Source organism: Diadema antillarum, unplaced genomic scaffold (assembly GCF_040938485.1).
Source record: "Diadema antillarum isolate AM-2024a unplaced genomic scaffold, OU_Dant_1.0 scf00000078, whole genome shotgun sequence".
Lineage (NCBI taxonomy): Eukaryota > Metazoa > Echinodermata > Echinoidea > Diadematoida > Diadematidae > Diadema > Diadema antillarum.
Window position 1 is genome coordinate 512,774 of NW_027270967.1, and position 57,751 is coordinate 570,524.

General features: G+C 38.5%; 1 protein-coding gene across 1 annotated transcript; it reads right to left on the reverse strand.

Annotated features, from left to right (window-relative positions):
* Nucleotides 1-6,676: 6,676 nt before the first annotated feature.
* On the reverse strand, nt 6,677-48,434 carry LOC139717628 (thioredoxin reductase 1, cytoplasmic-like). Its single transcript, XM_071629135.1, has 16 exons — nt 48,086-48,434; nt 35,150-35,210; nt 25,453-25,670; nt 24,508-24,580; nt 22,237-22,305; nt 21,669-21,719; nt 20,321-20,463; nt 16,488-16,603; nt 15,703-15,928; nt 13,885-13,977; nt 11,948-12,024; nt 10,305-10,458; nt 9,883-9,990; nt 8,353-8,448; nt 7,432-7,566; nt 6,677-6,739 (listed from the first exon to the last, which is right to left on the reverse strand). The coding sequence occupies exons 1-16, from the start codon at nt 48,185-48,187 to the stop codon at nt 6,677-6,679; spliced, it is 1,785 nt and encodes a 594-aa protein (XP_071485236.1). The 5' UTR covers nt 48,188-48,434.
* Between the last annotated feature and the right edge of the window lie 9,317 nt (nt 48,435-57,751).

Consider the following 57,751-nt stretch of genomic DNA (forward strand, 5'->3'; position numbering starts at 1 on the left):
GTATTCATGCAAGAAAAATCTTGAGAGACGGCTGGTTTCCTACACACAGTCCCACTTCCACATAAATGTGGCTGAATGTGCGTGTAGAATTATCAGACATGAATGGTCAATTTGTTGGATGACATGTTTCCACTTATGTGGGACACCATGTAAGATAACTGTACAAAACTTGGGAGGGGGACACAGCTGAATGCCACCCTAGAATTTCTCACATTGCAAGATAACCTGCAACATGTATTTTAAGGGGGGGTTTTTTCCCTTTTTTTTTTTTTTTTTTAATTTGTATTAAACTACATGAACAAACTAACAAGTCCCTTTTACACCTTTGGTGCAGTTTTCATCACGTGAACATGCTTATCATGGAAGTAAAGATTACAATGCAGTTACTTCACCAAGGTTCAAACAGGGTTCCTGCAGTCATGGAAAACCTGAAAAAGTCAAAGGAATCTTTTTCCAGGCCTGGAAAAGTCAAGGAAAAGTCATGGAATTTATTTTTGTTAAAGGTGCAGGAACCCTGTTCAAAGAAGCCCAAATTTCAACCTTTGGTCACTGAGGTATATGAAAATCACAGTTGTAGTTTATAGCCGTTTGCAGTGGCACTGCAAATTCAGGTCCAGCCTTTCTGCGCCAGGAGTGTCACTGTGGAAGAGAGACAGTGTATTAGAAGACTGTATACCCCCTCCCACACGAAGGAGATTTTTGCATTTTTAGACTTGAAATTCAGAGACATTAGGTACGCATTTTTGGTAAAATATTCAATTGTTGCTGCTATCAACATATAAGGGGAAACGGGCAGGGAAAGGTGTAGGAGGGGGGGGGGGGGGGAGGGATACCCCCTCGCCCATAAGGGAGATTTTTGCATTTCCAGAAGACTGCATGTACAGTATTTGATCAAAGATAGCCTGCAGTTGGTATTCATCCAATTCACTTATGACTTTTTAAAGCAGGTACATTTGTATAATAAATATACCATTGTTTAAAGGGAGGCAGTCCTGAGAATTTTCACTGTATGATAATTAAGAAGAGTAAAAAACTATAACCTTTCACCAATTTATACACGTGGAAAGCAAACACTGTCTCTGTACGCGATATTTTAAAAATAATTCCTGCAAGCGATCGTGTAAAAGCCTGCAAAAAGGTGCAGCGTCATTGATGCCCAACTCACTAAGTTGACAGCCGTGCTGCAGAAAACCAATTTAAGTGTTTAAAATGATCATACCTGATTTTGTCATAAAATGTGACAATATGTGGTTTTATTATTTCAAACAAAATATTTCAAGCTCATTTATATATATAATTAATATAAAAATAAATAGTAAACATGAATTTATAAATTTCTAGGGAGCGTACGCATGACGAGCAGAACACGGCTGGGAAGAGTTGTGCCTCGGTGACGTCTGACTCTCCGCCAAGACTTGCTCATTAGCATATTCACCATGCAGATTCACACTTTTTCAATCAAAATTTACGAGCTTATTTGTGTTTGATGATTTGAAAGTTTGCTTTTGGTGAAAGTAGTTCATTGGAGGTACAAACAACAACATATTTTTTTGAAATTCGTGAGGACTGCCTCACTTTAAGGTTGTTCCGGAACACGATACCGTCTTCACTTTGATCTCTGGTCACCAGACTAGTTTTTCTTGGGGGGAAAAAACAAACAAACATGGCTACTGGTCACCACTGAACTTGCACCACCACCATCACTACCACTACCAACAACAACAACAATGGGTCCCTTTGCCCCAGGGGGAGGGGGTAAGACAAATTATATACCTCATTTCTAGAATCCTCTCATCTGATTGGTTAAAAGGGGAGTCATGAAAATAGCTGTGCCCTATTTTTGAGTTACTGTGACCGGGGCCCGGGCACAGTTAGTAAATAGGTTTGGAGACAGTCGCGACCCCGTACACATAGTTCGCTCATATGTATGCACCAATGATACGACCGCCACGCAGTCGATCAGCATGCTGTTAAAGAGACTAGCGGACTGGTTTGGAGACATACAGTCGCAACCCCGTAAACTGTACACATATTGATGATCACTCATGTACGTACCAATGATACGACCGCCGCGCTGTCGATCAGCATTGATTACGAGTGCTGTAAAAGGGACTAGAATCTATATTTTCGGTATATAAAACAAATAATAACTGCTTGATATTCGGGACACAGTTAAAATTATGTAGGCCCTCGGTGATGTGAAAACCATAACCATGCCCTCAGCTTCGCTTCCCGCATGGTTACGGTTTTCACATCACCTTGGGCCCATAATTTTAACAGTGCCCCTCATAGCAGTCATTATTTGTATACTATGGACTTGACACTGTGTCATTAAGTGCATTGACAATAATGCACACACCACACATATACAGTCAACCTCGCCTAAGTCGCAATCTATCTGGACTAAAGAAATAGTTCGACATGGAGAAAATTTTATTAGGGATTAAGATCAATGGAATATAAAGAGAAGAGGACTTAAAAGATATTCGAATTGGATGATTATTTGACTTATGGCAGGTCGACTTCAGCAAGGTTGACTATAATATACTGTAGGAGTCAAAAGAAAGCACATACAAATGTCATGACACTGTCTGTACAAGGTGTCTTATCCTTTATTGTACTTAATCATTTTTTTCTTCATTCAGTAGTTTCAAGAGCATAATCATGACCTATGAATATACACATACTGCTTGTCTGCAAAAAGCATTTACTCTCATATACACGCTAGAATTTGTACCCTCAAAAAAGTGTATGGTATAAGATTTGTGCAGAGAATTTTTGAATCTGAACTCTACACTACAGAATACCTGTAAATATAGTGTCCTGTACAGCAGCAGATGCTGAAAAATGAAATCAAGAAAACTGAGACGTGTCGCACTTGAGGCACATACACAGGAAAAAAGAAAAAAATACAGCAAACCTTTAAAACATATGACAGCTAGGACATGGGTATATATGTCAGAGTGATACATCTTGGTTATACAGTATATAAAGCAGAAATACACACACAAAATAAACACTTACTCAATATATCCCTCTCCTTAAAACAAAAATGTAATAATAGTAAAAGAAAAAAAATGGACCCATTTCCTTGAATTGAATAGGGAACACCCTCATATTTACACAAAATCACAAGTACTCAACAACAAGCAGCTGCATTAGGCCAGGGCCAATTACAACAACCTCTCACAAATTTAGGGACAGTATCTGGATATGATTTAATCAAACTTAATCAATGAGGAAAAATGACTTGAGGTATTCTTCACACACCTTTCTCGAGTCATAGCTGTGCGTTATCTCGGCGGCACGGCCTAGGCATAGATGGTAAGCTGATGTCACTAGTAGTAGAGGTCAATCCTCTCAAATCAAAGTGAATAAATGAACATGCACAAACTTTTCCATGACACATGGCATTCCTCACAATATGATACACCAAAAAAAAAAAAAAAAAACAAGAAATGAAAATTCCACTGATGTCACCTCGGGCTAAACAGAAAATATGCTTTTTGTTTCAATCTTGACATATAAATTTGAGCTCTTATCAACAGAAAAATAATTTAGAAAAAAACAAAGCAAAGACAGATCGTTAATTCTAGTGAGTCATGTCATGAAATCTGACCTGACTGGTTGACATCAAGTACAGATGTACATGTAAGAAAAATATTTCAATGAGAACTGAGAAACTGTTCTATAAAAAATTAATTTCAAATCCACACTATGTCATACAGCACCTGCATGACAAACAAATGATATCAAGTCACTCCTACCAAAGTCCAACTGCTCTAGACTGGTTCCGAAATCTACCCGTCATCTATAGACTACAGGAGACAGGAGACAATTCTCCACAAATTTGAATACATCACTTGATACAGGATTGTTGAGATAGAGAAATACTAAATGAAATAGCCAGACACCAGCAAATCCAAGCATATCAAACAGGCTTTCTTCATCTTCCAACATACAAACAACGCATGAGACATTTTGAGAGATGACCAACAAAACAAAACTTGGCCACATACAAATTACAACACTTGAAATACCAGTACAAGTGATTATATTTGTGAAAATATTGCAGGGGTCCTGTACTGACCTACACAACTATATTCTGCATACAATTCCAATCATGTTAATTCTGTTCACCCAACAGGCTTCTTTCTCCTTTTTTTTTTTTTTTTGTTAATATGAACATACAACATATATAAACCGATGACCCTCTACAGTCTGAGGTATCCTAATCAACTCCTTTACTTGATCCACAGCTTCAATGAGCTTGATACCGCGATTTCAAACAAAGTATTGATGATACAAAGAGACAGTTTCACGCATGGTCCTAGAAAAGTGATGGTATTCATCACGCATCACGATTACAACTGCAGAAATCAACTGTCATAACACTTGATGGAAAGAAAGGCAAACATGGTACAAATATTCACTCAATAAAAGATAATGTAAGCAAGTACCACTCAAAAATATTCAACACACAGGCTCACAACAAAATTAAGCCACAGTATGCAAGTCAAATTTCTGAAAATAAAATTACTTCAAGCAAAAAACAAACATCACTTCGATTCTTTTGCTGCTGTTGTACTTTCAGTTTCAGACCACAGGTATAGAACAAATCATTCCAAACCAAACACATTGCATCACACACCTCACACATCCACAGGCACATCACTGATACAGGATGCAAGGTAACACCCCCCCCCCACCCCCACCCCCCACTCGAAAAAGGTCAGGGGGGGATATTGACAGATGCAAGCTAATTGAAGAATTGGGGTCTTCACTGAAACACAGCTGTTTTTGGAACAGGTATTTTGAACTCTGCACATGTTCAACACTCTGCCACTGGTCTGTGGTGTCTGTTCCATGCACTGGTCTTCTCCCAATCTCAAAACCCCATTTTTTTTTTTTCATTTCGAATGCCCCTCACAAGAATTCAGACAAAGCCTCGTTTGTCAGGACAGTATCAAGAGTAACAACCTTCAATGTCTCGACACACAGAAAGGTTAAATGGCAGAGCACAAACCATGCACGAGCCATGTAGTCCGTTCTGCTGCAAAACTTTCCTTTATATTCTCATATCACCGAAGAAAAAAAGGGGAAAAAACACAAAACAAAAGCAGAGTATTGATCACCACAAGAGTGAGCTGAAAGTGAAATTTACCTCAAAGGTCACATATTAGCTGCTATTATGTTCTACAATACCAATTACAAGTACAGTTTGCCATTTTACAGTCATGGCAGTCGAACTTGGGACCAACAATCTTTCAAAACAACATAACAGATGAAATTATGAAAAACTTGCAAGCAATTAGCACACAAATTACACAGTGATGGTAAATATTACAGAGATTTTTTTCTTGCTTGCTACTGCTGTGTTGTAAGACTCCAAAAATAAATCAAACAGAGGCAAAATCATAAACATCCCCACCCCCACCCCCTAAAAAGGAGAGAAAATAATACAGGTACACTTTTGACAAACAAGAAAATTTCTATTGTAGAAATAACACAATGTGCCACACGACTCTGTACAGACATAACTCACATGTGGTTCTTTGCTGTCAAGAACTCCATTGCATGACATACTACATTTCATGTATTTACAATGCACAGACTCATGCATGAAAAGGGTTGTTTCAAATATCTAATCCAGCCGCACCACTTCCTGGACTTCTGAGATCTGTTCTCCTTTCCCCTGTTGTGATCAGTGCGAAAGAGGAGCACAGGCAATCTCCAAATTGATTACGGAGAGAACTTAAAGTCGCCTGTTATTGCTTCCACTGGCTCTGTCAAATTTTTGCTGTTGAGTATTTTTCACGTTCCAAGGGAAATGGAGCCAAAAATCTACACAAGACACAGGAATGTGTTACAGATGGATTGATATAAGTAAATTCCTTCCAAAAAAAAAAAGTAATAATACAAAAAAAAAACTTGCTTAGAAACTGTGCCAGAGGGTTCCGTCAAGCCAACTTCGCCCCGGAGTACGGGTTTACAAAGATGGCCGTCATCATGCTGGGCATTGACACTGCCCCAGCGCCCAATCTAACACAGCTTCCATCCAAGGGAACAAAAAAATGAGAAAGACGGAGTAACCCCACCGCTTATTGTTCCCACGTCAACAAACCAAATCTGCCTACCAATCTGTCAACCACTCTCAAGAGACCAACTGCGCATCCACTGTGCTTGATATTGCTTTTAATAATAAAAATGCGCTTTTCACGCTGTGTTCATTTGGGTTTCCATAATTGTCCCCTTTCAACCCACCCCCATTCTCTCATCCCTTATTTCTACCATATCAGTGGATTCAGGAAGACTAACACACATTCTCTACTGGAGGGCATTCATTGGTGTAAAAACAAAGTTGATCACTTATGAAAGCTTACGCATCATTTCACGAGAGTAAAACCTTTCAGTGTTTTGCTCGTCTTTTGAGTGAAAGAGCATAAAAAAAAGAAAGCCTCTGGGCTTTTAAACCAAGTTTCCTGGTCATATTAAACTGGCTACACTGGGAAAAACGCACTGCATGTTTAGCTGAAACAGAGTGATGTAAGATCCCGTTTACACAGATTAGAGATTAGACACAGTGGTAGATATTTCATGCAAGCACATTTAATGTTGTTGGATTCTCAGGCAGAATGTTTTGGTGACGTGGGAGCTAACGCGGTAGGGCTTAACCTCAGCAACCCTGTGGAGTGATGTCTTCTCCCGAGCTTCGAGTTATTTGCATCGTTGTGAACAACTGCAGAAGGGGGTGAAATCAGATGGGGAAGAAAGTACAATGAACCATTATGATAGAGTATATATAAAGGAGTACCCTAGCATTTTAATCATGTTTAATTATATAATTTTATGAAGAAAGTTTATATTCAAGAAGGAATAAAGAATAAAGGACATTCAGATCATAACATTAAATACAGTGAACTCAATCCAGAGGGTGCCACACTGGGCTGCCATTGTTGAAAAGGTTCATCACTCTCCTGACCTTTTTCTGAGCAGCACAAAATACAAGCATTCATCACCGAAATCACGCTATACATGGACATTATCATATACACAAATTGATTAATCCTAATGCTACCCCATCTGAAGAGCTCACCTTTTTTCAGTGCATACAACAATTTCCACAAATTTCAACTTCCAGCTACTGTAAACACAGAAATTTTCGCATATTTCACGCTACTTCTGGCTAGCACAAATTCTAAAACCCATGAAAGTATCTTCACAATTTTCTCAGCACAGTGTAAATGGGTTGACAATAACGCAGTATGAATTCACCAACCCGCGAATATGTTTTTGAGTCGCTCAGCGTGAAAAATTAATCATGAGAAAATATTGACGTTTATAGTATCAGAAGACGGAAGGTAAGCTATTGTACACACATAAAACCAGGAGGTGGAAATCCCATGCAGTAGCAGAGGGGAATGGGCTTACCTCTCCACATGTGGGATGGATGCCTATTGTGGAATCAAAGTGGGCTTTCGTAGCACCAGCCTTCATAGCTACTCCAAAGCCCTGTGTGATCTCCCCTGCATTAGGACCCAGGACGTGGAATCCTATCACTCTCTCCTACATGTGTAGTCAGTCGGAGAAAAAAAAACCAAAAAAACATATCAGAGCATAAGGAGAATATGGCACCAGCTTTATAAATATTTAAGTTTTCTCTTACTTAGCTTTTTCTCTCTTTTTTTTTTTTTCGGGGGGGGGGGGGGGGGGGGGGGGGGGGGGGGTGGTTTCATAATATTTGCACAACTGCCTGATCAATAAAGTATTCAAATTATTAGATTTTTCCATGTGGACCTAGTCAACAGGCTTTTCCATTGATCTGGTGCTTCTAAATTTATTTTATTTCATGGAATGTAGTTTTGAGAACTTAAAAGGCAACCATTGCATCGAGTTTTCAGGCTATTCAAGACTAGCTTCCATCACAAAGGCTTATCTAAATTCTAGGTGTTAGTTTACAAGTAAACTCACAATTTCTGTTTGGATATTTTGTATATTCTCATATTCTCATAATTAAGAATATTGGAGAAAGGAGAAGTATAACAAATAAAGATTAATATCACCAAATGCAGTAGAATGCCATGATATAACAAAGGCTGTAAATAAATGTATCTATACCGTATATCTTTATTTCTCTGATTTCAAAAATAATAAAATCAAGTTTTGCTTTACAAGCAGTTTTGATGAATCCCCTTTGCCCGCACACTTTTAAGACATTACACATTGGTGCAAGCAAGTGGATGATAACAGGAGAGATTTCTCTTTTTTTTTCCTTTTTCTTTTTTTGTCCCAGAATGTTTCCAGAAGTTGCAATTAGACTTTGAGAGGCATTACGTGCCGACTAAAACTCACATCTTTGTTCTTGTCACAGATGATCTTGGCATAGCAGGCATTGGCCTCTCTGTGTGAGACTGTGAACTCAAGGGGCTGGAAGTACGTGTGGTACACCTGCAAGAAAACATGGTAGCAAAAGCGTCAGCAATGGGTAAGAATCCGTGAGAGAAGAAAATAAGCTGGTAGCTAACACAAGAGACAAAGGAAAGGGGTGCATATAATTATGTAGACCTGTATAGTTTAGGTGTCGTTTTAAATGTTAATGTTAAACGGAAAAGCTGTTATTTTCATGTACTGATATTTTCGTGACTGAGGAGGGCACAAACATTTGCGCGAGATGTCGTTTTTGTGACTTGACAGGGAGTCCACCGCAAGTGCACTAATGCCTGTCCATGCACAATATTATCCTGTGCTGTTAAATTTGTGGCCCAACAGTGACTTGCAAAATTCACAAAAAATACACCCTCATGAAACTAACAGTTTTTACAGTATTTAGAGCACAACTCGAGGGGGGTAAATCATTGCTTGAAGTATACCTAACAATAGTTCACTTATGTACTGACACAGCAAATGCATCTGATTTGTTGCATAAGCCATTGAATCATCTTTTCTTATTTTGGAAGGCCTCCAATCAGGGTAGACAAAAGTTAGAGTTTTAAAACTGAAAAGGTCTAGAGGACTAGCAACTGAATAGTACACAAATGTGACCCTGCACCTCAAAACAAACAAAAAGTCGCCAGACAGGAATTTTTAGTTAAGACCATATTCTGAAAGAGCAGACTTTAAGCTTTAAAATGATGTATAACTCAAATCAAATGGACTCTCCTAACCTATCTAAATATTGGAAAGAAAGCACAAACTCAGGAAAAGTGTGAACTGAGAAAAGAGACTCTGAAGTACAGTGTCTATTCAAGCGCTTAATCTTTACCAAACCGTGCTGGCTGTGCGATGAATGGGACAAAAAACAGGAAGTAAGCCACCAGAGTAACAACAATGAAGGGATTATCAGATTAAACTGAAATTAAGCATGCCTCATTAACACATTCTGTCCATAATTAATGTCAACTTTCAAGGCAGTAGCACTATCCTTTCAAAAGTTATTAGAGTTGAAAGTTAAGAGTATGGACAAGGTTTTTCAGAAATGAAAAAGGGATCCTAAAGACACACCTAATCACACTATTCTACAAAAAATGTTCGAGATAAACTGCTAAAAAAACACACTTTCCTGCCCGTTTTATGATACCAAAATTTTAGCATAATGTAAAAGACCCGCTCTTTCAGAAAATATGAAAAAGTCAAGTTCAGCTAGGTTGACCCATTTCACTTATTTTCAGTCCTCACGCAAAATCAGTGTGTGCGACTTTATGTTCGTTTTGAGGTGCACGGTCACAAATTATGCTCAAATGTTTGTTCCTACAAAATGCCTATCCTGCTGATGGAACAAACTACATTTTGTTCAAAGGATGCTTTCTACAAAATCATCAACCAACGCAACAATGAGCATTGCCATGGCAACCCAGCACCATCAAGAGAATGTCTGCTCCTAACCTCGATGTTCTCCTCCCCCAAACTTGAGATGGCGTCCTCCTCCGAGAGACCGCATGATCCGTACTCCAACGGCGTGAAGACAGTTGTGGGAACATTGACGTAGTCACACTACACAAGAGAGAAATAGAGACACACAAAGCATTAATCATTATCATCTGCAAATTTGAACTTAGCTACAGAACTTAACAAAGATTACGAAACCCACTTGGCTTGCCATACCAAAGTCATTCTTAAAGTCATGCGCAACTTTACGATCAACTTTATGTAACAGGGTCCTGATTAAGTTGATATTCAAAACTCTTTTCATCTTTGAATACCTTTAAACATAACTGTTCTTAGGCCTTATTTTTGTTGACTTGAAATTCTAATCACAGGTTTCAATAGCACTATTCAGTGATTGGACACTGGTCCCAGGTACTTACTTGTCTCGAGTGGTTGTTGTACAGTCTTCTAGCCAGGAGCTTCCCTGCTTCTATGGCCACCGGTGTCAGTTCATGCCCACCCTCCAGAATGTCCCCAACGGCATAGATGTGTGGCACGTTGGTCTGCTCGTTGGTGACTGGGATCTTGCCATTCCTTCAAAGCAACAAGGATTAAAAAAAAAAAAACTAGAAATGTCGCTTTGGCAACTGGTATGCCACTGCCATAATGCACGATTGTCCTAATAGGTCTAGATAGTACATGTGGACAATGTGTAATTACATTTTCAAAAAATTGGCAAAATATTGAAATGACAAGTTTGTCACAAATGTGTCGAATGTTCACCTTCCTTGACCTAGGTTTAATTGGATGAATAGGAGAGCATGTATTTGGGGATTTAAGGACTTTAACTTCATATTTGACCCATTCATACATTGAGCAATTTTCAAGGTACCGGTATGGAGAAAAAGTGCAATTTCTGTACTGAATAGTAAATTGTTACCATTTTCATCTGGCCTTTAACCCTAAAATTCATAAGATAATCACTTTCAGGTAGAACATGCATAAATATGTAGTAAGTTTCCAGATAAATTGAGCCACTTCTGAGATATGGAGGAAAAAGCTGGTTCAGCACTTTCACTTGATCTTTGACCTTTTGACCTTTGAGGCAAAAAAAAAAAGAAAAAGAAAAAAAAAATTTTCCAGAGAATTTCTATTAGGTTACACATCCATACACCAAGTGTAAAAAAAAAAAAATCCTGCTGGCATTGCATAAACATGAGGGAAATGGTAAAATATTGATGTGTTGCACTTGACCTTTGACCCCATGAACCCTACATTCTCTAGATAATCACTGCCAGTCAGTACATGTATATACTATGTTCCATGAAGATACTTTGAACAATTTTCCAAGGTACGGAAAAAAAAAGAAGTTTTAATATTTTTTTTTTGACCTTTTGACCTTTGACCTTTGACCACATGACCCAAACTTTCACCACAAAATCTTAATTGGGTAATACATGTATACACTAAGTTTCAAGAAAATATCTTCAGGCATTGCATAGATATGGTGGAAATAGTGAAATTTTGTGTATTTGACCTTGACCTTTTAACCTTTGACCTTGAGCATGTGCATGAAATTGCTCAATTCGCCCACTGCTCATCCAAATAAAATGTGTAGGCATGAACATCTCCACATGGTGCTCTATTCAATGGCTGTAATCTTTGCTACTGTATTAACAGTGGTAGCAAACTGTTTGTGATCTTTGCTACCAAAGCGGTGACAGCAAACTGATTGTGATTTTTGCTACCGTTAACAGTGGCAGCAAAATTAGATAATACAAAAGCATAGTTCGGAAATCTCAACTGATCAGCAAAGACCCTGTCGCTGGTCACTTGACTAGTCTTGCACAGTAACCCTATGTTAGGTAGGTAACCTCATCCTGCATTCACTACAGCAGGAGGGCCAATGAGAAATGCTATACATACCACTAAATTCTGACTACAAATTACACATCCAACAAATCATGCTTTCCACATTCATCTTCTTCACATTGCAACAAATACCAACACATAGATCACAGAGAATGATTTTTAAAAACAACGGTGCCTTCCCCTGACAAATGCCTGACCATGCAAGACTCACTTTGGATTTACGATGACTCCTGCCTGGTCCAGCCCAATCTTGTCTGTGCACGCGTCCCGACCGATTCCCATCAGGACCTGGTGGACATAGAAGTGTAAACTGACCATTTAAATGAAGTCAACAAGCATTTCCTGGCACAGGAATCAATTTAGTGAGAAATCACCACCTGTGAGTCAAGTGACTACCACACCATCGTGTTCAATGAGCATCATAGCATTAGGGTTGTAAAACAAAATAGGAAATTTGAAGTCAATTTCTATCACAAAAAGAGAGATAAATACAAAGAGAGAGCACTGCAGCATGTCTTGCATGCTTAAGTCAGCATAAGTCTATAATGTGTATGCCACAGTGGCTGGTGCACATCTGGTTTCACACATTTACGGACAGAAGTCATGTTGATATACTATCATATTCCACATACTAAGAATGTTGCAATAGGATTGGTCCAGAGCTGATCACGTGATGAAGCGTAGTTTTGCCCATCACATCACCTGAGAAGAAAAGTTCGTTACACTCTATGTTGATAGTCCCTTTTGTTTCGCTGATCTCCACACAGTCCACACAGTCCTAACGCAAGATGAGTACGCACGAAATAAAAAAGCGTTGCACTGTGGACTATCATGTGACCTAGGTCACTTGATAGTACACAGTGCAATGCACTTTCACTTCGGTGCCGCGCGGTGCGCGCAGCAAATTCATTGCTTTGTCATCTACGCGCACACGTAGCCTAAGCCCTAAGGATACCTAAAGACAGCTAAAACGGTTTCAGATGTGGAATAAAATGGGAATTTCTAGGACCCTAGATGTGGAATATAAAGCAAATAATCAATTTTTAGTTTCAGGCAATGAGACAAACTATCACTTCCTCAGCGATCTGAATGTGTACGCTATCTTTCCTCAGCTGCGCTTCGGAAAGATAGCTACATCCAGATCGCCTCGGAAGTGATAGTTTGTCCCATCACCTTCACCAATGTTGATTATTTGCTTACTATATGACAAATATCCAATGCCAGGTAAGTAGAAAATTGTGATCAGTATCTGCTGAATATTGAGCACATCCATTATTTACAAACACAAACACACACACACACACACACACACACACAAGCAAACAAACAATCATATCTGGAGAAACAGGACATGATATTACCTCTGTATCAACCTCACACTGTTGGGACATTGTGTTTCCCCCAAGTCCCATATACATAGGAGACGGATGTGAGACAGGTCAAGGCCTACATATGTGACTCTGCACCTCAAAACAAACAAAAAGTCGCCAGACATGAATTTTTAGTTAAGACCATATTCTGAAAGAGCAGACTTTAAGCTTTAAAATGATGTACAACTCAAATCAAATGGACTCTCCTAACCTATCTAAATATTGGAAAGAAAGCAAAAACTCAGGAAAAGTGTGAACTGAGAAAGGAGGCTCTGAAGTACAAAGTCTATTTAAGCGCTTAATCTTTACCGTGCTGGCTGTGCGGTGAATGGGACAAAAAACAGGAAGTAAACCACCAGAGTAACAACAATGAAGGGATTATCAGATTAAACTGAAATTAAGCATGCTTCATTAACACATTCTGTCCATAATCAATGCCAACTTTCAAAGCAGTAGCACTATCCTTTTAAAAGTTATGAGAGTTGAAAGTGAAGAGTGTGGACAAGGTTTTTCAGAAATGAAAAAGGCATTCTAAAGACACACCTAATCACCCAATTCTACCAAAAATGTTCGAGATAAACTGCTAAAAAAACACACTTTCCTGCCCGCTTTATGATACCAAATTTTAGCATAATGTAAAAGAAGACCCGCTCTTTCAGAAAATAAGAAAAAGTCAAGTTCGGCTAGGTTGACCCATTTCACTTATTTTCAGTCCTCACGCGAAATCAGTGTGTGCGACTTTATGTTCGTTTTGAGGTGCACTGTCACATATACTCACCGTGTTGACCTCTATGGACGACTCCTGGCCCGTTTCCGTCTTCTTGTAGTGAACCCTGAGAGTTGGGGGCTGTCCCTCTTCTACCATCTCAATCTGGGTGTAGACAGAAAGTGTGTCTTTTCTCAATATTTCATATAATTGATTTGGCTAAGTCAGGCATATCAGGAACAAACAAAGCAAGATAAACACAACACTGCATTACAATATTAAATGCACAGAACTTTAAATACAGTTGAACCTCTCGTATCCGGACAAGTCGGGACCGGGTCTCATCCGGATAAGGGATTTGGCCGGATACGGGAGACTCAATGCTTTATACATGTACATATACATACACATGTACTGATGTAGCCCATTGTAGTACCACATGTAGTAATGTGTATACTGCAACCTTTTCATTGTTACACTCAGTAACAGACCCCAAAATAGAGGTTCGTGTTTGCAAGAATGAAATCATTTTCTTTTATAAATTCTTGGGATGATTTACCTAAATAATTATTAAGAAATGTATCAAGTATATGTAATTCATTACGTTTGTGTAGGAGATCTCAAGGAGTTGGGAATCCCCCTTTCCTCCCGTAATTATTTTTAAAAAATCACGGCGAGATTGCGTCCATATAAGAGAGAGATCCGGATAAAGGGAGGCCGGATAAGAGAGGTTCAACTGAAGATTATTCAATTGTTACACTGTCTTGCATGCACTTCATAAAAGTGCCAAAGAGGTAAATATGAGAACTTTACCACACAGTCATGAGGTCTACCTAACAACTCCAAAGAAATGCACAAAGAATGCTTACACACAATGCAGAGATATTCCAGGAAAAAAACAAAAAAATGCCCAATTATTACAGGTCATGGAATACACAAACACTCTCCAATGTCATTCGAGCTTAAAACATGGAAATGTGACATTATACATTTCATGGTCTATGAAATGTGCTACAAGATGTCCTAATGAATGAATGACATGACCTGAGTGGCATGTGACTGGATTTCCAAACAAAGACACTACTGTAAAAGTGGTTTCTTTCGCGTACAGATACTTTCGCGGTTTCCATCGGTGCTGACTTTTTCGCGTGTGTTTAAATTCGCGGTCGGCAAAATCTGTGAATTCACAGTCACATTTCCTTGCGTGGTTAATTTCGCGTGACTTTTCTAAACATTTTCGCGTGATGTTAAATTCGCGGTTCAACCTCAAAGCGTGAAAATAAAACTACCGCGAAAGAAACCACTTTTACAGTACCTCCCTCCAAGCTTGAGGCTGGGACACAACATGACAAGTCTCGGGATGAGGAGAGTTCATTACTGTAAACTGGATATGAAGACCGACTTTTAATTTTCATATAAATGACAAAACCTAGTCGGGTTCTTGCCATCACAAACATAATCCATGATAGCTCTAATTTACAAAGCAAAAAGAACTTTGACACAGAAATCGGCTTGTGTCAAGTTTTTCTCTCATATTCATCATCAAGATCGTGAAGGACAATGTGACTACGCACTGACTTTTTATTTTGTATCAAAAGGTAAAAGTTTCCCTCATCAAAGATTCAAGGTAGGCAGGCCTGCACACTAACCCATTTTTTCTACTGGTCCACCCCGTACGTTGGACAAATAGGTACCCATATTTTTCATTTTTTACTGGTCCAAACCTCAAAAGTTACTGGTCTGACAGTGATTTTTACTGGCCCTGGACCATCGAACCAGTGCCACTGTGTAGCGTTGAGGTAGGTCTGCAATGAGTTTGTGCTCGATACCAGACTGGTGGCTGGGTAGGGCGCAAAGCTGCTTAAAGCCCGCCCTCTACAAACTACTCACCTTGGTCGGCACGGCCTTCCTGATGAACTTGATGTGGTGCTTCTCCATGTAGGTGCCGATCTTCTCGGCCATGTCCTGGTCGAAGCCTCGCAGCAGGATGGAGCGGACCATGACAGTGACATCATTGCCCATGCCGGCCAAGAACCCCGCGCACTCCAGCGAGACGTAGGAGGCCCCGATGCACACCGTCTTGCCAGGGTTGTACGGCAGCGAGAAGAGGTCGTCACTGCGTCGAGGGATGCGAGAGGTGAACGACAATAATCACAACGGAAGAACAGAGAGAGGAAATTCATATGCAGGGAAGGAAAGAATGTCAAAAATTGAAGGCAGGATAGATGATAATGACACGGAAAATCAGAGACGAGGACATATTGGGAAAGGCACACCAGAAGAGCAACGCCAGATAGACAAACTGACAGAGAATTCTGAATTCAATCTGTGATGGAGAGATGGGAAGAGCAGGCAGCCAAAGAAAACAAAAAAAAAATATGTGATCTGAGGTAGGGATATTAGACAGGAGAGAGTCCAGAACATTCAAAGGCTTACAAAGGCAGCTCTAAACCCCATGAAATTTGAAAAAATGGTATCCAACATGAAGAAAAAAAAAAGTGAACAGCATCATCCAAACAGACACAGACATTGCGCAGCAAAAGAGTTTTCTAACGATCTGCAAGATATCTGTGAGCTCAATAGAATAGTCAAACACCCAGACGGTATGGGGAAGAAGGGGGTGTCTCATCTAATCACTACAGAAAGAGGTGGAGCTCTGAGCGTGGGGCCAGTACCTGGTGATGCAGTACTCTTTGCAGCCTGGAATGTCCGGGTAGCGAGGCCTCATCCCGGTGGCTATCAAGAACCTCTCTGCTGTATGCACCTGCTCCTTACCCCTCCTGTTCACCGTCTGTTGAGGAGGAGGAGGAGGAGGTGGTTGAAAATTGAAATAGAGGTAATGAAACAGAGAAGTCAGTTGCCAAAAAAAAAAAAAGGAACAAGATTTCTTCCTTCCCGTGTCTGAAAATCACAATGTTGTTTGTATGCTCACAGACAAAGACAGCCACAGTAATCATGTCATCCTACATCTACGCCTGTCCCTACGATTCTGTCAGATCAAATTCAAATTCTCTCTGATGCTGAGAGTAAACTCATATTCACTGTCCATGGCATACTGCACATAAGAGTTGAAGATTTCCCATCCATTCAGATTAGAGAATAAGGTGAGCTCTATGAGTGGAAGACACGGGTGCCACTCAACCCTTAAAATGTTTCCTAAAAGATAACATCCTTCAATTCAATTCAACGCAATTCATTTATTTCTTTGTTTATCTTCCAACAAAACATAACACAGAATAAATCAGGAATTACCGGTATACCATAGGCATAAATTCAACTATGTAAAAGATGAATGATAATCAACAAATAAAGATATGCATGCATAGCGGCAATATACAAAGTTACAGAAGGAAAAAGAACTGAATGGTCGACTACAAAGCATGCTTGTATATTGTGAACCACTCAAAAGATTCTTATGAGAATACTTAATTACAAATACTTAACACAAAAATGATTTAAAACACTTTACAGGACAGAACAAAACAGGAGAAACATAACAACATGACATGCCTTGACTCTGGGGTATACAACTGACAGGACACGAGGCAAAACAGAATAAATGGAAAGATAGGAAAGAATGAAAGAGAACGCCAACTCACTGATCTTGTAAGGGAAACGGAAGAGGGAATTGAGGATGTGCTCCGGACATCAAAGGTTTAAGAGAGCAGATATGTTAACAACTCACATATTGTTGGGCAAAACTTAGCAGTGAGTTCATGCACTATCTGCTCCTTTCTTCTTTTTTAAATCAAATTTTGAAATTATTTTTCCCTTTACGAGAGACAAAAATATAAGAATAGAGCCATCCAGAACACTTTCTTGGTTTGTTGAGTCTAGGACAATTTGTTGCAAGATAATAGTAATTGCAAATTTGTTACATCTTATTTCCAACTGAGCAATGGATGCATGAAATCAAAGTTCATAAACTCATTCCGAGATATTGCGATTATCAAAGTCTACATGAGCATGCACCAACTACAATTGTACCTACAAAAGGCACTGAAAAATACAGTGTAATGAAGATTTTGTTTTCAATCATACACTGTACAAAAAGTTGAACCTAGTAAAATTAAGAGAGAATGCCACAAAAGCTGAGGTAAAGTATCACTATCACAGCCTACTCCTCGAAACAGAAAAATCTAAAAGAGAAAGAATAGAGAGGCACAGTTCACTGAGTTATAAATCAACCGCCATTTCAAAATGATTACTTTAAAAGCATTAATAAGTTAAATTTTTGGGTGAGCTATAATGTGGCAAGCAAACATGTACTTAAGAATTGTTCATGATGCAAAAAGGACATTAATAGAACACAAAGTCCAGTAAGTTCTCATCACAAACAAATTCACAGGTGCTCCTGATTAATGGAATGGAAAATCATCTGTTGCCTAGCAACAGCAGCATTGCCTCAATCTGTCCAAGCACAGCTTACCATCTATCATAATCCATATTGTTTGTCCTGAACATCTAATCCAAATGCACAGGGGAAAAAAAGAGGTTGAAAGTGTTCTCTTGTTTATCTACCACTATTTACTCGCATGAAGTTTTAAATGGCTTCCGCTATGTCTGCATTACTACTCGTCAAACAGGAAATGGCCACATGCCCAGTGACCACTAATAGGTTTTAAAGTCCACAGTAATGGCAACTATGCATTAGTGGTGTCAGCCATAGAGCTACTTCTTTTACGGGGTGGGCGGGGGGAGGGGGGGGGGGCAAGTTTTGCATGCCATGGTTTCATAACTAGGAAGAAGAAACAGAGGACAGAGTGTGCATCCCCCCCCCCCCCCCCCAACAGCTGAGAGCAAATACCACCCGCTACACAGCATCAGTAAAATCTACAGCTAACATTATGGTCACAGCCCATTTCAAACTTTTGTAAATCTCTACACCCGTACTGCACACAAAAGAATATAACACAACAGATTTTGATATTGAGTCAACAACAACAACAAAAACAGGAAAACACCACAAGGAAAGGACAATATCATTTTTCACACAACATCACCAGAAGGGTACTTCAGTTTAGTGAGCTTTTCATCCACAAAGAACTCCCATAATCTTTGTGACAATGCAGAATTTGTACTGAAGTAGAATGGCAACAGAAGGCAAACAGGCACTCATGGTCAACTCGCAAAATTATTCAGGACAGAACATCCCTCGAAGAACAGAAGTGGGCATATCTTAATATGACTGGCTTGAATTAACAAAGGAACCGAAACAAAAGTGTAAATATTTATTACTCACTTTCAATCACAAACAAGTCTACAATCAATTTAGTGGTTACACCTGGGAACTTTGATATTGGAAGTGAGAAAACAAGACAGCATGTTTGCCAAGCATGCTAATTCTTTCTTGGGAGAAATGTACCGCATGCCACAATCTTAAAATAAGCATATATCTTGGCATTGTAAAGAAGCCAGTCTCCTAACTAGGAGACATACTATACAGATGTATTTAAAGACTTGTTTGTCTCATTGCACCAATCTTCATGTAATATGCAGCTGCTGCAAGCAGTGTGGGCTACACTGTATATCTGAATTTTGACCGCGGAGTGTGGTATATAACACTCCACGAGGCAATGGCCTTCGAAACTCCATTCTTAGTGAATAAAAGCACCACTGCAAATCATGAATTTTTTGTGTGCATTTCAATTTTGCAAATTTTGTGAACCAAGATTTGCAAAAGTTCTTGTCTACACTGTATGCATTGAGCCCCAGTGGCAATTTGTGAAAATTTCACGCTGTGCACATGTCTTGCTTTACAGTATTCTACTAATATATGTAACTCACAGTTCCAAACCATGTTGAAGTTGACCAGAATCAGAAGAAAAAGAATGGTGGTGGCAAAAGTGGACTTGAAATATGTGAAGTCTCCCCTGACCTGTTCATAAATCTTTAATAAACTTGCTCTTTCCTTCCGAAATCAATTTAGAATGATTTGTGTCTTTTGTTCAAAAATATTGTACTTTTTTGATAACCTATACCGTAGTGATAATGACTTTTATGAGAGAAAAGAGCAGTGCTTTTTAAATTACCAACCATAAAACAATCTGTATTTTCGTGTACCAGCCAATGATAGACCTATGGCATGCTGACATCACTGTCTCTTCTAATTCGCAAGTGTGGTTGTAGTCTATATCCCTTTTAAATAACAACATAAAACTTACCAATTCCAAAGCTTCCCCTCCTTTCAGGTCCAACTTCTATGAAAACGTCAACCAAACTACTTATCTGATTCTATCCCATTTTAAAAAGTCAACTTGAACATGAAATCGCACTTCAAATCCATGTCAACCATGCCAAGTTGGCAACTGTCAAATTCATAAACACACACAAACACATCAAAACTCTACAGCAAAATTAAAGATAAATGTCTACAGAGCAAATAAACACAGGCATACACATCTTAACAAAAGCTGCACTCTTCCAATTACATGTAACAAAATACAACAACAAAAACAAAACAAACAAGACATTCAAAACAAAACAAACAAAAGTTAGTGGTAATGACCTTGATGGTGTGGGGGTCTGTGAACTGGGCAAAGGCGTTGATGTAGGTCACGTCCTTGTCCCGGAGGGCCACCCTGTAGCCCCAGTTCAGGGAACCTATGTGGGCCTGGACCGCATCCCGCAATTTATCCCAGTTGTGCTGGACTGTGGAAGACAGGCAAGTGATGGACATTTTGAAGGTTACAAAGTCACACACTTGATAACACTCCTGGACCCTGTTCTATGAATACTAGTAGTTGAAATTGATTATAAAGTTGATTTCAACTGTAAGTCTATGGCAGACTGTGTAATAAGGAAATTTAAAATCGGTTTTATCTTTTGATAAAATAGGGCCAAGAAGTTAAATCCTTGACACATACAAGCAATATAATTCATGGATTATTACACAACTACTTGAAACTGAAGTACTGTAAAATCAAATACTTTTTGTGCATGAAGTATGATTGCAAAATTTCGTAAGGAACCAAGATTCACGAAAGTAAAAGGTGCAAGAGGTCTTGTCTACACACGCCATTAAATGCTAGTTGGCATTTCATGAAAGTTTCATGCCGCAAATGTTTCTGGTTTCACAGTAAACAATGGGTGTGCCCGAAAAAAGCTTTCGATACGCTTTGTTTCAAGTGTATTTGTCTCATTCTAGAAATCCAACACTGTTACATGCCAGGTATTACACAAGGAAGTTACAGACATAATTGTGGCACAGTGAGTATACAAATCCATACTGTCAGTTTCAGAATGATATAAGTTTAAATCAAACATTGATTCAGATATCATAGAAGGGACAAACATAGGATGGCATGACACAGTCCCCGACACTTATGCTTTCTCATGTGAGGTAGAGTTAGAGTGACCTACCACACCCTCATCAAATTCAGGTGACACTGAACCTCATAAACTCTCATGGTAAATACTGCATAAACTGTTACTTTATAGTATACAGATATTTTCACTAATGAGGAAATCATGGACATTTTTGCGAGATGTTGTTTTTGCAAACGGACACAGAGGCTATCGTTAGTGCACTATCACCCTAGCTCATGGCGACATTTTTGCGTGTTGCTGAATTCGCAGTCCAGCAGTGATTCCCGAAATTTGCGAAAATTACAGAGCTATACCATACTCCTGGCATTTTGTAGATATGCCAGAACTTGGAATAGAAAGCCATGAAAGATTGCAGTCTGAAGCCAACCCATCTTCTCTACATAGGGGTATTACATGAGATTGTAAAGTAAAATAGAAGAAAGGCATTTAAACTCGTTAGGGTCTTTCGAGCAAACAATGTCCATCCACACTGTAGCTACACACAGAAAAGAACATTTTGAAGGCACACACAGCATATTTATACTCACCATCATCTGGTGTCTCCCAGCCATAGTGCCTGGAATCCTGCAATGATTCTCCTGTGCACAGTTAAAGTGAAAAAGAGACAAAAACAAACATGACTTCACAAGTAATGGGATATCAGCTAAACATTATCATCTTCCATGGGTCATATGATCACCAGTAATTTCTGTCTCGCTTCAGTCTTTACAATATCAATCTTGCTTCCTAAATATGATGTCTTGTATGCATAGTTACTACACTAAAAATATAATCATAATAACAGAACAGATCAGTTCTTGTTCTGGTATATGTTTCTGTTTGTTTGTTTCTTGGGTTTTTCCTTGGGGGGGGGGAGGAGATTGTTTCAAGAATCCATAGGACTACTATCATACAAGCTCAGTCTTTTCAAAAGCTGGTTTGTAACCCATTTTTATGACACACATTTATTGAACAAAAGCCATCAATGTTACTTGTAGATGTTCCTCTAGTCATCAATCATAATAACATTAGCTTGCCACAATGGCACACCGATACACTCAGATGTTATTTCTAACAACTAAACAGTTATAAGAAATTCACTTTATGATATCTCACCAAGAATAGCTGCTTGATGCATGAGTTTCTTGGGTATACAGCCAACATTGACACATGTGCCACCAAGTCCTTGTGAAGGAAGAAAAGAAACATACGGTCAATCCAGAGTTATTTGCATAAATATTCTTTTCACAAGCACTATAAATATAGTATATTATTCACCACCAGCACTGTAAAGTATCCAGAATATTGACATACATGTAACCAGTGTCCCTACAACCTACTTACAATTTGTAAATACAAACAAACAAACAAACATTGATTGCTTGCTCAGAGCATTGGGCATGCACGTATGCATCCCCCAGAATATGAAGAAATTGTTTTCATTTCCATTGGATGCAGAAATTGTTCTCGTTTCCAGTGGGAGGTGGGTACAAAAACCATGCCATATCTACTTTGCAGCTTTCTGATTAAGGCTGGCCCTCACGACCCATAATAAATTTTAAATGCAAGCAGTGAATTTATCTCCAACCAATGATAATGATCCCTTGATCATTTCTGCCTCTAATTATGCTCGATATCAGATGTGGAATATTCCACCATTTACGGTTTCCATGATACATCGCCTTTGTTTTTGTGTGGCAAAAAGGTCAGCAATCAAATGTTTGTGAGCGGCAACAATGACTGCTTCCAGCTCCTTTCAGTTCCTTTCAGAGAACTGCATTATCAAAATTCTGAAGGTCTGTCAGAATTTGGCTGTTCTGCGCAAACAAGATCATAATGAAGAGCCAAATTAAACTGGGCTGAGAACTAGGGGCAGACGTGGGAGCAGAGTGTCTGTGGGTGGCACAAACCACATACCACTGGCACAAACATCCAATAGCAGGCAATGGGGTTAACACAATATGATACGCGAAGAAATACACAAGGACACTCCTTCAATTAGAGTAAAAAATGTTCATTATGATATGTTATGTTGACAGCATACAATTATAACACAGAGATACAAAATGTAATGGGTTGCAACTGGAATATGGGTTGTTGTTGTTGCCTTTTGAACTCATAGCAATAGATAGCAGTTCATGGCACTGAAAACAGCTGAATATTTTTGTCACTTCTGGACATAGAGCTGTACAAGCTTGTTTTCACCTGAAATCGTTATTAATCCCGTTTGCCAGCACTTGGAAGGTCAAATTTGGAAAATAACAGTTCCCATTGCCTTTCCTTCTCAGCATAACTGTGATGCATCAGTTTTTAATAGTGAACAGAGTTGGGTTTACACAGCACTCAAATGGAATGGGATACATTTCTTTAAAATTTGTATTTAATCATTCATACCATGTGTGACGACATCAATGTACATTTCCAAATGCAAAACAAATATACATTATATATTATGCTATCTTTGTTGGGCCCCTACACATTACATTTTACGGTAATGTTGTTTCCAGCCCATGGGATAGGTCAGAAAACACAGAAGACCTTTGATTCTCTTGTTGCATTTCACCTACACATGTAGTTTGGCATACTGCCATTGACTTAGTTATCTCTGCAGTCTAATTGTTTGATGCTGAGCAAAAGTACAAAAAATGCGAGGAGTGTCGGGTCCTGTTGCATTACCTGTTTGTGTGGTGATACATGTATCTGTCTCTGAATTGAAGCATAAACATACAAGGTTCACCTATGAATCATTCACCACATCCACTCGCCTACAATAAAAGCGGCAAGTTCACATTGACCACAAAACTTTGATGCTACGAGTATGCATCCCAACAATCAGGCTTGACACTCCATAGATAAATGCAGCTGAGTAACCGGAAACTATTCGTTCCTTTCTGTGAGATAAATTTTTGCTCTTTTGCGATAGATCGACTGACAAATATCTCAGTGGTCGCTTACTATTGGTGCGAGGCAAGGGGGATTCATACAGAGTGCTGATAATATCTGTCCCTATCGGATACAAAAATAGCGTACTGGGTACACCTTAATTTCTACAACATGGTATAATGCTGTGATTTTCATATCTCATATACAGCCATGCAACCAAGACAGTGCGCTATCGACTCAAGTGTAGGAAAACAGACAATGAAATCAATATGATGTCACATGATATATAAATATGCTTGAATAACAGACAACAGGTGCACATTTGCTATCACTTTACAGGCAAGTCTCAGGCTCACATGATACTTCGTTACTGATCTAAAGTCTGATCATCCACATGTTTGCTACACTGTCAAATCAACACACCAAAAGCGAGGGGGGAAAAAATTACATTATGCAATATCTCAAGTAACTGTTTCACGCAAAGTCAAATCATTCATCTCTTACCCCATGTTGTTCCCTTTGGAGAAGGTGAGACAAAGTCACATACAGCAACTTTCTTGCCATACAGCGCTGCTTCCTGGTAAAAGAAGTAACGAAAAATCCTACATGTCTCATACACCAGAGTATCTTGCTGAACATGTGGCACACTGAATATTGACCAGTTGCTGCATCGTATCACAAAATATCCAAATATTTCCCACTGATGCCTCTTCCTATACTTTATATTTCTACCTCTTACTGCCACAGTACTACACTAAAATGCTTTTCTTTTAACAATGGTACAAACAAAAGTATACACACCACATATGATCATATCTGAAAGAGAAGAATACATTCTTATATTTATGAATGGATATTGTAAGATTGGGGTAGGTTATAGGAAAACCGTATGCAAATACACACATACACAGAGGAAGTGACGTATTATTAAAAAGCTCGTAACTGCTAAATAAAACTGTCACACCATTTCTTGCATTTGATCTCATGATTCAGCACTCATGTGTGTGCGTGTGTGTGCATGTCTGTCTGTCTGTCTGTCTGTCTGTCTGTGTCTGTTCTGTTGATTTTCTTTTGAAGTTACATGTACAAAGCAATAACATACACTGGCGCAATGAGACTGAAAACTGACAAGTAAATTACATGAGGCTTGTCAGTGACACAACATTTGCTCCTGGGACAACTGCTCCGGTCTTCATTTTCCCCAAGGACTTATGGTTAGGGTCAGGATTGTGATAGGATATTAGGCTTAGTTTGATGTGAGGATTAGGATTAGGGTTAGGGTTATGTTTGCAGGTATAATGCATGTTTTATAATTCATGTTTGGCTTATAGCATGCATATATTTCATGGGAGCAATTGGTGCAGGAGCAAATGTCGTGGAACCGCCTTGTTGGTGACTGTCAGGCACCCTCTCACAGCAAACTAAACTACTCTCCCTCTGCAGACCCACCTTTGACGCTGCCAGGCCTCCGGAACCCCCTCCGATAACGATGAAGTCGTAGTCGTACGTGGAGGGCGGCGGGCTGAGGAGCCGCGCCAACTTGCCGTCCGACTTGGCCTTGAAGGTGTTGTCGCAGCCACCGAGGTGGGTACCCTTGATGAAGACGTTGGGAACAGTCTTCTGGCCCGAGAGCTCCTGGAGAGCTGCCTGGAGCTCTTTGCCATCCTCTGAAGAAAAGAGAAAGTGAAAGAAAAAAAAAAAGGAAAGTGATGGCCTTTCAATACTTGGGATTGCACCAGCATATCACTACGAAAGAGAAACTTTGCATTTCCCCATCATATCAAACATGGGGGTTCGGTTCATAATTTCAGGATGGAATTTCTCTTAATTGGGATCTACAGCTGTATTCCATTCTTTGCTCTTTAGTGAAGGGCGTGGGATCAATGGGGAACATGCATGAAGGTATGTGAATACTTATTTTAAAAGGGAATCATTCTGGAAACGGGGTCTATGCCTGAACATCTTCCCGAGATCAAAATCTGATGACAGGTTATATCCCTCAAAGTCTTATTGCATGACGCATATGACTTGAAACAAGAAGGCAACCTGAATGGCAAAATAAAATTTCACCCGGCTTCCAAGCAGGCAAAATGCAAAGTTAGAAATGGTATCCAATTTCTTTATTTTTCTACTTCAAGTGAACTCACCAAGCATCAAGGCAATAATATCAAAGGCATTGTCAGTAAAATGCACTGCTATAAATACAATCTACAAAATCCATTATATTGTACTGCATGTCCCCTTTGCCCTAGCAAACAAAACAAAAAGAAAAACACACCATGAGGCAAAGCAAATTGGAGTGCATATACACTGTATGCCTGTTTTAGGCATTTGACAACTGCCCCACATGTGTGATGCCCTACATTAATATAATGGGATTCTAGACTGGCACAAACGCTTAATGCAGCCCATACGCAATTACAGTTTGGCAAACATGCCACCTTCTACAGCAAGTACTGAATTCCTCATAGTGCTTAAATATCACTTGTAAACACATTCATGCATGTCACAATAGAAAGTCACTCTGTTTTGTGGATGTTTTCAAAATCGAACCCATCACAAGCAGGAGAAAAAACATACCAAAATAAGATTGTATGGGATCTGAGGGAATAGTATAAAAGCAGAATTGTTTGAGGTAACATTGTCAATAGCATATAGCTACACGTGATTCTCAAAGCAGATACTGCGGATTGGTACATGTATGATACTGAAAGTACTCTATGCGACTGATTTAGACAGTAATAACATGGTGTTCTTGCCACAATCTCTATTAACGAACACTTGCGATACACTTCACACTTAGACCCCGTTTACAGTGCAGGGGACAGGCTGAGCCGTGGCCAAGCCACGGCCTCAATTGCGGTACTCAGCCCCGCAATTTTGTCTGTTAAAGGACAAGTTCACCTTCATAAACATAAGGATTGAGAGAATGTAGCAATATTATTAGAACACATCATTGAAAGTTTGAGGAAAATCAGACAATCCGTTCAAAAGTTATGAATTTTTGAAGTTTTTGTGCAGTACCTGCTGGATGAGAAGACTACTGCAGTGTATGAATAACTTAGATGTCACATGCGTACAACAATATAAGGAAAATATAAAGAGAATTTCACAAAATTCCATCTTTTGAAAAAAGTACACATTCCCCTGACTCGTTACCGATAAATGTTATGGGTAATATTATTCCCCCTGCCTTTAGAAAGAGGCAAGTCAATTGCTCTTTTACTATGAGAGAAAAGTGAAAATATGTTGAATTTTCTTTTATAATTTCTTTATACTGTTGTACGCATATGACTCACAAGCTGTAGTAGTCTCCTCATCCAGCGGTCCCAACACAAAAAATTTTAAAAATTCATAACTTTTGCATCGATTGTCCAATTTTCCTCAAACTTTCACTGATGTGTTCTACTAATATTGTTGCATTTTCTCAATCCTTATGTTTATGAAGGTGAACTTGTCCTTTAACAGTGCCGGGCTCGGCCCGGGCTTTTAATTCAAACCTTTCAAAATTTTGTTGAAGCGGTCCTCTGCTTGTAAACAAACACTATCATTTGGAAGGCGCTGCCCTTAATAGTCTGGTTTCCAGACCCTTTGCCAACTGGACTCCCCAGCAACAAAGTCGCTGCCCCGCGACAAAGTCGGCACCTCTGCCGAAGGCAAATGCCTTTGCAGGACAAAACCACCTCTCATAAACTATACTATTTTTTGACGTTGAGGGCGTTAATATCCTGAAAAGCAAAATAGTACGGGCAGAGGGTCTGGAAGCCAGACTAAATTTGGTACCGCATTTGGCCCAGGTTGCGTTTACGGTGAGAAAAGGCCGGGCTCGGCCATGACCGAGCCGCAGCTGAGAGCCCGGCCCTTTCACTCTCTGTAAACGGGGTCTTACAGTATGATTCATATGCAGGTTGAATCAAAGGTGGATACAGACTTTACATTAAATTCTTTAAAAGGGTCCTGTGAAAAATTTGCTAGCAGGGGTGGATATGATGAGTATAGCACTTTTCTTCTGTGAGAAGATTCCTTACTTTAAAACTATCACTGATATGAACAGGTTTAGATCAGGCTTGCATTACCATCCACTCTACATTCATATTTGAAAGAAATCAATCCATAGACCGAGACATAAGATTAAAACTGTATGGCGATTCTAACTGGCCTTTCCAGAAAATCTTGCTTTAGTCTATTTGCAATGTAAAAGACTAAAGCACTGAATGCATGATACACCTACAATGTACACTGTATAAAGCTAACAGTCACTTTATTCACTGTCTCTAGGGAAATCGGCTGCCAGTACTTTCAACTCAGGACTGACTTCTCTTGGTACATTGTAGCAGACTTTTTGCTCTCAGTACCACAAAACGTTTGTAAAGGTCAGAAATAGCTGCTGCTGTAGCAAACAATGGTCACGAAGTAGCCAAAAATACAGAATTTAAGTGATTGTGAATATCTTTCTTTGTACCAGTATAGCATGATAAACTTATTGTCTGGGTAATCTACTGAGTCTTGTTTTTTTACAGGACACAAGTCCTGTCGTCAGTGTAGGACACAAACTTACTGTTGCTCATTACTCAGAATGCCTTTATATCAGAATTCTCAGGGGAGAGGGGTATTGTTTAAAAAAAAAGGTACAAAAATATACACAAAGCATGTACACAAAGCAATCCAGAGGTAAAAAATTACAGATTTAATATCTACTGTGGATAGCTAAATCCTCATAACGTTGAGTTTTCTTTCCAAATTGGCAGGGGGTGGGGGGGGGGGGGGGGGTGGGAGGGGAAGAAGTCTGGAAAACAGAGTCAGAAAGGAGCACTAAAGAGCCGGCATCACAAAAATTTACTCTCTAACAATAGAGAAAAGAAAATCCACATGGCATTGAGAGCGTGGTCAAAGCTGTGCTGAAGAATACAGCTCGTGGGCTTCCAACTAAAAGCCATGAATGGGAATACGTGTGAAGGCACAGCTAGCAGGGGCCTCGGGCAAACCATGGTAACGGCACTGATCTTCATGTGTGGATTTGGACGCATAATCTGCTATAATATGGATACCGACAATAATAGAAGAAACGCTACCCTGGAAGGCGACAGATATGACTTTATTGGATTGGCATTCCTCACGGACGGAGAAAAGGTCACCTGACTTTCTCCTCTGGCACCCAAGTACAGGTTGTTAATCAAATTCCTGCTTAATTTCATTGAGAAGCATATTTTGGCTCTTAGCTCTGAATGCATAATATTAACAACGGAACAGTATAATGGGGAGGAATGGCACTAAAGCATGCTGGGCACATTCGTGCAATCCAAACGGCTATTCTGTCTCACACAATCCCATTTTCTTTGCTCATTTTTCCACTAATGTAAACTATATTCATTTCAGGTCAGTTTTCTTCTGTTTGCATTATTTGTTACTTCCACTACTTCTAAGATGTTCAATGTTCTATTTCATGTACATCTAAGATGTTCAAGGAGAAGTGTCAGCCTCTTTATAATGTACAGTGTACACCTCACTCTTAAATATTCATCACAGTATTGAGATAAGATATTATGATGCTTGATTTCAGATTCTTAACATTCAATGAAACAAATAGAAAAAAAAAGTTTTGTTTGGGTTATTTTTAGTCTATTCTCTTTTTCTTCCTTTTTTTAAAAATCAATTCTGCGCTGCACATGCCTATTGCTATTTCTAGCTGCTTTCATAAATCATGATCCCTAGCAACTAGCACCAATGAGAAATGAGTAATGAATTTCATGAATGTACTGTAACAGTACCCTAGTGATTGCTGGCATGACCATTTTATTAATTTGCTGCCTAAATGCAGGTGATTCTGGAAACCATGTTGCAGAAATCAGCAGAAATCAATGTGTAACTGGTAACCTCCACAGTTTGTTAATTTTCTCCACCTGTACATCAGTAAACCGCGGAAATCACAACCACCACAAACAAGCTCCACTGCACAAGGTTGAAATAAGAACATTGGTCTACCGCTAATACTACGTAGTGATAGATCACTGGTAGATCCTACTTCCCATTCAATACCACGGCGGTTCCATGACATTTGCTCCTGTGACAACCCTGAGCCCAAGACTGGTCACAGTGTAATAAAATGTATTATCATGCATTATTTTGTTAATTAGTGCCCTGTTAGCCTGAGCTTAATGGGACACTCACATTGTGTCACTGACTTTTAGCATATGAACTACAATGTATAACTCTTGTTTTAAAAACATTAAGTGAAATCTCAGTACATCGCTTTGGTAGTTTTTTTAAAGTTGGGTTGGATTTCTTAAAATAATATTTGGCCCACAAGATCAAAACACAATGTGCATTCTACTGGAACATGTACATTGTACACGTAGGCTACAAGGCCATTATAGATTGAGTGGTAGACCTACAATTATGTACACCTTGTGTACATGTGGACGATTGCAATTAATCTAATGCCTGTTGTACACATGTGCTTATATCCTAAAAAGAAACATACTTTAAAAAATAAAATAAAAATCCTGTGAGTTTACAAGCTGAAATGCTGGAAATCAAATGAACAAGTCTGAATCAATAAACCTCTGGACTAGTCCTTCACTGAATAACTCTCATTTTAATAGCGCTTTATGAAATAATTTAATCAAAACATGACGCAGCTGATGATTCAGCAAATTTCAGCTCAAATGATACAGAGCAAAGAGTATGCCTAATGCAAGATTGCCTCTTTCCTACTAGGAATTAAAATCATTACAAAATTGTCATTTTCTAAGACCTCCTGCTTGCTGTAATCTTCCTTTACATGACTGAATCTCAAGGACATGTAGTACGTAAAATGGTGCAAGGCAAGAGGACAAAACATGCCTATATCTAATTTAAAACGGGTGATGCAGTCTTGACGTTAGTCTCCTTTAAAGCCCACTCTTGCTGCATCTTACAAAACTTGTTATTCTTTCACAAAGAGCCTGCTCAGATCGCCCGCAAGCATCCAAACGAGCGACATAATTGCAAGGGGAGTGTGTGCTCCAATGGCTCGGCAAAAACACCAGTCTAATCACATCATCTTTACCAAGCTGACCTTGTTGGGCAGGTATTAATTTTCTCTTCTATCCAATACTCAGGGAGGATGTGGCATCCATATATGAGAGATGCAATTAGTCTTGGACCCCAGACCCCAACTGAAAATCCTCAATCTGTCACTTGCATACCATAACTGATTTCTGACGTACACCGTATCTAGAGCATGGTACAAGTGCAATTGAAGGAAAGTAGGACTTCACGACAGTCGACTGAAGAGTTGCATGCAACTAACTGCAGTACATTGTAGAACAGTAAATGAGAAACAAAGAATGAATAAACTTTGAATGAAATTATATAGTCGTAATATCTTTTAGAAATTGAAAGTGTGAACACAACATATACATTGTACTCGGGCAGATTTTCTAGCTTTCAATTATTAAGAAACATTGAATTCTGACAATCTCCACGAAATATGTAATGTCCCTCTGCTAATCCCTATACTAATATGTACAAAGTTGCTCACACTTTGTAACTGACCATTTCGTAATATGACAAATTACATTTAGACATAAAAAAGGAAAGAAAAATGATATCTTTTGATCATCTTCAAAGTCCCTGTAGATGTATATGTACGATACAGCGTTTATAAACTCTCCAAAACAAACACAACACTGTTCACTGTTTATCCAACACACAGAGATACTGTATACAACTGTATGTATGTACACACACACACACATGGCTGCATCAAGGCCATGACAGCTTGAATGCTCCCTATTCATGCAAAGGCAACAACCACAATCTGAAATGTTTACATCAAGAACACCTATACTATGATGATGAACAAAATGGGTTGACACTACTCCTGATTTTTCGTTCTAATGCTGTACAGCTTCCTGAAGTATTTACAGTACTTACATTGTAGTACTCCTTTTCTTGACTAGCTTTCTTTTCTTCTCTAAGTACAATTGTACAGGTCTTCACAGATGACAGAGTACAGTTGAACCTCTCTTATCCGGCCTCCCTTTATCCGGATCTCTCTATTATACGGATGCAATCTCGCCGTGATTTTTTTTTATAATTACCTGAGGAAAGGGGGATTCCCAACTCCTTGAGAACTCCTACACAAACACACATGAATTACATATTACTTCCAACGTGAATAACATACATTACATCAAATTTCCTTCTAAATTGCTTACCTTCAGACATTTTAACATCCCCAAACATCAACAAATGTAACAATGAAAAGGTTGCAGTATACACATTACTACATGTGGTACTACAATGGGCTACATCAGTACATACGTGCATGTGTATACATGTATAAAGCATTGAGTCTCCCGTATCCGGCCAAATCCCTTATCCGGATGAGCCCCGGTCCCGACTTGTCCGGATACGAGAGGTTCAACTGTACATGGAATTACCAACTAAAAAAAAACAAGGAAAAGTAGAAATTACGCGGTGCGTAATATATGTCCCCGCCGGAAGTACCATTTTGTAGCAAACTGTACAATATAGGTCAAAAATCAAGGTCAAAGATCAAAGAAGTCAAAGGTCAAAATTCTGTGTAAAAGTTTTGAAGCCCTCATCTAGTGCCATCACATAAAGCAAACAGAATTGAAATCGGGTTAGAAATGGCGAAGGAGTAGCATTTTGTATCAAAATGTACAATATAGGTCAAAGGTCAAGGGCAAAGGTCACAACTGAAATTCTGTGTAGAAGTTTCAAAGCTCCCATGTAGTGCTATCATATAAAGCAAACAGAATCAAAATTGGCTCATAAATGACAGAGAAGTAGCAAATTGAACATTTTGATCACACACGGACGCACACAAGGACACACACACGGACACACGGACACACACACGTACGGAGCCCGTTTCATAGTCCCCTGCTCGAACTCGTTCGGCGGGGACAAAAAAATATTGTACTATACATCCCCCCTCCCCCCTTTGTAGGATTGGTACAGACATGTGTATGAGCTGAAACCTCCTACAGCTTACTTACTAGTATCTTTGGATTTTGATCTGTACAACCTTTACAAACAAAGTTAAAGTTATTGCTGTATATTCCAATTACGAAAAATAAAAATGTTCCCATTCATTGGAACCATATTCTACATAGAGTCACACCATCTTTGTTTCAGAATTAAAGCTTTTAAAACACTAAATTTGAAACCAATCACTAAATTGTCAACACATTTTAGAAGAATAGTGTAAATGTTTCTGTCTCACACTGGTAAGGTATATAATTTTCCAGCTGATTTTGTGCAAATGAAATCAAAAACATTCAACCAGTTCCATTTATAATGATTCTCAATTACAGGATTTGCATTAAAATTCAGCTGGCTAACTGAGTGACAACAAAATGATCGTTCCTGAAGCACAATTATACTCAAGACTAGATGGGTTCACAGAGAGGACCAACATGTGTAGGTAAAATCTGTTACAAGGGGGCACAAGACCTCAAGTGACATTACCTTTCATTACACTTTATTTCTTTTCAAACAGAGATACATTGTATCTCCTACAAATGTACCTTCTTGCAATATCTTTCACAGACAAATGTTTGTGTTATGTGGGGGGGGGGGTGGAGATATGTAATGCTACATTGTATTTCTATCAAATGGGTTCCACATTTTTTGGTATGTACACAGTTCTTGCTTTGTTTTCTCATTTAAGCAATCAACTTTAGACCCTTCTCCTGTCTGCTTTTTCTTCAAAAATACACCGTAACCAAATTTTCACCAATCTGTTCCTGCTTGATCCTCATATTTCTTCAAACAGTCTCATAGATTTCAAGTTTTCTTTTCAAATCAAGTGAGACACATCTCTGCTGACAGGTTAGCCTTGTAGACTGGAGCAAAGGTTAGCACTTCAAAATGGAACAGAGGGTGATATTTTAGGCAACATCTAGTATCTTGTTTACCCATCTGTTTGCACTTAAATGTAAAACTTCAAGCAAGACTTCAGAACATCGCCCCCCGATATATTTGCATTAAGTCAACTTGCTGCTTGGATATATACGTCAAGTCATTGTTTGTATTTGTGACAAGGCACTTTTTTTTTGTTGTTGTAGGAATATCCCCTCGTCTAGTCTACCAGAATATTGCTCACTCTTATCATACCAGGGTATAGCAGGTTACTTTGAACAATGGTGATTCTGCAAACCCATCAATAAACATCTCATCAACCAGAAGTCTTGATATCTACGCTGCAACACTTCACAATGCGTGGATAAAAAACAAAACAAAAACAAGCACAAAAGCCTGTTACACATGATTGTAAAATACAGTAGAAATACAGTAGGCACTGAGGCAAACCCCTGTCTGCAGGGTCACAAAGGCTCTGGAAGCATGAACTCCTGAGCCTCCTGTATGCTTTTTTCTTGCTTCGTCATGATTTTATGGAATGCACTCTTGGGAAATAACGGTCTATCTTTAATAGCATATTAAAACAAAAATCTACTCTGATATTATCATCTACACTCATCTTTTGCTTTGTCATATTCTGGAAAGTACCACAGTTCCCTGACCTAGCCCCATGGAATGGCTTCATACACAACTGTCCACACGTCCTGAAAGTATGTCACTTGTCAGCATGACAATCCATTCTCCCACTGAGATTGCAGTCTCATCGCAACTGCACTGGGCTATGGCCAGAGGAAAACACTGGACAGGGGTCATCATAGCCAGGAATAATCAAACAGTTATGTCGCCAAATCACGATAATATGACTACTTCATTATCAATCATATTGATAATATTAATAATAAATGGTATTTATTAAGCACTTAATACAGGTATTTTAAATGCATTGATACAGATCAGAAAAGTTGACTTAAAACAAAAAAAAATTAATTTCAAACATTGTGATATGTATATGTAGCAAAGGAAAGAAAAAAAAATATGATGATCATCTGCATGAATTTTGAGAATTGATTATTAACTCTTTGAATATCACTTTTGTAAGAGTTTTGACAAAAAAAAAAAGTGACTTTGGATCATAAACCTGTCTTTCTCAATCACAAACAGAGACATGAAAGTTATGTTTGACAGCAGGATATGTGTTGTATTTAAACAAGCTCTAGTTCAGGCATGATAAAAGAGGGTTAGGACTCAATCAAAATAAAACTACCATACTCACCTAAACTATCCAGCTCCAGAGTCTTGTACTGCACGTTCATTCCATTGAATAATTCCTTAACCTGAAAAAATAGAGAAAATATATTTTAAAGGGCTGGTATAGTATTGGTTGAGGTGAGGATCCAGCTTTGAACTTTTTGTGAGATGTGTAGAAACCACTTCATGAAATGTTCAAGAGCATACAATTCTAAGATGAATAAAAAGCTTGATTGACAAAAATCAGTTTTGAAATGACTGAGATATCCAAAAACAAAGTAAAACAAAGCGATCGGAATAAAAGGTGGGTCCCACGTTTTATTAGGATCGCTTTGTTTTGGATATTTCTGCCATTCCAAAACCAATTTTTATCAAATAAACTCTGAATTCTCTTCTTAGAATTGCATCGTCTTCCATCCATTGTATTTCATATTAAAGAGGTTTCTATCTCAAAAAAATCACCATCAAAAAACATTGGAAACCTGAAGCCCCATCTTAACTGAAAGTGTACCACCCCTTTAATACACTTATAGTAACACTTCAACATACCCATTTGACCCTTAAACCCGCTCCATGAAGACTGCGTATTATTTGAAAGAAATTGACTTTGCTATGAAAGACAGACCACTGATGATGTCAGTATGTTACAAATATTTCTTGTAATACATTCAATATTTCACAAATATGCATGTGATACACACGTGCACAAATGCATGCATCTGTATGTACACACACATACCCCAGTCACACATAAACTATACACCGATGTATCCAAACAAGTGGCCTCAATTTGATGGATTCTATTCTTTATGAACCACTGACACAAATAAATGTGGCACTGACACACTTTTTCTAATGGCTGTAAAAAGGTGGCATTAATTGTAATCAAATGGTGCTTACTTACTTTACCACTGACAAGTAAACCTACAACCATGCAATATTTTTACACCCAAAAATGTAAAACAAAATTGAAGCCTTGTAACGTGTTGCTGGTGGCTACCAAACAGACCAGATTTACAGTAAGCAGAGACTTCACCTATAGAAAACGACATCCCACGTTCCTGCGGAAGAATGGAACTGAGTGATCCTACAAAATGGCAGCTGAAGCAGGATATACACTGTATCAAACAATAGCGACGAGGGCAGTTTTGGTCGGAGCAACTTCGGAGGAAGGGTCGGAGGAAGCTTGGTCGAAATAATTTCGGAGGAAAGGTCAGAGTAGTGCCCGTCTGAACAAGGTCGTGGTAACTTCCTCCGGTCGGAGGAACTTACCACAACCTCTTCCTCCGACCAAGATACTCCTGAGTTTTCTCAGGAGTATCTCGCTACCACGACCAGCCGGTCGGAGTAAATTGCCCGTGTGGACAAGCCCTCGGAGTATCTCTGAACTTACATACCTTGGATTACGACCTAGGTAAAACTTTCGGGGTCAAATCGCATTGTTGACATTTTGCGAGTACACGTGCTCGTGTAGTGCAATTCTAACCTAGTCGATCGCGACGAAGAAGCTAGCGCTCAGAAATTTCCATCAACAAGAATGGAGAAGATAAATGCAGTCAGACCACAGCACATATGCTCATGAGCCGATCCGGCAAGATTTATTTTGAAACGCTGATTCAAAACGCCGTTCATGGGAGCACTATTTATGCTCACTTTCTTCCAGCTTTGGAAAGAGCGTTTGCGATTGCTTTGCTGACCTCAGCAGAGACAGGTCAAATTGGGGCGCGTTTTTTTTTTTTTAAGTTCTGGCCTGAGTGTGTGCATTGTTCATGTTCCCTAGCATGTCTAATATAATTTCGATTGCTTTACTAACATAACTGTAGACAGTGATGGGAAATATGAGTTTCTATTTCATTGACAAATTGTTGACAAAGTCGGAATGTATGATAATAGTGAGCTCTTCATGCATTAATTCATGTCTGTCACCATGTACAGTAATGTACCAACAGGGAGCTCGAAGGATCAGCACCTGCAAATTGTGTTGCACAGCACGTAGAGTTATCGAAAGGTCGGCTGGCCTGGCCTGGCGCGCTGATTTTCAAGTGAACCAGAAAGGCGATGGAGATGACGTCATTTAAACGCATTTGTGATGTGAGTTGCGTTTATGCTTCCCCGTCAAACGTGATTAGTCAGAAACGCTGATCGTAAACGCACCTTTTTGGATCGGAGTTTTGAATCAGCGTTTCTATCAAAATCAGCATGAACGCAACAGCGTTTTGCACTAATCACGTTTCAAAAGCCTGATTTTGGCCCCCAAAATGGAAGCATAAATGCACCCTTAATGGGTACTGTAGAATGAGTGTTCTTCAAATAAACTGAGTTGAAGGAGTACAAGGGCTTGTAAAAGAGAATAATTCCCTCGAAGTAAAATTTGATACAACTGTACTTGATATACATATTGATGAGGTCTGCAATGAAGTATCTTAATCAGAGCTGCATGCACATGGCTTGAATATCAACAAACTACAATTTGTAAAAGGGACTGGGGGACTAAGGAAGATGTTTGCTCATGATCTGGTTTTACTTTAAAAATGCAATCCAATTAAATATCTATAGGGTGGCTATGATCTCTTTCGAAAGAAAACAAAGATATAATATTATCAGAATTATGGAATGCTAAATGTATAGAAATTCTTTGCCTATGAAATTTTGTCTGCGCATCTTAATGACATTTGAACCACTGATGCCCATTGCGTCAAAAATTGTGTCCACTAGACTGAATTGTTGTTAATAGTGAAGCATCAGCTGCCTGCATACACATGCAAGGGCCAGCAATATACAATGTATTGCTCTATGTCACTCCAGCTGCATCAAGTGGTGTGTTGCACAGAGCATCAACCCAGCAAAAGACGAAATAAATGTCCTTTCATGGAGTTGGTAGGAATTATTGAGATAAGAGTACATGTAGCTGTGACATATGGTTTAATATGAGTGGTGTATGTGCCATATGTTGTATAGCAATAACTATTAAGTCCTTGCCTAATGGCACCATTTAGTGTCAATACACATCTAATGTGTTTCTAATTACACTGTACCTCAATTTTGTACAGCCATATATACATGCAGCTAACTCACCATTTATATAAAAGGGTATAGATTAAATGCTTATGGTAAGAGTGAGTGTGTGGAAGAGGGAGACTGAGAGCAACAGATAGGCAGACAAATAAGTCTTTTAAGCCCTGGCCTAGACTTCCTCCAAGGCTCAACTGGGGATTTTAAGTTGTTCTACATGATGCGATAAATATGCATGACGAACTACTTGTATGTCATTAAACATCATAATCTATACAGCCATAATCTACCTTACTTGAACATTACATGTTAGTCCAGTTCCAGACATTGAATTGATCACACAGACACAAATGCCTGTTACAATAATTCCCCCTGCACCCCAAAAGAAAAATAATGAAATAATAATAATAATAATAATGATAATAATAATAATAATAATAATAATAATAATAATAATAATAATAATAATAATAACAATAATAATAACAAAATAAAAATCAGATAACAATTACATACCAATAAAATTACAAAATGACACTGCAAACATAATCGCTAGGCTGTATCCCTTGATCAACTGTAGGCAAAATGACTTCAGACTAATGTCTATTAAACCAGCCCTCCCTGTTAATACAAATTGCTGAGGCAAAATGATGCTATAAATCTCTACAAATCCCACGTTTGCATGCTATCTTGTAATCAAATGGTGCTACAACGGTAAAGTGCCAAGGCCACCATCCCCATGCCACCAGAAAGAGCAATGCCTCACATCACTAAGCCTCCAGGCTAAGATTTTTCCAAAAAAAAAATGCTGTTGTTACACTACAGGTCTGGATATAGCTTCACTTTTTAATATTGCACCACCAGAATGTGTTGACACTCACAAAGGGGATGGCCTGGGCACGTTAATTAATTCGGGCGACAGTACGGAGGGAGAGAGAAAAAAAAATAGCCATCAGGACTAAGTTTAGATGGACCTCTGCACAACCATCACACTCACACACTATGTAACTGCCAGTGTTTTCATTGGCAGTGAGAATCAGGGAGGTGCCCTGGTGAAAGTGTTTGATTGACATTGCAATGTACTGTCCAATTTGCATAATTCATGACATGGAGAAATACTATCTACATAGATGCAGGCGTAAGGACTGGTCAAGAAATGTTTTCAAAAAAAAAATGTGAAATTTCAAAATGTAACATCTTCCTTATTTCTTATCCAATTTTTTCATGTTTGTATTGTTCTGTAGGTAATATTTTTCTCTTTCCTTTGAAGTTTATCTATTTTTGCAGTGGATCTTCTCTTTAAACATCAACCCAATCAGTCACAACAAACTGCTCAATATGATAGACAGATGCAAATAGAAATAATTTGCAACTCAAATTTCACAGCTTACAGATCATCTCCAACACCCTTGCTCACACATTGAAGGGTGCTTCTGCGCAGCTTCCTCTCTATTGGATCTGTCACTTATCACAAGGTGTATCCTGTGTTGTTGCTTTTGTCTTTTGTTTGTTTGTTTGTTTTTAATATTTTGAGTGATTCATCACAACACCCTACGCCACTGTGTCAACACAGGTTCAGCTCTGACTCGTAAATACAGTGTATCACGATAATGAAAACAAGGCTTCTTATTAAAACGCATGTATACTGTATCTCTTGCCAGGTTTACGACCAAACAACAATTATGACAAAATGACGAGTTGGTCTATTAGACAAGTCCACCTTCCTACACATAACAATTGAGAGAATGCAGCAACATCAATAGAACACATCAGTGAAAGTTTGAGGACAAAATCAGACAATCCATTCAAAAGTTATGAATTCTTATTAAAAGTTTCTACACAGTCACTGCTGGGTGAGAAGACTACTACAGTGTATGATGTCACATGCGTAGAACGATACAAGGAAAACATAAAGAATCCCACAAAATTTTATTTTTTGAAAAAAAGTACACATTCCCTCAACTCGCTACTGATATATAAGTACACCATGTATTACATGTTAAGGGTAATATTACTCCCCCTGCCTTCTGAAAGAGGCAAGCCATATGCTCTATCATTATGCGAGAAAAGCGAAACATGTTGAATTTTCTTCATACTTTCCTTATATCATCCTACACATGTGACATCAAAAGCTGTTGCAGTCTTCTCATCCAGCAATGGCGGCACTGAAACTTCAAAAATTCGGAACTTTCGAACGGATTGTCCAATTATCCACAAACTTTCACTGATCATGTGTTCTACTGATATTGCTGCAAATCCTTTTCGTATATGAAGGGGGACCTGTCCTTTAAGAAGTAATGGTATGCGCCCAATAGCATGCAAAAATATACAGAAAGATAGATAGATAGAGAGATAGATAGATAGATAGATAGATAGATAGATAGATAGATAGATCGATAGATAGATAGATAGATAGATAGATAGATAGATAGATAGATAGATAGGTAGGTAGGTGAAGGCTGAGATTATGCTGCATTTGTTTAATAAGTGAATAGACAGGACTTTAAATGTTGCTAGCATACCTTTTTCTTTTTTCTCAAGTAATTATACTGCATTTGTTGACATATTATGCTTGCTACTGTCCAGTGTATGATATTTTTTATGAGTCATTCAGAAGTAGCAGTAAAGCAATCAAAAACAGACATAAGACAAAACAAAACAATATACCATTAACCAAGCTACTCTAATGGTGACAGGAAGCATATTTTCACTTGCACAACAAGGTTCTCTGAAGCGAACTATTGATATATCACTCATCCGCACAACTGAGCACCATTAGCCAGCATCCATCAGCATAAGCTAGCAGTAGCTATCCACTGGTTCTCACAGCCTTCCAGGCAAGTGGACAAGCCAACTTCCATTATTAGATTCCGATTCTGCAGAGTGAAATTTCTCACCACAATGCCAGCAACTCGGCCCATTAAAAGAAAAAACCCTGGCTCGCATTTGGACTGCGAGAGAAAGATAAAAGCTGGGGAGAAGGTAGGAGGAGATTTCAGATAGAAAGGAAAGAGATAGCTCTCTCTTGCCCACACCGTAGAATCATCCCCATTACAGACTAGCAGGGGAGGGAGCAAGGAGTAACAGTCTATCGTTTTAATTACGTCAGATATATACGCTGGGGAAGTATCTGGCACAGGCAAATTAGATTTGTGGGGTGCGTAAAATGTGTGATGGCGTTAAAACACAGGCTGCACAACTGTTTTTTTTTTTTTATATCTATTTCTATTTTACCTATTTCATCCTAGTAACCAAATGATTATGACACAAATTCTATAAACAGAAAGACTTCCAATTTCTCCTGGTCGAAGAGTCTTTAAATGCATTTTTCGGGTCCTCAATCCAATCAAAGTATCGTAACATTTAAACAGACTTGTGTCTGTTACTTAATAATGGCTGGCAGTTCTGAATATGATAATCATAATCATTACCATGTTTGCTGAGAGTAAATATTCAATTTCATGAAGTTCAACAGCTAAGTTTATACCTAAATGTAAATACTGGGTGTGTAACTAAACATGAAGTACAAATCAAATGTCGCCTTTGGTTCACTTGAGCTTCCTATCAGGCAAACAACTTCAGTGAAATCTGAAATGTCCCGGGCACAAGGGGCAAGCGAATTCAGAGGTATGTAGGATCTTGATGACAGTCATAATACTGTACAAGGGGCGACTTTGAGTGGCCAAGTACTTTGCAATATATACAACCAAGAGAAGACTATGCACACAAGACTATGACCTTTTGGCCAACACACAGGGAAGTTTGCATGCTGCTCTCACAAACAGCTGACGCTTCCATTCCACGACTGTGTCCCGGTAACTCCACAATGGGCATTGAGTAATCCCGCAATCGGTCAGCAGCGCTGGCAAGGGGCCCCCCTTTCTGGGGCTATTTGAGAAAATTAGTTTTAAAGGCAACTGAATGCCCTTACACTAACTTGCAGCCCTGTCATGCCCCATGCAGGCCAGCCTGTTTCGTGCTGTGCCTTGTGACATACACTGACGATACTCATGGGGTTCTTTAATTCATCTGCTTAATTACGCAGCACCGACAAACATTCTCCACATTAAAAATCTACATATTTCACAATGGTGCGTGCATTCCAGTGTTTTTTGGCCATTTCAGTTTCCTCTGACATCACTTGCCTCTTTGGACAAAGACCCCCCTCCCCATACGACTGGGCAACTCGATCACCACAACCAGTGACACTCCTGGCCAGTTATTTGAAGAAGCCTAAAGCACTGGTTCAGACTTTAGTGTACCAGTACAACTTTGTACTTCAAGACTTATTATGAAGTAATGCAGTAGTGCCTTGTAAAATTTTCACCTGGATCACCCTACCTAATCCTGACCCCACATAGCACAAATACAAAACTCCCTTTGTGATGTGAGCATGTTTGGTCAAGTTATGATAGGCAATCATCTTCAGCCACACACGCTACCGCTCCACGACGGTCCTATTTAATCACGATGAGTGCGCCTGAATGGTCCAACGTGCCGGCTAAAGGATCCCATTTGCGTCAGCAAAGGAACCAGGGTGGAATGGAACTTGCTGAATAGGATTTAAATTGTGCTTTGTCATCTCTCTTGTAAACCTGCAGCCTTCAAATTTTCACAGTGCTTACACAATTTGTATTTCAGCCTCTGAAACAAAATTTAGCATTTTCCCTTCATTTTTAAGCGTGGATGTTTTCCAATTAAAAAAAAAACACACACACAATATAAAAATAATAAAGAGATAATTGTTTCGTTGCAAATGCTTTTACAGTACTGAGTGAATTATGCAGTAACAAGCTCAACTATTGTTTACAATCTCAGCTCTATATGACAGCACAAATGTATTCATATATATAGAAAAAAAAAAGTGACCTTCAATGGAGGGGAAAGGAAAATATATCGAAGGGGGAAGCTGTTTCTTAAACGTACACATTTGTATTCTAAGAATCATAAGAGCAACCTAGCAATTTAGAATGTACAACACAAATCATTTAGATTGTGATGACAACTCCAAATGTATTATGTCAACTGTGTGTTCTGTACTACTGAATACATAGTAGCTACCAGGCTTGTACAAGATTACAGCCACTGCTCATGCAACAGTATGACAAATTCAAAGATTTTCCTTTGTCTCCACAGAAATGTTAGTGATCGAAAGTGAAGCACACCATATTGAAGGCGCTACTGTAAAACGAGGAATGTTTGCGTGCATTCAATTTGGTGAATTTCGCGAGCAGCAACATTCGCAAAATTAAAATGCATGTGAAAGTTCTTGCCTACATACACAATATGCATTGGATGCCAGTGTTAAGTCTCCAAAATTTCATGCTGAGAGAAAGACCGTCAGCTCCTATTCGTGAAATTTTCATGCCGCGAATGTATTGTTTTATAGTATCTTCCTGTACAAGTGAATTTCCTAGCATAAAACTTAACTCTTTTCAAAATAGACAACATAGATTTGAGTCACTTTGCATTTATATGAATAAAGGAAAAAAAAAAAGAACAGAGAATGGTGACTTGGTAATGAGACAAAGGTGCTTTTTCTTCTACATCCCTTTGATATGAGCCGAGCACCACACTTACAAAATGTAAGTACACTGTCCATACAATTTGTTCATTTTGATCTACTGCAATTCAGGGGTCATCTTCCAATCAAAACAGCTCTCTCTTTTGAGGGCAACTTTCTCTTGAACTGCACAAGGCAATATTATTAAAGAAAAAATGTGTATATCTCATTGTACGTCACAACATGTACATACATGTAGTGTCTTTCAGTATCAAGCAGACCCTTCTTACAAAATGGGAATATTTTAGAAACACTAAAAGACAACAAATATGCAAGCTATATGTATGTAACTCACAGGTTGAAATTATCTGAATGCCACAGTTAATCAAAAAAGTATTAAAACCTGGATAAAGACGATAAATTGAAACCTAAGCCACTCAAAGGTAGCATATATCTGAGTGAGTTGAAAAAACAACAACAAACAGCAAGTCATTCAGCCAACAGAGCTTTTTATCATGGCAACCTCGAATGCTGCTGTGATAGGAAAAAAATATGACCACATTCTGTGAATCACAGACTCAAAGCTTTGTCCTTTGCATCCATCTCCCTTCCCCTCCCTAAAATGCGTCGCAATTGTTACGTTGTGGTTTTATCTAAATGTAAAGGCCACTACATAAAAATTCTTTTTTCAGGCCACCAAAACTGCATGAGTTGAAGATTTTAGTGGGCCATATAGGCCACCAAAGAAAAAAGTTTTCAAGCGTTGTGCTGTGGAATGAGGAATTTTCACTAAGTATATCATGTGTTATCTCAAGACTAAATTGTATAAATGTCTCTGAAAATCCTGCATACTAGTGCATCTTATGATCAGCTGTATCCACACACTCCTTTGCATCCCGATTACGACTCAATGCAGTACTTGAAGAGAAACTATCTTACTCATACAAACTCTAATAATACATATATTTTCAGATGTTTAAAACAGATCAAGGAATCTGGGTTACCTTTTCATTAAGAAAGAATGACCAACTGAAGAAAATATGACAATGCAATGGTGACACTAAACAGCAGTAAGAGTGTGGATGAAACCAAGGAGGTATACCTCCTTGATGAAACTACTTTGAAATACAGGATTGTATTCATCGTCATCTCTCACAAGTATGGCCATGTATTCTCTGTCAATGAAATACATGTACATGTACTTTTTCAAAATAAAGCAGAAACATGGACAAACACATTGCAATCTACATGTACTATCAAACACTGACAATGGGGGAGGGATATACTGTATACACATGAGGTCGTTACTGAGATACCTAGATTTTAGAAAGTCTCGTGTTATCACAAAAAGTTAGGCTGTGATTTAAACTTGAAATATTGTCCCCGACCATGATTCCAGGTATCACTGAGAGACTAGTTTCAGCAAAAATAAAGCAGAAACGTGGACAACCACATTGCAATCTACTATTAAACCCAGACATGGGTGTGAGGAACATTGCAGAGAATGACTAAGTAATTTGAATTACCTACAAGGAGGAAAACTGTTCAGACAGCTAGTTTGCCAAGTGGCCAGTTCCCTACTGAATCACTTGGGATGTATGAATGCAGGCCTGAAGGATTTTCACTCAGACCAAGGAAAGGGAACAAACATAAACAAAGGTCTGGTAGTATACACACATTTGTGCATTAGAGCTGCAGTAGAAACATGTCTTTCATTCTAAATGCATGCACATGCATGCACAATCTTGAGGGTTTTTCTACATTGCATTTCCAATCACTTTTAGTACCTTCATAACACTATTGTGCAACAATGGCACCGACAACACTCAATGTAGTATGTCCATGTGGTGTATTCAGTACAATGTACCAATCTATTTTGAAAGAAGGCAGGAATTTGTGCATGCAAAAGCCACTCTTTTTCATTTTTGAAGGACAGGGTCAAATGATACACATGGTGAATACATCCCATTGGCAACCAGTTTGAAATACAATTCATTAAATGTATCACATCCCATGCTGATACCTTCAACCAATGAAATAAGTAGTCACTAGTCATTTGATGAATAATTATGCCCCGGGTCCCATCAATAGGACAATGTCAGCATACAGTTTTCACAAATAAAAACTAATGTCAGGATATCACCACATGCCAAGAGCAGTCCGGGAAACCCGCTCATGAGGACCGCTCCCGCGTACGAGGACTGCCCTGTCTCATGCGGGGGGGGGGGGGGGGGGGGGGGGGGGGGGGGGGAACGCCTCATGAGGCCCCCTATTCACTTTTTATTCATCTCACACCTAGCGGCCTGATCCGACAGTCTGATCAGGCCGCTAGGTGCGGCAGTCTTGCATTGTGCGAACACGCTGGTGCCCGTGTTTTGATGGGCGCTCTGAATCGGTTGATTAAAACTCGATTTTCGAAAAAAAAAAACCAGACAGGATTTTTTCTTCTTTTCATCATGGATAGTGGACATGTGTGTGTAACAAAAAATCCCCGTGCAAAGTTGCGACAATTTATACGTCACATGTGAGATGAATAAGAAGTGAACAGGGGGCCTCATGAGGCGTTCCCCCCGGGCCTCATGAGGCGTGGGGGCGGTCCTCATGAGGCGGGGCAGTCCTCGTACGCGGGAGCGGTCCTCATGAGCCGGTTTCCCGAACTGAGAGGAAGCCAACTCACACTCCCGCTGGGGCGACGGATTTTCATCACTCTCAAAAGACATTCCTAATTTACCTTTTTCCTCCATAAAAACACAAATAGACCGTCTAATTGTAATTCAAATACATTTTACCATATGTAACAGGTGACAAAACCATTTTTAATGCGAGAATGTTTTTGATTTCGAATGGATTCCAGGTGACATATTAACAAAGTTTTTCAAATCCCATGATGCACAATGCATCCTACATTGAAGTGTGTGTATAAGTTTCCAACACACGCGCTAATACGTGGCGCGCTAAGCGGCGAACTAATTCAGTGCCTATCGTTAGTTCTCCTGGTCCGTGCAAGTGGCGACTATACGGTAGAGTACGTTAGAACTTCTAACTGTTAAGTAGAGGACTAGACTAATGTTAGAGGTTCTAATTTCAGTTGAAAAAATATTGCAGAAAAAACATGAATTCGGTAAGTCAAAGTGACTGAATTCTAACGTTAGTGGTAAGGTTAGGTTTACCATAGACAGAAAGATCCGTCTGTCCGGAGGACTCTTTTGTATTTTGCCATTAACGCCGTCCTCCGTAGACAGACGGAAGGTTGTAGTACCCATTGCTGTGTGGATGTTCTTAACCACTGTCCCTATGGAAAATTGGGTGAGGTACCTCACCCTTCTCGATTGCGTCTAATTCACGGCCCTAGGTCGGCAAATTTAAGCTTGAATAGTTAAATCAACTATTCAAGAATAGACTACTCTCACCAGATTAATGAATAATCCAATATTTCGGTCGAATTTTCAACGCAAAACACACATCAACCAGCCCGTCGCGTCGTCACGTTCAAACTGGAGAAACATACAGTATGAATCTACTAGCCAATCACATGCGAGGTAGTTTCTACGTGTTTTTTTTACTTAATAAAGTACCTCGCATGTGATTGGTTTACAGATTCAAAATGGCGACTTACAGCTAGCGAACGGCGATGTTGCGATATGGATAAAATTTCTGCATTATAACCGCGTTACTGTGAGTATTTCGATTGCAAAATGTGAGAAATTAACCCCAAATATTGCTGCATAATGTGTCATATCATGTCAAACTTGTTTGAATGTAAAAAAGCTGCCTGTAATTTGGTTTATAGTAACGTTTTATCTGTGCGCTACTGCCACACAGTAGCTGGCATCATTGACTTCGGTCTGTATACGGAGGGGATCCGTGAAGCCAGACGCAGTCTCCGCGGAACATTCCCCGACGGACAGATACAGACCGATCTTTCGGTCAAGGTTTACCAGTGCTCATACAGGGGAGCAGGCCTCGTGAGCGGGTTTTCCACACTGAACTAGTTGGATGTTGAAAAAAAGAATGCACCGCATAAAAAAGAAAAGATCCCCAACAACTGCGGAAATTTGGATGGGAATGTAAACACGCCATGCCTTTCGACTTATGAACCCCCCCCCCCCCCCCCCTTGGTGTGATCGCTGCCCTCTTTTTTAGCAGTGTGTCATAACTTTCACTGAAATTGAAGGACAAACATATCCCACGTAAATTTACAGTGTAAACTCACATTGGAAGTTTGCAGCCCTGTAAAAAGTCTTTAACGTTAAAGATACCGCCTACGATAAATAGCCGGGGTACCCAACAAATTTACATATCCTTGTTCTTGTCACAGTATCTACTAAACATTATACCTTTATAGGCCTAGGTCTAGATCTAGTATGCATGCACAAATTAATACTGACTAGCAGTTAGCCTGATTATGACTGGTCAGTGATAATGCGCACAATTCATGATACAAACCTTATCGCAGAAGGGGCATGTTGTCTTGCTAAATATCATAACATCATTGGACCGAATGTGATCCAGCAGGACCGCCCGCAAATCTCGGGCGACGGGCGCCATGTTCTCCCGCTTGTAAACCAGGGAAAATTCGGATTCTTCTCCAACACCCAGCTACACAATCTCTGCTAAAATTAATAGTTGTCCAGTCGTAAAACTCAAAAGTAGTGAGCGATGACTCGGCGGCAATCCATTCAAGATCGAGTGTGTAGAATCTCTACGGAGAACTCGATCGCACGCACAACCTAACTACCGGTAGTACGTTGTAATTTGGCACAGAATTATTACGCAAACACGTCGGTACGGTCTCCGAGCTTTTCTCTTGCTGCTGAGACTCGGCGGCGGATCGAATACTTTATGCATGCACATCGGGGTAATTTCCATGTGATCAAGATTTACCGCGCGGCGACGAAGGGTGCGCGCGATGGGACAGTGCATGCACTGCAGCTTATGTAGAGTTTTCTGGGCGGTTCAAGTACGTAAATTAGATGGATTGCACACAACATACCACGTGCAGCATGGCTGTGGTGAAACTTTAGGGAGATTTGGCCAATGAACAGAGAGCGCGCCAAACTGAAAATAAGCAACTCGGTCAAAAGTTCTGCGACTGTCACTGATGGACTTGACTCTCATGATATCTTTTGATTATCAGCTCAGAGATGTTCGATCTTATCTTTTCTTTTTCTCTTTTTTTTGCTTGTCAGCTGAAGAAACCCTGAAGTGGAAGGGGAGAGATGAGCTGAGGACCTTTTTTTTTTCTTCTTCTTCTTCTTTTTTTTTGTCCTTTTTTTTTTTCTTGTTAGCTCATGACGCCCGGAAGTGCCCCCCACTTTTGAAAGCGCTCCGCCGGCCCTGTTGATGTATTGTACATCATAAGAAAGGTAATTTATCAACCTAGTAAGTCAATAAAAAGGGAAACTTTATGCATGAGCAAACACCTTCGTTTTTCTCTTCCAAGGCACAAAAGTAAAAATTGCAAAAATGAACAAGTTGTCATTCATGCATAAGTGCTCTTTCATGTAACGATACGAACAAAAGACAAATTTAACACAATATTAAACATGACTTAAGTTGCAAAAATAAACTTATGATCTATATAATATCTTTGAAGTCCAAAAAGACCAATAAAAGCTAAAAGTAATGGAGGAAAGTTAAGAATCTTCTGTCAAATCAAAATTCAAATGAAATGAGAGAAGCAATATTAACAAAAATGGTAGGAATTTGAATTTATTTCTCATATTAGGAAAATTGTAAATGATATTTGGTTCTTGAATTTATCTCATGAATTCTTAAAAATAAAGATATTCTGCTCATTTGATCATCTTTGTGCCCTCACTCCTTATGTCATTTGAAGTTTGAGTAGATAGAAAAATTCTTATTTCCCCCTTTAGTTTCCCACTAATTATGATTATGTTTGAGGTTATAAAGACATAAAAAGAACATGGGGAATGAAAACTTATTTTTGTTATTTCATTCATATCTCTCATTGTGTTATACTGGTCTTTTGTAATCATTGTTATCTTGAAGGGCATTTGTAGATGAATAACATGTCACTTTTTGCAATTTTTACTTTTGTGCCTTGGTAGACAAAAACGAATGTGCTTATTCATGCGTAAAATTTCACCTTATATTGACCTACTAGGTTGATAGCCAATGACATTACCTTTAATATGGTACATGATACATTGATTTTCATCAAAATCTTCTATGAAAAAATATAAACTGGAAAAAGTATTTACTCTCTTTTTTTTTCTTTTTTGCTGAGTGTAGTATTTCACAACACACGCATGCAATATTATTGTCTTGAATGATGTATCTCCAATAACTATAAAAAAGAGAAGTATAAGATTTGTATGAAAACGACATATGCCATCTTTGCTGACTTTTAGTCTTAATTGAAGCTGCCTTTCCTTAATTTTCAGTTCTTTTCTTAGAACGATATATTTGTCCATTCGTTCAGGGTTCAAAACAGAAGTGTGCCAAAACAGAAGGTGTGCCATTTCATTTCAACAGTAGCAAAAGTTTATTTGCTCAATTTGCGCTGCAGTTAACTTGCTGTACGCTTTCAACTATTCAATAATATGCATGTAATTTATGTATGTAGGTGTAAATATCATATCAGGGCCAGCGCTGCATTGAAAGTGGGGGGGGGGGGGGGGGGCAGGTTATATTTCTGGTGCCACTTCCAGATTTCATTAGCTGGCAAAAGGCAAAAAAGAATTGGACTTCAGTGCAATTTTCTGGTGTCACTTCCAGGGTTAAAATAAAAAGAAAGACTAGAAATGTCGCTATGGCGACTGCTATGCCTCCGCCCTAATGCATGATTCTCCTAATAGGTCCAGATAGTACATGTGGACAATGTGTGATTACATTTTCACAAAATTGGCAAAATATTAAAACGACAAGTTTGTCACAAATGTGTTAAATGTTCACCTTCCTTGAATAGGAGAGCATGTATTTGGGAGTTAAGGACTTTAACTTGACTTTGACCCATTCATATGTTTATGCATTGAGTTATTTTCAAGGTACGGAGAAAAAGTGCAATTTCTGTATTGAATAGTAAATTGTTACCATTTTCATCTGGCCTTTGACCCTAAAATTCATAAAATAATCACTGTCAGGCAGAACATGCGTAAATATGTAGTATGTTTCAAGATAACTTGAGCCACTTCCGAGATACACATGGAGGAAAAGCTTAGTTCAGCACTTTCACTTGCTCTTTGACCTTTTGACCTTTGAGGTACAAACAAAAGGAAAAAAAAATCTTTCCAAAGAATCTCTATTAGGTTATGCATGCATACACCAAGTGTAAAAAAAAAAAAAATCCTGCCAGCATTGCATAAACATGACGGAAATAGTAAAATTTTGAAGTGTTTCCCTTGACCTTTGACCCCTGACCTTTGACCCCATGAACCCTAAATTTTCTAGATAATCACTGCCAGTCAGTACATGTATATATACTATGTTCCATGAAGATACCTTGAACAATTTCCAAGGTACAGAGAAAAAAGGTGAAGTTTTAATATCTTTACTTGACCTTTTGACCTTTGACCTTTGACCTCATGACCCAAACTTTCACCAGAGAATCTTAATTGGGTAGTACATGAATACACTAAGTTTCAAAAAAATATCTTCAGGCATTGCATAGATATGGTGGAAATAGTGAAATTTTATGTATTTGACCTTGACCTTTTGACCTTTGACCTTGAGCATGTGCACCCAAAAGTTGATAGGCACAACTTCACCCCCTAAGACACATACATGCCAAGTTTCATTAGGATACCTCAAAAGGTTTTGATAGTTAACCTGTCCACAAAATTCATTACGGACGGACGGACGGACAACCCGAAAACATAATGCCTCCGGCACCACTTCGTGTCGGAGGCATGAAAAAGTGGTGGGCCCCAAGTGGTTTAACCATATGTATTCCTATGAGTTATGCACAAAAAAAGAGGGGCCCAAGGCCCCCCCCCTTCCTGGTTGCATCAGCCCCGTATCATACATACACATATTACACATTAAATTATTCAAAACAATCCACAGAAAATTGGAAATTAATAACTTAGACTTCTGATTGTCTGCTAATTCTAATAATCTATTATTGGTAAACTTGTGTACAACGTGACATTCTGGATCTGGATGATATACACTTAAAAACTCTGACATGGAATGAATGCTATTAGTCATGTCATCAACTTCACATTTAGTGCTTGATCTATTTCACTCTCATTTTCCTCATCTGTAATTCCACTAAATTCACTCCAGACTCTGCTCATTTCATTACACATGATTCAAATAGAAGCTTGAATAAAAATGTGTCCACACATTAAAAAAAGGGAGAATAACTGGGAGTCATAAAACTCAATATTTTAGGTTCGTTGCATCATGTAGGATTCTAAAAATTTGTATTATTTGTCATGGTGTGTGAACAATTTGATATTTACTGGTGACCAAATAGGGCATGATTCAAATTCAGATTTTATTTTCAAATTTATAACCAAAGTAAAGACAACTAAAAAATTTACCGTGGCGACTGGTATACCTCCTGCACATCACATGGTTCTCCCAATAGGACCAGACTATTCGTCTTGAAAATGTGAGATGACAGTTTCACGTACGTAATTGGCAAAAAAAACAAACAAACAAAACAACTGAAATGACACGTTCGTCACAAGTGTGCCAAGTCCCGCGCCAAGTGCTTACTTTCCTTGAACTTGGTTTCATTTTGAAGGATGGTTAAAGTAAGATTTGATTACACTGTATTTTTACTTGAGTTTTGACCGTTGCCATTGACCCTAAGGCCCAAATTTTTCAAATGACAAATGGTACCATCCATTTTCATGACAATACATTGTGCTATTTTCAAAATATGGAAAATTGCAACATTTTCACTTGACCTTTGACCCCATGGCCAAAATGTTTCCCTACAGAATCATTATGCAGTAATGCATGTATATAGGGTCTACCTAGTTTAGGTTTATGCACCAAGTAACCTCTAGTATGAAGAAAAAGTGTAATGTCAGCATAATGTAATAACACTTTAGCACTTCAACCTGATCTTTGACTCTTAACCTTTGATCAAATGATCCAAAAATTTCCAAGAGAATCATTGTCAGGCAGTACATGCCTATGTACAAAGTTTCATAAAAATACCTTGAACCATTTCCCAGGCACGGAGAAAGAAGTGAACTTTCAGCATTTTTGCTTCACCTTTGATCTTTGACCCCATGGCCCAAGCCTTCCCTAGAGAATCTTTATCTGGTAATACACTGAGTTTCAAGAAAAAAACTTCAGGCATTGCACAGATATGGGGGAAATAATGAAATTTCAAGAATTTGACCTTAATCTTTGACCTTTGACCTTCAGCATGTACGCCCAAAAGTTGATAGATGCAACTACATCCACTTATACATACATAATATGTCAAGTTTCATTAGCATTAGCAATTGGTTTATAAGATACAGTGTACACTGTCCACAAAATTGATTATGGAAGGATGGACAGAAGGACGGATGGAAGGACAGAAGAATGGACGGACCACCTGAAAACATAGTGCCTCCATGAACACTTTCTGGCGGAGGTATAAATATGCTAGATGTAAAATCTAAATGAATTGCTCGGGTTCCTATTGCATAGTAGCCAATGTCACCGAGGAGAGACTCAAAAATGCATTGCCAAGAAATGACATCAAAGACAATCATTAATCTGTAGAGTTATTGCTTTATTCAGACAAGTATGATAGACCTTCTCTAAGGTAGCATAACACACAATGCACATTACACTGTGAAAAGGACAACTGATACGGATATACGTGTACAGCCATGTACAAACAGACCAGTAAAGGATCCCTGTGCAGTGTACATTATTGCACAACAACATACAGGAGTACACACAGTAGATTGACAAAAATACAATCCATCATTGAGAACAAAAGGGTGTTCACTCTACTGCACAGACCTTTGTTTATACTAGTGAATATCCTTCGGTAATGATGAAAGAACATTTCAGAAGAAAAAAAAAGCAGCTACCTGTCTCTGTGTCTGGCAGAATTAAGATAGTCAAGCAAATGATCTAGCTCTAAAGGCATACGACTTATTTCACAGGAAGAGATATTTCAAAATATACATACTACACAAATATTTGTGATGTGGATGAAAGAATCGTTGAACCATTTCAGACACCCAAACAACACATGTACGACACAAAACCACAATTCACTGAGACTCGGTATTCGAAGCATCATTACCAAATAAATTGCTGAGTGATTGAGGAAATCAGTGTGTTCAATATTACTACTTCTGTCACAGCTCATGCTGGTACCCTTTTGACAGATTTGTTATGAACACACCGGACAATACAATGGCAGTATTTCAAGAAGAATATTAAATTGATTATACACAGTGTAGATTGACACTACACAGTCTACAACAGGAGCAGAAGGCACAGTATTCAAATATAATATATTCATATATTAAGATCTTATATTCTGTATTCTTTATAAAAAGCAAAATACTCTATTTGGAATGTATTTCTCAAAAGTGTTTACAAATGGGGGCACTTTAGTGTCTGTTGTACACAAAAAAGGCATAAGAACATGTAGTGATCTATCCATCGAACTGTACCTAAGAAACCTAAAATATCATCTCGCATATCCATTACAGCACAAATATTCAGCAAAAGTGAGATTGAGCATACATTGAATGACTGTATTTAGACATTACCACATATAACATTTAAATGGAGTCACATCATAAAGTGTATGGATTTACATTTTTCATGTAAATTCTTATTTTCTATTTCCCATCATATGCCTATCACACACTATGGTGAAGTTGGTATATCAGAACAGAACTGATAAGTTACATAATCCACCATACATTTTCATACTATAATATGCTTTTCATACTTGTGTATAAAGATGTCAAACACAACGATGGTTAACTCTACTTTTCTTTGTAATTTTGAACGAGTGCATTTAATAAGATGCCTGGAATTCTTGGCATCTGGTTGCAATTGAATAAACATTTTTCAGAGAAATATGATATGATATTCATGTGCTGAAGAATGACAAAATAGAGGAATGATGCAGTGCCATTACTTCACAAGCTACACCACAAAGCCATACACCCACATTCTTCAATTTCTGATAATTTCTCTTGAATATAGTAACAGTCATAAAAGAAATGAAATGCCATTCTTTAGCCATTTTTTCACTGTCTTTTAATGCAAAAAAAAAAGTGAGACTACCACGACATTGATTAAATTTAATCATGTTTCTCCCAGGAAAGTGACAATAGCTTCAAATTTCATTACAGGTAAGCCATTTCCTTCTTCAACCAGCTGTAATATAATCAATATGTGAAGCCTTTCACAAGCATATATCCATACCATTGGAAAAAAAAAAAAACCTGTAGGGGGTTAAAAATTTCACAAACACGAAAAATTAATCAAGTGACAAAAATGCCACATATTTTGTATCTTTTTTTATTTCATTTTGATCCTGAATCTCTCTTGCCCTGTGATATATTTACTGATGCAGAGTTATCAAAATGAGCAATACCTTGGCTTTTAATAGTTTGGGAGGACGGACAGACATTCAAGAGAGGAAGGGGAGTCTGACGTTGTACTCTTTTCATATTCATCTCTCTTTGATTGCTTGTTTTTGCCCTACGCACTCATTGTTAAGTACTACACATTATACAAAACAATCTGTCACTTAGTTTTGGAGTTTTTTAGTTTCTAAATATAAATACAACTTAATGTACCAAATGTAAGAAAGAATTTATTGCAGAAGCAGCTATCCTCAGTGATATAAAAAATGTTTTCTTGATATTTGAAAACTTATTAACCCTAAAAAGACTGGGGGGGGGCCTAAAAGGCCCCCCCCTCGACATTTCGCGCGATTACTCAGCAACACGCAATGCTCTCGCCGCGATGCTCTATGACTTTTTTCTTTCGAGTTTCCCGCACATTTTGACATTAAATTTGTGATGCCCGGGGGTACGGTTCTGAAGTTACATAACTTTTTGTACATGCACGTGAGACCGAAAATGGCTCAAAAATGTGATTTTGTGTACAAAGTCAATACAAATTGAGTTTTATCACATGGTTCATATAAATATGCTTATTTTTACTCTCAATGGCTAAAATCAATTTGTTTTAGTAGTATTATGCTTCAAAAAGGGTCTGCCACAAATTTTGCTGAAAAAAACAACAAAAACAAAAGGTCGAAAAAACAAGGAAATACATAAGAAATTCATAAAACAATAAAATAAATAAGAAATTAATTTTGATACCGAATTTTTTTTCAAGTACATTTGCTAAGAATGCTACAAAGAATATCTAGACCAAAAATGAGCACTTTTGGAGCTTTATTTACTGATTAAGATAAAAAAGTCTGATTTCTTGCATAAATTAGCATAATTAATCAAAATAAAATAAAAGAAGACTATTTTGGAAAATTTAAATATACGATCTTGTAGATTACATCGCACACTACCATTGTGCAAATTTCCGTGGCGATCGCGCGATCCACGGCCGAGATCTTAAGGGGGGCCCTTTAGGCCCCCCCCCCCAGTCTTTCGAGCTACCAAAATAGCCCAGTCTTTTTAGGGTTAAACCCCACTTCTTCTTGTTTTTGTTTTTCCATTGGAGAGCATAATTCAGGAGACTCACTACCAGAGAGCTTAACCATTCCCTTGCCAATGGAAGAAACATTAATGACCATACACTAATGGTTATCACACATTGGACACTCACAGGGTTAGGACTGACAACTTCACCACATTTCTGACAGTTTTAACAGTTCCCTATTTGATGCTCTGATAGACATAAATATCTGATTTGACATTGGAACAACAGAGTTGGGTAAGGTACAACAATGTTCAACAAATACGACAGAACATAATATATCCAGCACATCACAAACTTTGAGGCAACATTCTGAAAGACAATGAAGTTATTGCATTAGACGAAAAACTGAGAAGAACATAGACAGAAGAGAGCAGGCTGACTGGAAAACAAAAACAAAAGCAAAAACAACAATGAGGAATTGCTTGGAATGTGTATTCCTGAAATCAGCATTTGAATTGTACACTAATCATGTCCAAGCAAATCATTTTTAGTCCCCAGTAAATATGATGCAATTCTACACTCACACTAAAGCAAATTGTTTTCAGTTTTTGGTAGCTATGATGTCATTTTATCTTCTTAGTTCCTAAAATCACACTGACATGCTGCCATTTAGGACAGGTACACACTAAAAGTAACATTCTATTTTTGGAATATCTTGATAAAAATGGCACCATGAAGTTAGTACATATTAGCATTCACAAGAAAATGATTGTGTTTTCAGCATAGGTAAGAATCATGGATATATGCACACATACATATATACAAATGAATCAATTTGGTAAGAGCCTCTTTTTTTTTTATAAAGGTACGCTGCAAGCATACAAACACTGTAAAAAAATCACGCAAAAGTTAAAACAAATATCATAACATGAAATTTTCACAGCAAACTTCAAGAAAAGAATTACATAAAACAAATATACAAAATCAGACAGACAAAACAAAGCAGAAAAAAAAAATGTCTGGCTCTTATCATAAGAGCCTCTTCATGCTGTATATTTGTTCTGCATGCCTACACTTGAGAGTTAGATTCTGCTATGAAATATATCACATTGCAAGACAAAATTTGCATAAAAAATTCTGTTATGTACATCTTATTTGCAGCAATGCACACACTGCACTCGGAAAGACTGTTACCCACAACAGACAAGAACATTCAACGGGACAGAAAAGCGCTTGATTTTTCAAGCCCCACCACCTGGCAAATTTTAGAGTTCTTTCTAAGAGCAAGAGTGAGTGACAATATAATCCTGAGAGTGTCATTGGCGACATAGTAAATGTGAGGATCACATATACATGCCAAGAGTTAGAAAGAATTCCCTTGATATCTTTGAATATTTCAAAATAGCCATAGGCTCTCTTCTATATAAAATCTATATGAATTTCAGCTGCATGACACTGTTTTGTGTTGTTTTTATCTTTTCTTGATATAATCTTCTGTAAAAATTGAACAACCTTTCAGGCACAGTTTGTAGGCACAGTTTGCCGGCACCGCTT

Coding starts and splice junctions, on each gene's coding strand:
- LOC139717628 (XM_071629135.1), bottom strand. CDS start 48,187: ATGGCGCCCGTCGCCCGAGATTTGCGGGCGGTCCTGCTGGATCACATT. Junction 10,459..11,947: donor GGAGTCATCGTAAATCCAAA/GTGAGTCTTGCA, acceptor GTTGCTTTGAAG/GAATGGCAAGATCCCAGTCA. Junction 7,567..8,352: donor TCTGTGACAAGAACAAAGAT/GTGAGTTTTAGT, acceptor CTACACATGTAG/GAGAGAGTGATAGGATTCCA.